The sequence below is a fragment of the Eschrichtius robustus genome, chromosome 17 (assembly GCF_028021215.1).
Source record: "Eschrichtius robustus isolate mEscRob2 chromosome 17, mEscRob2.pri, whole genome shotgun sequence".
In the NCBI taxonomy this organism is placed as follows: domain Eukaryota; kingdom Metazoa; phylum Chordata; class Mammalia; order Artiodactyla; family Eschrichtiidae; genus Eschrichtius; species Eschrichtius robustus.
In genome coordinates this window covers 62,738,640-62,810,728 of record NC_090840.1, presented here as the reverse complement: position 1 = coordinate 62,810,728, position 72,089 = coordinate 62,738,640, and positions in this window count along the sequence as shown.

Below are 72,089 nucleotides of genomic sequence, written 5' to 3'. Positions count from 1 at the left end.
TTCTGGAAGCTGAAGATGAGCAGGTAAGTTCACTTACCAGATCTGGGAATCTACCTGGTTGCCTTCTGTACATTTGTGACGCTATGCTCACTCTGGCGTTTTTGGTTTGCCTACGCTGATTTCTTTCTGTTGCTTATTGTTAAGACTTGAAGTTTGCCTTTTCTGTGCCAGTAAGTCTAGTGTCCTGGGTCTAGCGTTCCCGGGCCTAACATCAAATACCCCAGGCTACCTTCTTCTCTGCTTTTCAAACATAGATTATTTATTCAGTTGAACAATGTTGTTGCTATTTCTGTGACTGCTGCCTGTTCTTTCCCTCTCTTGATTTCAATATGTGTTTCCAGACCCGACAACCCCAGGCTCCAACTCCCTCATGCTCTGCGACTCTATGCTTGGTCTTTTTCCTCTATGAATGATTGCTTTTCTGGTAAGATCATGCAACTTGTCTGGAAGGGTCTAATGCCACCTATGTGTATAACTCAGGTCTAAGTAAGTCAACTATATTTTTCTCCATTTTAAACCTGTGTCAAGGAGGTCTGTGGCCTTGCTATGTGAAGTATAATCCGAGGATCGGTAGCTTCAGCATCTTAGGGGAACTCGTTAGAAATGCAGAGCCGCAGGCCCCACCTCAGATGTACTGAGTTAGAATCCATGTTGTAACGAGCCCCAGGTGATTTTAATGCACATTGTAAAGAACTCATGTATGGTATAGCACCTATGGGATGAACTGCTCCCACCTGAGACTGTGACTCAACCTTACCAATCACTACTTTTTCCGACTTTCTTATTGCCACTGATGTAATTTTACAAACCTGTGTTTGGTGAGTTTCCTGCTGACAATGTGAACTCTGGTCAACAACCCATGATTCTGTAGGAACCCAGAGTCTCTCTGTGTACATCTCACATTTGTTGTTTCTTGGGATATCTCTTGCACAAGGCCTTTTCAAGTCTGTCAGCATACCAAAGGAACATTTCTTCATGCTTCTGGCCATGATCTGATGTGGGGTTGGATGGAAGGCAGCCTGAGCGTTCAGGGTGGATGAGTACCACTCAAATTCAACAATAAATTTTAGGTGTTTCATGTAATGCTGGCCCACAGTAGGTGACCATCCAAACATCTCTCATCAGCATTTATTATGGAGAAAGTGCTGAAAGTAGATCAGGCTGGGTGAACTAACTCTACCCCAGAGCTTCTGTGGTGGGTGGGGCCGGCAGTACTGGTCTGGACGGTGACCAGTGGATGTCCTTGTTGCCAGAAACCCATCCCTGAAGGAGCAGGACTCCAGCCAGTAACTGAGTCCACAAGTCAGGTCTAGCTTTTGCAGGGAAGGGGCTAATAAGTCATATATAGAGTGTCAGAGCCTCAGTCAAGACTGCCTACATTCAGAATAGGGCTACAGCCCCAAAAGGAAGAAACTGCCACATTAACCTGGAGACCCAGGTGGACAGACCCTTATTCATAAGCTGTGCCATAGAAAGAACATGGGTTCTAGAAGCCAAGCTGGGTTGTGTGACTTTGAGTAACTTTATCCTCCCATGGTCTTCCTAGGCAAATGAAAATGCATGTCCAGGGTCTGACAGAGGACTCAGATAGTAGGTGCTTAATTCAATGGTAGTAACTATTATGTTTATTATAGAGGGAATCATATTCTTATGTGAGCCTATGGACCTCAGGACTGCTCCATGTTCTTTGAATTCTGACCCAATTGGTTGGAGGGTTGGGTAGCTAGTGTAGTACCTTATTCAGGACCTGCTTGGAATGTACTGAATGCTTAGTAAGTTAACTTAATCTATAACTATGAATAAATAATCAGAATACATGTGTCACTAGTTATAAGCCATAATAGAATATTAGTGTTATCTAGGGACTTTAAATAGATGGTGAGAAATGATAGAAATTACAAAAAAAAGGTTGGTTTTTATTTTCCTGTGTCTTAATCAATTAATATCCACTGTTTGGATTTTATCTCTTTGGAAACCAAAACTTAACTAGAAGAAATCCCACATCAAACTGTTAATTATCTCTACTAAAGGCTAAACAACAAACTGAGTTAACAAATAGGGTTCAGCCTCTCAAAGTTGAATGTGCAAATTTAAAAAGAAAAGTATGGATATCCCGTATTCGCAATATCATTTGTTGAAGAGACTATCATTTCCATTGTGGGTTCTTGTAGCCCTTGTCAAAGATCAGTTGCTCATATATGTGTGGGCTTATTTCTGGCTCTATTCTGTTCCGTTCGGCTATACGTCTGTCTTTATGCCAGTAGCACACTGTTTACATTACTATAGCTTTGTAACATATTTTGAAATGAGGAAATAATGCCTCAAGCTTTGTTCCACTTTCCTAAGATTGCTTTGACTATTTTTGTTTTTTTCTTGTTCCACATGAATTTTAGGATTGTTCTACCTCTGTTTAAAAAAAATGTCATTGAAATTTAATGGAAATAGCACTGAATCTGTAGATCACTTTGTGCAGTATGGACATTTTAACAGAATTAAATCTTCTAATCTGTGAGCATGGTATGTGTTTCCATTTATTTGTGTCTTTAATTTCTTTCATCAATGTATTGCAATTTTGAACGTACACATTTTTCTGCTCCTTGGTTAAGTTTATTCCTAAGACTTTTATTCTTTTTGATGCTATTATAAACGGGCTTTTTAAAAAATCCCTTTTTTATATAGTTCATTGTCACAGCATAGTAATGCAACTAACTTTTGTCTATTAACTTTGTATCCTGAAATTTTACTGAATTTGTTTATTGTTTCTCACAAGTTTTTCTGTGGAGTCTTCAGGATTTTCTATATATAGGATTATGTCATCAGCAAACAGTTTTACCTTGCCCTTTTTTATTTGGATGCCTTTTATTTCTCACCTAATTGCTCTGGCTAGAACTTCCAATGCTATTATGAAGAGAAGTGGCAAGATGGGCGTCCCTGTTTTGTTCTTGATCATAGAGGAAGAGCTTTAGTTTTTCACCATTGAGCATGATGTTAGCTGTGGGTTTATCATATATGACCTTATTATGTTGAGGTGTATTCCTTCTAAAAATTAATTTGTTGATTGTTTTTATCACAAACGATATCAAGTTTTGCCAATTTTTTCTGCATTTGTTGGGATGATTATGATTTTTATCCTTCATTCTGTTAATACAGTGTATAATGTTTATTGATTTGTATATGTTGAACCATTCTTGCATCTTAGGAATAAATCTCATTTGGTTAATTGGACCTCAATCTTCCACCATACACAAAAATCAACTTGAAGTAGATTAAAGACTTAAACAGAAGGCCTGAAACTGTAAAAAAATAATAATAAAATAATAAAAAAAATAATCCTAGTGGAAAGCATAGGCAAAAAGCTTCATGATATTGTTGTTGGCAATAAAGTCATAAACTTGATATCAAAAGCACAGGCAACAAAAGCTAAAATAGACAAAGAGGACTACATCAAACTACAAAGCTTCTCATAGCAAAGGAAACAATCAAAGAGTGGAAAGGCAACCTATGATATAGGAGAAAATATTTGCAAACCATGTATCTCATAAGGGGTTAATTTCCAGAAAACATAAGGAACTCTTTCAACTCAATAGCAAATAAAACAAAACAAAAACAAATAAGCTGACTTAAAAATTAACAAAGAATGTGAATATACATTTATTCAAAGAAAATATACAAAAGAACAACAGATATGTGAAAATGTGGTCATCATCCCCAATCATGAGGAAAATAAAATCAAAACGACATTAAGATATCACCTCACACCTGTTAGCATGGCATACACACACACACACACACACACACACACAAGACAACAACTGTTGGCATGCATGTGGAGAAACTGTAACCCTGTTGGTAGGAATGAAAAATGATGTAGCCACTATAGAAAACAACATGGATGTTCTTGGAAAAATTAAAAGTAGAACTGCCATGTAATTCAGCAATGCTTCTCTTGAAATCTATCCAAAATAATTGAAATTATAATCGCAGAAAGATCGGTACCGCCATGTTTACTACAGCATTACTCACAATAGCAAGGGTATAGAACAACCCAACTGTCCATTGATAGATTAATGGATTAAAAAATGTGGTATATACATACAATAGAATATTATTCAGCCTCAAAAAAGAAGGAAATCCTACATTTGCCACAATGTAGATGGATCTGGAAGACATTAAGCTAAGTGAAATAAGCTACTCACAGAACAGCTGCTTCATGATTTCACTCCTATAGACATCTAAATTGGTCAAACTCATAGAAGCAGAGTCTAAAATGGTGATTGCCAGAGAAGGAGGGAATGGGAAAATAGGGAGTTCCTGTTCAATGAGTATTAAGTTACAGTTATACTAGATGAATAAGTTCTAGATATTTGCTGTACAACTTAGTTTCTATAGTTAACAACATATTGTATGCACTTAGAAACTCGTTCAGAGGGGGAGAAGAGATCAAGATGACAGAGTAGGAGGACTGAGGGCTCAATTCACTTCACAAACACATCAGAACAACAGCTACATATAGAGCAACTCTCACTGCAGTTGACCTGGACAAAATGGCATTTCTACAACCAAGGCTGTAAAGAAAGATCCAAAAGAAGTTTGGTAAAAAGGGAGGAGAAGGTCTGGTCAGGATCTGCATCCCTAGTCGGGGACAGAGAACTGAAGGGGGATATCATAGGCTTGGGGGTCCACCCTGGGGAGTGAGGGGTTAGAACCACATATTAAGTACCCTAGCCCTGCAGTCTGACACTGGAAAGATGAGCCCCATTAACTGGTTTGAAAACCAGTGGGGTTTATCCAAGGACTGTAAGAAACTAGGACTCCTCCCTTGAAGATTACATATGCAGACTTGCTTACTCTCAGTCACAGTGCTGAGGCAGCAGATTGAAAACTGCCTGGGGCTCTGGCCAGCTTGTAAGGGCCACCCCAGCATGCCCCTAGCCTGCATCAGGCTCCAGCTTCAGCTCCTCTTGCTCTGGGCTGCTCCGCAATAAGGTAGAGGCTGCCATTGCCAATGAGAGTATGCACAATTGGAAGGAATGGAGCTGGCTTGGACCCAGGTCTTGACTCTGACCAGGGCAGAGACAGCCATTAGCAGAGTGCACATCAGTGCACACATTCAGGAGGAAGCGAAACTAGCTCCAGGGAGGAGACCTCCATTGCCAGGGCACATGTCCTTGTGCACGCTCAAGAAGGAGCGAGGCTGGCTCCAGGGCAGAGACAACCATTGCCAGAGCATGTGTCCCTGTGCACGCTTGGGGTGGAGCACAGCCAGCTCAGTAGTGTGGCACCAACCACTCCAGCCTGAACCTAGCTTCTAACCATGGCACAAACACTGGGAAAAGGTGAAACCAGCACAGAAGGGCAGCCCAAGCCCTCATGCACTGGACACACTTCAAACCAAGTCAAAGACTGCCATCACACCCCAGAGAAACACAAATCTCTCAGGACTTCTGCTACAGCCCCTTGGCTCCTGTCACTGCTGCTGATAGGGCCATTGTAATAATTGAGAATACGAGAAGCACGAGCTTGCAGCTAGCTCTACGCTGTCCCAACCCAGCCCTACCTCCAACCAAGGGGATGACTGCCAATAACCCTGGAGGAAGACACATCCCATGCTTACTTCAGATCTATCTCTCCCACCAAAGCTACTGGTCACGGGTGGCTGCATACAGATGCTCTCACAGTAGAAAACACATTCAAGAACAGAATAGGTAACTGTTTCACCTAATTTCATGGAGATGAAGAAAGTTAAAATGAGAAGACAGAGAAATATGGTTCAAATGAAAGAACAAGAGAAAAAAAAACAAACCCTGAGAAAAAATCCTAAATGAAACAGAGATAATTTATCTGATAAAGTGTTCAAAGCAATAAAAATAAGAATGCTAACTAAACTAGGGAAAAGAATAGATGAAGTCAATGAAGACTTTAACAAAGAACTAGAAAATATAAAAAGAAACAGAGCTGAAGAATACAATAATTGAAATGAAAATACACTAGTGGGAATTCACAGCACATAAGGTGACACAGAAGAGTGCATAAGCAATCTGAAAGATAGAATAGTGGAAATAACCCAATCAGAACAGCAAAAAGAAAAAATAAATTAAAAAGAGAATGGTTTAAGAACCTGCTGGGACAACATCAAGGGTACTAACATTCACATTATACGGGTCCCAAAAGGAGAAGAGAGAAAGGGGTAGAGAATATATTTGATGAAATTATGGTTGAAAACTTCCTGTACCTGAAGAAAGAAACATATTCAGGTATAGGAATCACAGAGAGTCACCAAAAAGGTTAACTCAAAACCCATACCAAGACATATCATATTTAAAATGGCAAAAGTTAAAGATACAGAGAAAATTTTAAAGGCAGCAAATGAAAAACAAATATTGACATACAAGGGAGCCCCCAGAAGGCTATCAGCTGATTTTTCAGCAGAAACTTTGCAGGCCAGCAGGGAGTGGCATGACATATTTGAAGAGATGAAGGAAAAACCTTACAGCCTAGCATACTCTATTGAGCAAGGCTATCATTCAGAATTGAAAGAGAGATAAGAAGCTTCTCAGATAAGCAAAACTAAGAGTTCATCAATACTAAATCGACCTGACAAGAGGTGTTAAAGGGTCTCCTTTAAGTGAAAAAAAAAAAGTCTGCAAGAAGAAGTAAGAAATTATAGGAAGGCAAAGATCCCACTGACAGAGGCAAATATATAGTAAAGGTTGTGGAGCAACCACTTAAATAAACTAGTACCAAGGTTAAAAGATGAAAATTGTAAAATCATCTATAACTACAATAAGCAGTAAATGGACAGGCACGAAGATGTAAAATATGACATCAAAAACATAAAACGTGAAGGGGGAGTGAAAAATGTAAAAGCAATCATGAGAAAAAAGAATAGAACTGGAGGTATCACAGTCCCTGACTTCAAACTATAATTCAGAGTTACAGTAATCAAACCAATATGGAACGGACACAAAAACAGATACATAAATCAATAGGACAGAATAGAAAGCCCAGAAATAAATGCAAACAATATGGTCAATTAAGCTACAACAAAGGAAGGAAAAATATACAATGGAGAAAAGACAGTGTTTTCAATTAGTCATGTTGGGAAAACTGGACAGCTACATGTAAAATAAGGAAATTAGAACATTTTCTCAAACCATATACAAAAATAAACTCAAAATGGATTAAACACCTAAATGTAAGATTGGAAACCATAAAATTCCTAGAAGAAAACACAGGCAGTACAGTATTTGACATGAGTTTCTGCAATATTTTTTTTGGCAGTGGGGGGTATTTGTTTACTTGGGCAAGGGAAACAAAAGCAAAAAAAAAAAATTGGATTTAATTAAACTTTAAAAACTTTTGCACAGCGAAGGAAACCACCAACAAAATGAAAAGACATCCAGCTGCAGGGGAGAAGATATTTGTAAATTATATGCCTGATAAGAGGTTAGTATCCAAAATATATAAAGAGCTTATACAACTTAATATTTTAAAAAAAAGAACAAAAATGGGCAGAAGACCTGAAAAGACATTTTTTCCAAAGAAAACCTACACAACATGCACATAAAAAGATGCTCAATGTAACTAATCATCAGGCAAAAGGAAATCATGAAATGAAATGAAATATCATCTCACAGTTTTCAGAATTGCTACCATCAAAAAGTCAACAATAATAAATGTTGGCAAGGTTGTGGAGTAAAGAGAACCCTAATGCACTGTTGGTGGGATTGTAAAGTGGCACAGTTACTATAGGAAACAGTATAAAGTTTCCTCAAAAAATCAAAAATAGAACTATCATATGATCCAGAAATTCCATTCCCAGGCATGTGGCCAAAGAAATCAAAACACTAATTTGAAAAGATATATCCATTCCTATGTTTATAGCAGCATTATTTACAATTGTCAAGATATGGAAGCAACTTAAGTGTTCATCAACAGATGAATGGATAAAGAAGATGTGGTACATATATATACACAATGAAATATTACTCAGCTATAAAAAGAATGAAATTTTGCCATTTGCAACAACATGGATGCTTAGCGAAGTAAGTCAGTCAGAGAAAGACAAATACTGTATGTTTTCACTTATATATGGAATCCAAAAAAACCATGAATGATTATAGCAAAACAGAAACAGTGTCATAGATGTAGAGAACAAATTAGTGGTTACCAGTGGGAGCAAGGTCAAGGGAGGGGCAAGATATATGAAGGGAATTAGGGGTTTAAACTACTAGGTATAAAATAAATAAGATACAAGGATGTAATATACAGACAGAGAATATAGCCAATATTTTATAATAACTTTAAATTGAGTATATAACCTATAAAAATATCAAATCACTATGTTGTACATCTGAAATTAATATGACATTTTAAATTAACTATATTTCAAGTTAGAAAATTGTTAAGAGGGTAGATATCATGCCAAGTATAGTATTCTTACTACAAATAAGAGCAAGAGGACAAAATAAATTTTCTGGAAGTGCTGGACTAGTTTATTACCTTGATTGTGGTGATGCTATCATGGGTACATCCATATATCAAAGTCATCAAAATGTATACATTAAGTATCTGCAATTTTTTGTATATTAATATATTCAGTAAATCTGAAAAGACTATGAATATACTTCTTAAATTCTTACATGCCTATATAAATCAGAGAAATTAATCTCAGTCATAACAACTCATGAAGCAACAGAAGCAACAAAGATGAATGAACTATGCACTCTCCATGTAGAACATCAGCCATGTATAGTATGGCTGATCCCAGATTTTGAGAATTCTATGAACTTCTCTATCCATTCCCAGTATAAAACTCCTATTCTAAAGAATATGTTCCATCAATTAAATCTTTCCATAACCAATGAGCATCATTCTAGTTGAAAGTCTTTTCCCACAAGAAGTTTAAATGTAGAATTTTTAGGTTTAAAACCAGTTTATTTTCTTTGAACTCCCCAAATATATTTTTATCCTTGAAAACCTTGTTATGGGGCTGCCTTTATGTTGATATTTAAAGACTAAAGAGTTTTCTCACAGCAGAAAGCTTGAAAGCTCTATAGTGAACTTTATTTTCCAATTGCTAGTCTGTTTACTATATACCAGGTAAAGTGGCCAATATAATGCTATATTTTGGAAATAGTAGTTGTAGGTGGTGTCAAAACAAAATATCATTAAAAATCGATGATTTTGTTTGATATACATTACCCTTGATCATTTTTTCCTTGATAATATGTACTTACATTTCTTTAAAGAGTAAAATAGTAAGATCACTTGGGTCTTCAACTTTATCTTAGTAGCACACTCAAGGGAGGTAATATTGAATGAGTTTGCATGATTAAGTGGATATAATGGCCCCAAATCAAAGTGAACAAAAAAGGTTCACTCTACCTTCACTCCCAAACAAACACCTGACTCACAGAGATTCAGTAAGAGGAGGGTCCACTTTCACTTTCTGGAAGCAGATGGGATCTTGTATAGGTTAGAACCATGTGGGAACATATTTGTGTGTGTGTGTCTGTGACAGAACAATGTTACTCATACCCTTATATGTTGCCTGTTTCATTTCATTGTAGTGTAATCAGATTAGAGAAAAAATTCATCTCTACTTAGCATTCAATCTCTTTGAAACTTGTATAGTTTTACCTTGACCCATAATTTTTCTTGAGTTTTAAAAATTCAGATCACCATAGATTAGTTTTAAAAATTCACATCACCATAGATTAGCACAACCTTTCTTTGAGGCTAGGGATGGTCAGAGTAGGAACTGAGCACAAGAGGAACCTAGCAGTTAGTTCTGACCAACTCATAACCAAAATCTCTTTCAAGAACCTAATAGTGCCCGCTCAAAAGCAAGGGAAAGAATTTATCCCAGCAAGTTGTAACTGATGCTAGTCATCCCATAACCAGATAAAAAAGATAAGGAAAAATTAGGATGGGGTATGTCTTATACCAAACAAATCTAAGTTGCATCTTGATAGATATATTGTTATATCTTTCCATGTGTGTAATTAGTTCTAATCATAGAACACGTTATTTCATTTGGTGTTATTTGTAGTTTTTGTAGGGGAATGGCTTTGCTGTGTCACCCTATTGATGTTTCATGTCTCCACATAGACCATCTAGGCAGTGTTTAATCAAAGCTGACATGAGTCTTAGCAGAACACCCAGTAATTCTTCCAGAACATGAGAACAGGAGATTAGTGAGAAGCTGCTGCAAGGCCATTTCTCACTCACTTCCCTCTGTTTCCAGACAGCTGTCATGACAGTTTCTTATCACCTCTGGAGTTCTGATGAGGTATGAGACTTTCTGCCTTGCCCACATTATGGCAAAGCCGCAGGCTATAAAACTGCTTAGGTGCAGCACAGAATTAATTCCTCAACAATACAGGCCCAACTGTGTGTGTTTCATTGCCATGTTATCTGGCCCCTTTTGGTTTATTTATTTATTTATTTCTGAAAGTGTATGAAACATTTATTTTCATTTTTAAGGTATACTTTTTATTTTTGTGTCATCCTGTGGTACAAGGGATATAGCAGGGAGTTATCCCCTGAGCCCATCTTGCTTTTCCTGTCAATGCAAGTAGCAAACTGAACCCAACAAGGAAGCAGTGTTTCTTTACTGGTTAAATCTGCCAGCCTTATAGAACAACTTTGTCGTTGCTTACTAGTTAGTTAACTTAGTGTTACTATTAATATTAAAATTGATAAAAGACCCATATATCCAAAATATTTTATAAAATATTACAAATTTATATCTTATTAGTCACATTATTTGTTCTTGCTTATAATTACAAAAAAAACCAGTGTCCCTAGTCTCATATATCTGTCAAAACATCTAAGCTAAGTTTCAAAGATTTTAAATATCATGATATTTAAAATCATATAAGACATTACTGTCGGAACTAAATGTTAACCACAGCTAAATGATAACACGGACTCTCTTATTATAGCTTGGTAAGCCTATCTCCTTACCTTCAGCATCTATAACTAATTCAAACTGACTCTCTAGAAGTTTACTTTTATTTTCAGTTCTCATGAAGTGAAAGCATATAACTGAAAAGATGCAAAAACATGGTCTTTCTGATATTCCATCAACATAAAAAAGTAGCTGTTTGCAATATAAAATTATGTGCTGGCACTATCACTAATGTAGTACTTAAAAACCTGCAATTAAACATATCATGCGATAAGATAGTATGAGATCTGTTCCATCATGCCCCGAATTACACAGATGATGATTACAGATACCAATAGTTTTTGAAATTCAAAATTCTCATGCCTTTATTTATAAAATCCGAGAAACCAAATGAAATGCTCCCAATATCAATTCTTCTTCAAAGCAAAGGGAAGAACTTTTATTGTTGGTCTCTTGATCTTCATTATGCTGATAGCTAGGAACAGCCACTATGCCAATCAGGTGCGAAGAGAGAAAACACACTATGCATTTTAGAAAGAGAGGCTGGGTACAAGGGTGTTTGAAGTCTGAGGGAGTGGAAGTAGAAAGATGGTAACTCAAATATTAGAAACTGCAGGAAGTCATTTTCAACTTTAAATGAAAAACAATGAGGTCATGTTTTCATAGCATATAACTGCACTTATTATATACTGGAGACGGCTGCTACTGTTTAATCCATGCTTGAAATGCTGATATTTGGGGGACTACATCCACCATCAGGCACCATTTGCTCTCTTGGAAGGAATCACCAAAAACCTCTGGAGACTTAGCAACGTGTTTTTATCAGAGAGTCTTTAAGAGGTGAAGAGATGAAAAGCAGTGTTTGGATCCCATCTCCTGACTACTAATCCCTTCTTGACGCCATCCATTAATCATCTTAACTGGAAGCCAGTTGGCAACTGAGCCTTAGAATTATAGTTTTTATGGTCTCAGCCCTTGCAATACAGAGCATAACATAGAAAGGCAGGCATGGACTTGAGAAACAATAGGTAAAAAATTGGCATACCCTATAGTTTTTGAGATTATATGGCCATTATGCACACTACAAGTACTCTACATGGGGTCCCATTACTCCCCCAGGATGGAAAGACATTGCTCCAATGTAAGCCTTTCTGTCCATTTTGCTATCCTGCTCACAATGATTGGCTCAGAGATGAGCATACAAATTAAGAAAGTTTGATTTTATGAATCTCAGAACTTTTTGAAGAAGTATTGAAAATCAAGCTTTATCTTTCTGTTTGAACCTAAAAGTATGTGGGATAAGAGTTTCCATAGCTAAGTTTTTCCATGGGCATCCTGATAAAGATGTCAAACTAGAAAGTCCAGCCAAGAGTTTGAGAAAAATCAGTTTGACTTCAGAAAATAATATTTCAATCTAGATTGTCCAGATATGTGAAAAATAATTTTAAAACTATTGATCTTTTTCTTAGGCTAGTTTTTTTTCCAGTTTTAACTAAAAGATATCTAGCTATAACAGCTGAGGTAGATATTTTGAGAGACCTTATCACTTGAGGATAATGAGCAAAAATGGTGAATTTTGAAAGTCTTCATGTGCAGGAAAAGAGAGGAGCACATATATACATACCCTGAGGACATTTTCCCTGGTTCACTCAGTGGGATTACAGTCAAATACCTTCTTACAGCAAATTCATTATTTACTGTGCTTTTTCTGGTGACCCCTATCATGTCTCCACTCCTTTCTTCTACAACCAGGGCTAACTGCATAGTTTGTAGAGCCCAATGCCAAATGAAAATATGAAGCCCTTTGTTCTAAAAGGCAAGATAAAAAGTGCCATTAATCTTACTAAAATATAAAACTTTTCCTCTCTTCCATGGTCTTTCTTGACTTTTTATGGTGCTTTTTATTTGCTATTTAATATAGTTCTAATTAAAAAAAATACAATTTTAAATTAATGAATTTTATCTTTCATCTTTATGTTGTATAATGCCAGTTTTAAATGCAAGTATAAGAGCATTTAACTCATATGGAGAATCACCCAAATTATACTATTTGTATTTCTTAGTGTGTACCTGATTATGTATTCTGTGCCTACCAATAGAGTAGAAATGCTAATGGAAACAAACAACTGTTGTTAACTTACTTCCTGATAATGCACACTTTATACCAACATTCTCTTCTTTTAGCTTGTTGACGAGTAAGGGATGACTGAAAGGAAAATGGACTGTGGGTTGATCTATCTTTCCTTTTCATTCTCTGTCTTCATTTTCAGCATAAGTGATTGGCTAACAGGAATAAGAAAGACTGCGATGGGGTTTCTTGGTCTTCTGTGTTTCTTAAAATTTCAATACCTTCTTTCTGCCTCCAAGAAAGTTCTGGTTCAGATGGAAAGCCTGGTGTCTCAGGGTGGTCTGAGATAGCACATTGCCTACTTCATGGATTGTTGTGGGATTGCCTTAGCTATTCTCAGATATTTTCATTACCCAGTGTGTTCAGTGCTGGTTGTAGAATCTATTCTTACTCAATCTGTCAGCCTCACTGTGCAGCTCTTATCCTGAAGCTTGGAAACTTCACCTGAGTTGACTTTTTTTTTTCCTGTTGACTCCATAAAATTTCCAGTAGCTTTTAGAGCTTCTTATCCCAAACAGTGATTGTCCTCTTGTCCCAGACAAGGAAAAGTAAAAGGTGGACTTTTTCTCATAAATTCTCCCCAATATTTATTCATTCATTCACAAATTATTACTGTGCAACTACTATGTTCCAGGGACTATTTTAGTAGTTACTTGAACCTCATCTCTACTCTTGTAGAAATTAAGTTCTAGTAAAGGGAGGTAAACAATGAACAAGAAACATAATAATTAACTAACAGTATATTAGGACACAAGAAGTTCTACTTTTAAAGGAAAAAAGAGAGAGAGAAAGGAAAAAAGAGAAAGAAAGAGACAGGAAGGAAGGAAGGATAGAAGGAAGAAAGAAAAAGAGAGAGAAAGAAAAAATATAGGAAAAGAAATAGGGATTTAAGATGCCAGAGTATGTGATGAACATTTTGCAACTTTAAATAGGGAAATTAGGAGAGGGCTCATTGAGAATGTTAAAGTTGAACCAAGACCTAAAAAAATGAGGGGGTTAAGAATGCTGAAGTGTGCTCTAAGAGGAGATGGTGCAAAGGACCTAAGGCAGAAGAATTTCTGGTGTTTGAGAACTGGTAATAATGGTAATAACGCTGGCCTACCTAGAGGGGAGTGAGTGAAGAAGGAGTATCGGAGAGTTAATGTGCAGTGGAACCGGTCATATAGGGTTTTGTAGCCGTTGCAAAGATTTCAGCTTTTACGCTAAATAAAACAGGGAGGAATGTCGAGTTTTGAGCAGAATGATAATGGGATGTGACTTACTTTTGGAAAGTTTACTCTTCCTTCTGTGTTGAAGACACTCTATGTTGTATAAATGCAGAAGCAGGGAGAAAATTTAAGAGAGAATTATCTGGCTCCAGGTATGAGATGATGATGGCTTGAACCAGAGTGGTAGTGGTGGGGGTGTGAACGTGGTCAAATTCTGCATCTATTTCTCTATAAACTGTTTATCTCAAGGTCTCTATCCATGTTGCAAATGTCAAAATTTCATTTTTTAAATGTATGAGTAGTATTCCATTATGTGTGTGTGTGTGTGTATGTGTGTGTGTGTGTGTGTGTGTATATATATATATATATATATATATATATATCACATGGTCTTTATCCATTCGTCCATTGATGAGCATTTAGGTTGTTTCCATATCTTGGCTACAACTATCACACTTCTGGGTATTTATCTGAAGAATATGAAAACCCTAATTCAAAAAATAGTTTTTATTGGAAGAAACTTGAAAAGGCATTTAACGTTTTTTTGAATGACAAGAAATGGTACACATTTAAATAGGGGAGATTAAATTCAAATATAATGCAGAGCCTTGTGAATTTCAGGTATATGAAGAATATAGAGGTATTGTCTCTAGAAATCATCAGCAAGGGAGCAACCATCTGTTTTGTTGTTTAGATATTCATCTTCCACCTACAAGGGTTTTTGTTGGTCCCCTGAGGTTTTTCAGCTCTGGTTCAGTGATCCATGCTTAGTCAATAATTCATTCCAGGGCTCCTGAACAAATGTGTTTGGGTTTGTACTCTACATGGTTTAAGTCAATGATTTTTAAAAATGCATTTGCATGGAAAAGATTCTGGGGGTCCATAATACTTGATTCAAATTTGATTTAAATATTTTACTTGTTAAAAACTATAATTAAAAACTACACTTAATTGTACTATAGATACCAAATTTTAGGACATGAATTATTAACAATATTTTTTTCACTCATGCAATTAGTTCAATGCATTTGTGTGCTTACATTGGAAATAAACATTCCTCTGCCAACACTGTGCATATATTTATGCCTTTCATTTTCCTAAATAAGTAATTGACTATGGAGCTGGTATTTCTGTACTGACTTTTTAAAAATTCAGACATGCAAAACTTTCCACGTAAAAGTGTACAACAGTACAATATGATACATATTGTCATAAGCTATATTTCTTCAAAATGACTCCAGACTCTTCAGATCATTTGACTGATTTTTTTTTTTTTATAAATTCATTTATTTATTTATTTTTGGCTGTGTTGGGTCTTCGTTGCTGTGTGTGGGCTTTCTCTAGTTGCAGCGAGCAGGGGCTACTCTTCGTTGCGGTGCACGGGCTTCTCATTGCGGTGGCTTCTCTTATTGTGGAGCACGGGCTGTAGGCACGCAGGCTTCAGTAGTTGTGGCACACGAGCTCAGTAGTTGTGGCTCGTGGGCTCTAGAGCACAGGCTCAGTAGTTGTGGCGCATGGGCTTAGTTGCTCCATGGCATGTGGGATCTTCCCAGACCAGGGCTTGAACCCGTGTCCCCTGCCTTGGCAGGTGGATTCTTAACCACTGCACCACCAGGGAAGTCCCTTGACTGATTTTTTAACATCTTGAGTGATGATGCCAGATTTAGATATAACATTTCAGTTTATAATGACATAAAAGTAAGCTTTGCAAAATAAGCTTAAGCATAATTGAACATGATATTACACTATATAGGTTTACTGCTTATTGTAAGTTTTGAGTGATACATATCAGTAAATATCTATAAAATGTGTATCTGCTTAAATGATATAAGTATGTTAGATTATTTTTAGTGATCTAAACTTGAAATATTCTGCTGCTGCTTTTTACCCCAAGCTTTCAATCAATTTAATTGAAGAGCATCATGAAGTCACAATGTGAACTGTTAAAAACAAAATAGTAAGCATTTGCAAGTTCTTATGTATGTGAATCAGGATTTTGTTTCAAAATGATACCACTGAAACAAAATAGAAAACGATATTTAAGTTGATAAAAGATTGGAAATTTCATTAAGAAGCCTGTGTATCAAATGTTTGCTCCTATACAGTTTCATTCTCATTGATTTATTGTGTTTGTTTCCTTTTGCTGTGTAACAAATTGCCACAAACTTTGTGGTTGTATACAATACCTATATATTTGCATACAGTTCTGTAGCTCAGAAGCACAGTGTAGAATGCCTGGTTTCTCAGCTGAAGGCTGAGTTCCCATGCAGAGTCTCTGGGGGAAAATCCACTTCCAAAGTCATTCTTGTTATTTGTAGAACTCATTTCCCTGTAGTTGTAGATCTAATAATCCTGTTTCATTGTGGGCTGCCAGCAGTTTTTGCCTCCTCCATCTTCCAAGCTAGCAATAGATAATCTCTCTTGAGTCAAATCCCATTTATGCTTTGAATCTCCACATGGTACAGTTGGTACAATCTCCTCCAGAGATATTCCAGTCTCTTAAAGGATCACCCATTAGGTAAAACCCAGTGAAGATAATCTCCCTAATTTAAAGGCAAATAATTTGGGACATTAATTATATCTACAAAATCCCCTCACACAGCACCCAGATTAGTGTTTCATTGAACAACTAGGAAAAGGTGTATATTTTCCAGAGCATAGAGAATCTTATGGCTGATTCTAGAATTCTGCCTATCACAATGTATTTTTTAACTAAGAGAAATTAAATTATAAGTACATTTGTACATTAATTTTTTTCTTTTTGTATAATGTTTAAAGAAGTTTCCCTGGCTTTAAAAAAAATATTTGAAGGTAACTGGTTTTAGAGAATACCTTTGCATGGAAAAAATAGCTACATCAAAATATTGATCATTTTCTAATAGGTAATAAATTCTACTGTTTAGTAATTAGTATGAAAGTGATGCATTGATTACCTTGAGCTTACAATTTCGACCTCAGTGATATTTTCCTACACTTTCCAGGCTTTCATCCCTCCTAAGGTTCTACCTCATTGAGCACAAGAATCTGCTACTGTGAATTAAGACTTCTGTTTATATTTATCAGAGTAATCACTGTTAAGAATTTTCAGGGCAGCCACATTATCAAAAGAACCATTAATTCATTTTATTAAAGAGCTTATATAGAATTTATTTAGAAATAATTTTAGATGTATAAAAGAATTGCAGTGGTAGTACAGATTTCCTGTGTACCCTTAACACAATCAACTATGGTTGACATCTTATATATACATGGCTAATAGATCAAAACTGATAAGTTAACATTGATACAAAAACACTGATACAATTTCATGACCTAAACTAGATATTTTATTTGGATTTCCCCAATTTCTCCATTACTGGGCTTCCTCTGTTCCATGACCATACCCAAAAGTCCATGTTGCATTTATTAGTCACATCTCCTAATACCCTTCAATATGTGACAGTTTCTAGATCATGCCTGGTCTTTTATGACCTTGACACTTCTGAAGAGCACTGGTCAGATATTTTATAGAATGTCAGTCAGTTTTGTGTTTTCTGGTGTTATCTCATAATTGAACTGGGGTTATGAATTTTGTGGGAAGAGAAATATAGAGGTAATGTGCCTTCCTAATTATATCTTGTTAGAGGAGTACATGATATCAACATGAGATAACAGTGGTGAGTTTAATGTTAATCACTGATTAACTCTGTGTCTACAAGGCTTCTTCACTGTAAAGTTGCAATGTGAAGTAAATCACTAAATCTAGCCCATACTCAAGAGGAGGGTGTTAAATTCCACCTTCTGGAGGGAGGAGTATCAAATAATTTGTGGACATAAGTTAAAATCACCACAGTGATTAATAAATATTTTGTGAAGCATACACTGCTTATATGTAAATATCATCCTTCTTTTTACGGTTTCTCTATTAATTTTAGCATTCTTCAATGTATTGAAGAATGCAGGAATTATTACACTGTTTTAGTGGTAATTTTTAAATTTCCTTCCTTCTAACTTTGTTAACTAAAATTATTCTGCAAGAAAAATTTGTTTTACACTTCCCTGGTGGTGCAGTGGTTAAGAATCCGCCTGCCAATGCAGGGGACATGGGTTCGAGCCCTGGTCTGGGAAGATCCCACATGCCACATGCCACCGCAACTAGAGAAAGCCCGCCCGCAGCAACGAAGACCCAACGCAGCCAAAAATAAATAAATTAATTAAAAAAAAGAAAAATTTGTTTCTTCTTTTTATATTAGTGTAGTTATTCATTCCCATTTATTTATTCTGTCTCCCGTTTATTTAATTATTCATTCATTTATTTTTTCTAATTTTTGCTTATAGTCCAATATTGGCGTTGTTTATTTTATTGCTCAAATCGTTTCAGCATTGGCTGCTCTTTGAAGTTGTCTCCTGTGTCCCTCATGTGCCATCTATTTTTCTTTTTAGCATTTCTCACTTTCTGGCCCTAAAGGATGATCCAGGCTTATCTTGTATTGTGCCTGCCCCTATAATCAGACATTTCCCCCAAAAGCCCTAGAGCCTGTGGTTCATTGAAGGTAACCGTAGCAACCACAATGTTTAAACCCAGCTGGGTTCCTAAATAGAAGTATACAAACCCTCACACTATAAAGATAGGCGAGTTGGCTAGAGGATTTTTCTAATTTCTGCAACCTGCTCCACTCTTCCACCAATAAGATCTGTCTCTTGCAACTGTTATAGCTGCATTTCAAACTTATTTTCACTTGATGCTGTAAGCACGGTGATGGGATCTGGGACTGGGAGGGAAGGGCATTTTCTAATGTTCAGATTAAACCTGTTTTGTGATGGCACTATGAGCCTAGTTCCCAGTCCTGTGATCATCACAAGAGATCCTGAGCCTCTTCCAAGTACAGTGGTTGGTCTAGCACACATTCCTGCTCCTCCCCACTGGTTTGTCCATTGACCTCAGTGCTCTGATGGATTTACAAAAGGTCATTAATCTGCCTTTTGTCCAGCTTTTTCTTGTTATAAGAGTGGGAAAGATGCTTTTCCAATTCTGCTTCTCTGAGTTAAAACTGTTCCAAAAATTTAAACAAGTTAATCTAAAAAGAGGAATTATAAGGTAACAGTATAAAAATCATGAAAAAATTTTGTAACATTTTATGGCCTCCCATGTTTTTGTTATAACTGATTACTGGGGTAATGATGTGTTCTGGACACATCCTTAAACACCTAAAATTGCTCCTGGTTAATTCTCCAGCATCCTAAAATTATAGGATTCAGAAGGCATAGAAAAGTATTATTTTCCATTTGAAATGACATATTATTGCAACTTTTGTAGCAGTATTTCATGAACTCCTTGATTACAGTATGAATTCTTGTATTTATAGATTACTGGGTAGATTTTTTTTTTTTAATAAAGCAATACATGCATATTTTTAGAAAAGTCAAACATTAAAGAAAATATTTTTTTAAAGTCTCTCCCTATCTTCAGGAATTCAGTTAGAATTTCAGTTACTATTTAAATGTCAATTAGAATTTAAATAACGTGTTATTACTTTAACATAAGATAAGTGAAATACATACTTTATATGTTTATTTTATTTTATATATATATATCCAAATAGATATAAATACAGACAGATATATAGGTATACTATTTTTTCTCTGTATTTATTCAAAACTTGGTGGTAAGACTTGGTAAGATTTTTATACCAACCAATTTTAAGTAGTTTGCAAGTTATGTTCTCTAGTTGAGTTGATCATGCCAATGGTAGGCAGTGTTGTATTGATGCTGTTATTTATTTATTTATTTATTTTTTAAAGTAGAGGGAAGGATTTTTAATTAATTAATTAATTTATTTTTGGCTGTGTTGGGTCTTTGTTTCTGTGCGAGGGCTTTCTCTAGTTGCGGCAAGCGGGGGCCACTCCTCATCGTGGTGCGCGGGCCTCTCACTGTCGCGGCCTCTCTTGTTGCGGAGCACAGGCTCCAGATGCGCAGGCTCAGTAGTTGTGGCTCACGGGCCTACTTGCTCCGCGGCATGTGGGATCTTCCCAGACCAGGGCTCGAACCCGTGTCCCCTGCATTGGCAGGCAGATTCTCAACCACTGCGCCACCAGGGAAGCCCCTGATGCTGTTATTTTTAAGGCATCTGTTTTCCTTTTTTGACAGATCACAAGGCTGAAAACACTCCCTTGTTTTTTTACTCTCTACTTCTTACACTCCTGTTGTTACAGTGCTCACCCTTTATTTTTAGCTAGTTTGAGGAAAGGGCTATCCTTTATGTTAAAACATTGTGGCCAATGTTTATTAGCCATTTAGAAGTTTTCATGGCAAATTTCCTGTGAATCTTCATGTCATCAGGTAATTTGATTCAGAACAAGTGTGATGTTGAATCTATTTATGGGGGTCTATTTCTGCGCTCCCTATTCTGTTCCATTAATCCATTTGTCTATCCTTTTGCCAATATCGCACTGTCTTGATTATTGTAGCTTTATATTAAATCTTGAAGTCAGTAGTGTCAGTTATCCAACTTTGTACTTCTCCTTCAATATTATGTTAGCTATTCTGGGTTTTTTGCCTCTCCAAATAAACTTTAGAATCAGTTTGTCAATATCTACAAAATTACTTTGTGGAATTTTGATTGGGATTTCATTGAATTTATAGTTCAAGTTAGGAAGGACTTACATCTTGACAATCTTGAGTCTTTCTATCTATGAACATGGAATATCTCTCCATTTATTTACTAATTCTTTGATTTCACTTAACAGAATTTTGTAGTTTTCCTCATATAGATCTTGATTTTAGATCTTGTTTCTTTTCTAATATATGCATTCAATGTTATAAATTTCCCTCTAAGTACTGCTTTCACCTCATTCTGCAAGTTTTGGTAAGTTGTATTTTCATTTCCCTTTAGTTCTCAATATTTTTTAGTGTCTCTTGAGATCTCTTTTTTGACTTATGTGTTATTTAGATGTGCATTGTTTCCTCCAATTATTTTGGGATTTTCCAGCTATCTTTCTGTTATTGATTTCTAGTTTAATTCCACTGTAGTCTAAGAACAGACATTGTATGATTTCTATCCTTGTAAATTTCAGAAGGTGTGTCTTATGGTCCAGAATGTGGTCTACTTTGCTGAATGTTCCATTGCAGTTTGAGAATAATGTGTATTCTTTTGTTGTTGGATGAAGTAGTACATATAAGTTATGAGTCAATTGATCTGTTAGTTTCTGTTAGACTTTCTGAAATCTCCAACTATAATAGTGTGTTTATCTGTTTCTCTTCACAGTTCGAGCAGCTTTTGCCTTATGTAGTTTGATACTCTGTTGTTAGGCACATATGCATTAAGGAATGATATATTTTCTTCTGAGAATTGACTCCTTTATGTAATGCTCCTCTTTATCTTTGCTAACTTTTCTTGCTTTAAGATCTTTTATCTGACACTAACATAGGTACTCCTGTTTTCTTTTAATCACTGTTAGCATAATATATCTTTCTCCATCCTTTTACTTTAAATCCGTATGTCTTTATATTTAAAGTGGGCTTCTTGTAGACAACATATAGTTGGGTCTTTCTTTACGATCCGCTCTAATAATCTTTTAATATTTGCATTTAGACCATTGACATGTAAAGTAATTATTGATACAGTTGGATTAATACCCACCATATTGTTACTGTTTTCAATTTGTTGCCTTTGTTCTGATGATATTTTTGACTCCACTCTTTTTACACTTTTTTGCGGTTTTAATTGAGCTTTATATTATTCCACTTTCTCTCATTTCTTAGCGTATTTGATGTACTTTTTAACTTTTTATTAGCGGTTGCCCTAGAGTTTGCAATATAAATTTACAACTAATCTAAGTCCACTTTCAAATAACACTATACAGCTTCATTGGTAGTGCAAGTAATTTATAATAAAAAATCATCTTAATGCCTCCCTTTCATCCTTTGTGTCATTGCTGTTACTCATTTCACTTATACATAAGAATTCATAAATAAATTTATAAGCATAAATGAATACATTGTTGCTATTATTTTGAGCAAAATGTTATCTGTTAAAGCAGTTATGAATAAGAAAAATTAAAGTTTTTATTTTACCTTCACTTATTGACAATGCTTTGACAATGCTTTTCCTTTATGTAGATCTGAGTTTCTGACCTATATCATTTCTCTTCTCACTAAAGAACTCTGTAATATTTTCTGCAAGGCAGGTCTACTGGCAACAAATTTCCTTAATTTTTATTGGTCTAAGAAAGTCTATTTCTCCTTCACTTTTGAAAAATAATTTCACATGGTACAGAATTTTAGGTGTGTATTATTTTTCTCTCAACAATTTAAATATTTTAGTCCACTGTTGTCTTGTTTGCATGTTTCTGAGAAACCAAATATAATTTTTATCTTTGAAAAGTAAAATGTTCTTTTCTACTGGCCTTTTCAGGATTTTTTTCTTCATATTTTAGTTTCTGTAGTTTGAAAATGAAATGATATGCCTGGGTGTGTTGGGTGTGTGTGTGTGTGTTTGGGGCGTTTATACTGTTAAATGTTTTCTAAGCTTCCTGATTCTGTGGATTGATGTCTGACATTAGTTTGAGAGAATTTCTCAGTCATTACTGTTTCAAATATTTCTTTTTTTCATTTTTCTCTTTCTTCTCTTTTGGTATTTCCATTACATGTATTTTGCACGTTTTGTACTTGTACCACAGTTCTTGATATCTGTGCCTTTTTCGGTCTTCTCTGCTTTTTTCTTTTCACTTTTGGAGGATTCTATTGTTGTATGCTCAACCTCAAAGATTCATTCCTCACCTATGCTCAACCTCAAAGATTCATTCCTCACCTATGTCCAATCTACTAATAAGCCCATCAAAGACATTCTCATTTCTATTACAATGTTTTTAAATTACTATCATTACTTTTTGTCTCTTAAAATTTTCACATGTGCACTTACCTTGCCCATATGTTTTTTTTTTAATCAGTCATCAATTTTATACACATCAGTGTATACATGTCAATCCCAATCGCCCAATTTAGCACACCACCATCCACACCCCACTGCGTTTTTTCCCCCTTGGTGTCCATACGTTTGTTCCCTACATCTGTGTCTCAACTTCTGCCTGCAAACCGGTTCATCTGTACCATTTTTCTAGGTTCCACATACATACGTTAATATACGATATTTGTTTCTCTCTTTCTGACTTACTTCACCCTGTATGACAGACTCTAGATCCATCCATGTCTCAACAAATGACTCAATTTCGTTTCTTTTTATGGCTGAGTAATATTCCATTGTATATATGTACCACTACTTCTTTATCCATTCGTCTGTCGATGGGCATTTACGTTGCTTCCATGACCTGGCTATTGTAAATAGTGCTGCAGTGGACATTGGGGTGCATGTGTCTTTTTGAAGTAGGGTTTTCACTGGGTATATGCCCAGTAGTGGGATTGGTGGGTCATATGGTAATTCTATTTTTAGTTTTTTAAGGAACCTCCATATTGTTCTCCATAGTGGCTGTATCAATTTACATTCCCATCAACAGTGCAAGAGGGTTCCCTTTTCTTCACACCCTCTCCAGCATTTGTTGTTTGTAGATTTTCTGATGATGCCCATTCTAACTGGTGTGAGGTGATACCTCATTGTAGTTTTGATTTGCATTTCTCTAATAATTAGTGATGTTGAGCATCTTTTCATGTGCTTCTTGGCCATCTGTGTGTATGTCTTCTTTGGAGAAATGTTTATTTACGTCTTCTGCCCATTTTTGGATTGGGTTCTTTGTTTCTTTAATATTGAGCTGAATGAGCTGTTTATATATTTGGAGATTAATCCTTTGTCCGTTGATTCGTTTGCAAACATTTTCTCCCATTCTGAGGGTTGTCTTTTTGTCTTGTTTATGGTTTCCTTTGCTGTGCAAAAGCTTTGAAGTTTCATTAGGTTCCATTTGTTTATTTTTGTTTTTATTTCCATTACTCTAGGAGGTAGATCAAAAAAGATCTTGCTGTGATTTATGTCCAAGAGTGTTCTTCCTATGTTTTCCTCTAAGAGTTTTATAGTGTCTGGTCTTACATTTAGGTCTCAAATCCATTTTGAGTTTATTTTTGTGTATGGTGTTAGGGAGTGGTCTAATTTCATTCTTTTACATGTAGCTGTCCAGTTTTCCCAGCACCACTTATTGAAGAGACTGTCTTTTCTCCATTGTATATCTTTGCCTCCTTTGTCATAGATTAGTTAACCATAGGTGCGTGGGTTTATCTCTGGGCTTTCTATCTTGTTCCATTAATCTATGTTTCTGTTTTTGTGCCAGTACCATATTGTCTTGATTACTGTAGCTTTGTAGTATAGTCTGAACTCAGGGAGTCTGATACCTCCAGCTCCGTTTTTCCCCCTCAAGACCGCTTTGACTATTCGGGGTCTTTTGTGTCTCCATACAAATTTTAAGATGATTTGTTCTAGTTCCATAAAAAATGCCATTGGTAATTTGATAGGGATTGCATTGAATCTGTAGATTGCTTTGGGTAGAATAGTAATTTTCACAATATTGATTCTTCCAATCCAAGAACATGGTATATCTCTCCATCTGTTGGTATCTTCTTTAATTTCTTTCCTCAGTGGCTTATAGTTTTCTGTATACAGGTCTTTTGTCTCCCTTGGTAGGTTTATTCCTAGGTATTTTATTCTTTTTGTTGCAATGGTAAATGGGAGTGTTTCCATAATTTCTCTTTCAGATTTTTCATCATTAGTGTATAGGGATGCAAGAGATTTCTGTGCATTAATTTTGTATCCTGCAACTTTACCAAATTCATTGATTAGCTCTAATAGTTTTCTGGTGGCATTTTTAGGATTCTCTATGTATAGTATCATGTCATCTGCAAACAGTGACAGTTTTACTTCTTCTTTTCCAATTTGTATTCCTTTTATTTCTTTTTCTTCTCTGATTGCCATGGCTAGGACTTCCAAAACTATGTTGAATAATAGTGGTGAGAGTGGACATCCTTGTCTCGTTTCTGATCTTAGAGGAAATGCTTTCAGTTTTTCACCATTGAGAACGATGCTTGCTGTGGGTTTGTCTTGTGTGGCCTTTATTATGTTGAGGTAGGTTCCCTCTATGCCCACTTTCTGGAGAGTTTTATCATAAATGGGTGTTGAATTTTGTCAAAAGCTTTTTCTGCATCTATTGAGATGATCATATGGTTTTTATTCTTCAATTTGTTAATATGGTGTATCACATTAATTGATTTGCATATATTGAAGAATCCTTGCATCCCTGGGATAAATCCCACTTGATCGTGGTGTTTTATCCTTTTAATGTGTTGTTGGATTCTGTTTGCTAGTATTTCGTTGAGGATTTTTGCATCTATATTCATCAGTGATATTGGTCTGTAATTTTCTTTTTTTGTAGTATCTTTGTCTGGTTTTGGTATCAGGGTGATGGTGGCCTCATAGAATGAGTTTGGGAGTGTTCCTTCCTCTGCAATTTTTTGGAAGAGTTTGAGAAGGATGGGTGTTAGCTCTTCTCTAAATGTTTGATAGAATTCACCTGTGAAGCCATCTGGTCCTGGACTTCTGTTTGTTGGAAGATTTTTAATCACAGTTTCAATTTTATTACTTGGGATTGGTCTGTTCTTATTTTCTGTTTCTTCCTGGTTCAGTCTTGGAAGGTTATATCTTTCTAAGAAGTTGTCCATTTCTTCCAGGTTGTCCATTTTATTGGCATAGAATTGCTTGTAGTAGTCTCTTAGGATGCTCTATATTTCTGTGGTGTCTGTTGTAACTTCTCCTTTTTCATTTCTAATTTTATTGATTTGAGTCCTCTCCCTCTTTTTCTTGATGAGTCTGGCTAATGGCTTATCAATTTTGTTTATCTTCTCAAAGAACCAGCTTTTAGTTTTATTGATCTTTGCTCTTGTTTTCTTTGTTTGTATTTCATTTATTTCTGCTCAGATCTTTATGATTTCTTTCCTTCTGCTAACTTTGGGTTTTGTTTGTTCTTCTTTCTCTAGTTCCTTTAGGTGTAAGGTTAGATGGTTTACTTGAGATTTTTCTTGTTTCTTTAGGTAGGCTTGTGTAGCTATAAACTTCACTCTTAGAACTGCTTTTGCTGCATCCATAGGTTATGGATTGTCGTGTTTTCATTGTCATTTGTCTCTAGGTATTTTTTGATTTCCTCTTTGATTTCTTCAGTGATTTCTTGGTTATTTAGTAACATATTGTTTAGCCTCCATGTGTTTGTGTTTTTTACGTTTTTTCCCCTGTAATTCATTTCTAATCTTATAGCATTGTGGTCAGAAGAGATGCTTGGTATGATTTCAATTTTCTTAAATTTACCGAGGCTTGATTTGTGACCCAAGATGTGATCTATCCTGGAGAATGTTCCTTGCGCCCTTGAGAAGAAAGTGTAATCTGCTGTTTTTGGATGGAATGTCCTATGAATATCAATTAAATCTATCTGGTCTATTGTGTCATTTAAAGCTTCTGTTTCCTTATTCATTTTCATTTTGGATGATCTGTCCATTGGTGTAAGTGAGGTGTTAAAGTCCCCCACTATTATTGTGTTATGGTCGATTTCCTCTTTTATAGCTGTTAACAGTTGCCTTATGTACTGAGGTGCTCCTATGTTGGGTGCGTATATATTTATAATTGTTATATCTTCTTCTTGGATTGATCCCTTGATCATTATGTAGTGTCCTTCCTTGTCTCTTGTAACATTCTTTATTTTAAAGTCTATTTTATCTGATATGAGTATAGCTACTCCAGCTTTCTTTTGATTTCCATTTACATGGAATATCTTTTTCCATCCCCTCGCTTTCAGTCTGTATGTGTCCCTAGGTCTGAAGTGGGTCTCTTGTAGACAGCATATATATGGGTCTTGTTTTTGTATCCATTCAGCAAGCCTGTGTCTTTTGGTTGGAGCATTTAATCCATTCAGGTTTAAGGTAATTATCAATATGTATGTTCCTATGATCATTTTCTTAATTGTTTTGGGTTTGTTTTTGTAGGTCCTTTTCTTCTCTTGTGTTTCCCAGTTAGAAAATTTCCTTTAGCATTTGTTGTAGAGCTGGTTTGGTGGTGCTGAATTCTCTTAGCTTTTGCTTGTCTGTAAAGCTTTTGATTTCTCCATCGAATCTGAATGAGACCCTTGCTGGTAGAGTAATCTTGGTTGTAGGTTGTTCCCTTTCATCACTTTAAGTATATCATGCCACTCCCTTCTGGCTTGTAGAGTTTCTGCTGAGAAATCAGCTGTTAACCTTATGGGAGTTCCCTTGTATGCTATTTGTTGTTTTTCCCTTGCTGCTTTCAATAATTTTTCTTTGTCTTTAATTTTTGCCAGTTTGATTACTATGTGTGTCGGCGTGTTTCTCCTTGGGTTTATCCTGTATGGGACTCTCTGCGCTTCCCGGACTTGGGTGGCTATTTCCTTTCCCATGTTAGGGAAGTTTTCGACTATAATCTCTTCAAATATTTTCTCTGGTCCTTTCTCTCTCTCTTCTCCTTCTGGGACCCCTATAATGCGAATGTTGCTGCGTTTAATGTTGTCCCAAGGTGTCTTAGGCTGTATTCATTTCTTTTCCTTCTTTTTTCTTTAGTCTGTTCCGCAGCAGTGAATTCCACCATTCTGTCTTCCAGGTCACTTATCTGTTCTTCTGCCTCAGTTATTCTGCTATTGATTCCTTCTAGTGTAGTTTTCATTTCAGTTATTGTATTGTTCATCTCTGTTTGTTTGTTCTTTAATTCTTCTAGGTCTTTGTTAAACATTTCTTGCATCTTCTCGATCTTTGCCTCCATTCTTATTCCGAGGTCCTGGATCATCTTCACTATCATTATTCTGAATTCTTTTTCTGGAAGGTTGCCTATCTCCACTTCATTTAGTTGTTTTTCTGCGGTTTTATCTTGTTCCTTCATCTGGTACATAGCCCTCTGCCTTTTCATCTTGTCTATCTTTCTGTGAATGTGGTTTTTGTTCCACAGGCTGCAGGATTGTAGTTTGTCTTGCTTCTGCTGTCTGCCCTCTGGTGGTTGAGGCTATCTAAGAGGCTTGATGGGAGGCTCTGGTGGTGGGTAGAGCTGACTGTTCTGCCCATATGTTTTTGAATGCTTTCTACTTCATAGGTAAGCAACCTTGACATATTAGTCATAGTTGTTTTAAGTTCCTGGTTTGATAATTCCAGCAGCCCTGACATATCTGAGTCTGGTTTTGATGCTACTCTCTCTCTTCAAACTGTGCTTTTTGCCTTTTAGTGTGCCTTGTAATTTTTTTCTTTATAGCTTAGCTTGATATACTTGATAAGAGAACTGCTGTAAATAGATATTTAGTAAGTTGGTAGTGTGTGTGTGGTGGGGGGCCAGGAAGCATTCTGTAGTCCTATTATTAGGTCTCAGGTTTTTAGTAAGCCTGAACCTCTGCATTATAAACTTCACAGGTACTTCTCAGTTTGTTTGTTTGTTTGTTTGTTTTTTACCTCCTCTTAGGTGTGACAGGATGGCTAGCGTGGGACAGAATTAGGCATTTCCTTTCCTGTAGGTCACTTAGGCTATGATAAAACCCCAGACTCTGTTTAAATAGTTTCTCCTGAGGACAGATCTTATTAAGAACAGTGTGCTCAGGTGTATTTCATAATGGTTCCTTTTTCCTGTCCCCCAGCTGGAAGCGTGAGGGGATTTTTCTGTGATATTCACTGTGAGAATCTTGTAAAGTTCCAGGAGGTATAATTCATAAAAGTTGGTGGGGGGGGGGCCGTCAGTGAGTAGATCCCCTTGGAGTTTTTAATCTCTCATACTTGTCCACATTAAGTCTCCAACATTTCATCAATACCAGGTCAGGTTTCTCTATCCTGGCACTGGTTCCTATGGCTGTTTCTGCTCTGGTAAGCTGTGATGCTCTGTATTTCTTGCAGGTTTCTCTAATTTAGGGGCAGCAGTTTGCCCTGTGACCTCAATTCACTTACTGATCTATGAAAAGTTGTTGATTTTTCTGTTTGTTCAGCTTTTTATTTATTGTTAAATGGAGTGGCAACTTCCAAGTTTCTTACATGCCAGACTGGAAACTGCAATTTAATTTTTCATTTCATTCCTTTTTATGGTTGAATAATATTCCACTGTATGGATATATCACACTAAGTATTAATCTGTTAATGAACATTTGGATTGTTTCCGCTTTTTGACTATTATATGTAGTGGTGCTAGGAAAATTTGTGTATATTTTGTATGTGTGGCATATGTTTTCATTTCTCTAAGAATAGACATGCTTAGTAATATGGCAACTCTATGTTTATGTTTTTGAGGAATTTCCTATTTCCAAAGTGGCTGCGCCATTTTACATTGCCACTAGCAGGGCATAAATGCTCCAATTTACTCACGTTATTGCCAACACTTGTTATTTTCCCTTAAAAGAATTTTTTTGATGATAGGCATCACAGAATGTGTGTAGAGGTATATCATTGTGATTTTGATTTGCATTTATTTTCTGATGGCTAATAATGTTGAACCCCTTTACATGTGCTTAATATCCATTTATATATCTTTTTTGGAGAAATGTCTATTCATATCTTTTACTTGTTTTTTTAAAACATGGTTATTTCTCTTTTTAATATTGAGTTGTAAGAATTTTTAATATATCTATATACACATTCCTTATGTCAAGCAGAGCACTGTGCACTGGTTACCAATCCCCGTGGAGGACTTTAACCACCTCTGCCCATTGCATCTTGGTGTCAGAGTCCCAAGGAAAACACAACACAGTTGATCACTGGAGGGAACAATGCTTTACTTACATAGAGAAGAGACCAAGTAAGATCAGCTGCAGTAGATCACTTTGGTCCCCCATGGCCAGCAGGTCTCTCCTTGCAACTAATGCAGTGCAATTTGCCTACATACACCCCTCTCACACTGCAGTGAAACGACCCTGTTAACGCTCCTCAAAGGACAGATATAACAGCAGCATTGGGCTTTCCCATAATGTGCACGTGTTTTGAGCAGATACAAAAGAACATTTATTGATCATTAAATAGGGAAATATATTCCCACACAAGATGATAAGTCCGGCAGAAGCTGTGTGGCTAATTATCTCTTGGTAAGGAAGTGTTCTAAGCCCAAGGCCCATTCTTATGTGTCTTAGTTGGGATCTGAAGACTGCACACATGCGACTGCCTTTCCCAACACTTATTTAGCTAAATACATAATTTGCAAATATTTTCTTCCATTCGGTGGGCTGTCTTTTCCCTTGACGGTGTCCTTTGAAGAACAAGATTTCTTGTTGGTATCCTTTGGAGAACAAGAGTTGTCAATTTTGATGTTGTCCAATTTATCTATTTTTTTTCTTTTGTTGCTTGTGCCATTGATGTTCTACCTAAACAATTAGCACCTAATGGAAAACTAGAGATTCATTTACTGTCTACGTAGTTTTGCCTTTTCCTGAATGTCCTATAAATGTGATCAAATGCTATAAAGCACTTTTAGAGTGACTTTTTTCATTTCATAATATACATTCAATATTTATCCATGTTTTTGTCTGATTGGATTAATCATTTCATTTTATCACTGAATAACATTCCATCATATGGATGCACCACAGTTTTGTACACATTTATTTATTGAAGAATATTTTGCTGGTTTCCACTTTTCAATGATTATGAACAAAGCTGAAATAAACGTAGTAGGCAGGTTTTTATGTGGACATACATATTCGAGTCAATTGGGTAAATATCTAGGAGCACAACTGCTTGATCGTATGGTGTGACTGTGTTTAGCTTTGTAAGGTACTGCCAAACTATCTTCCAAAGCAGTTTTACCATTTTACATTCCTACCGGAGATGAAAGAGATGTCCTTTTGCTCCTTGCCAGAAATTGATATGGTCAGGGTTTTTGTTGTTGTGGTGGTTGTTTTGTTCTGTTTTTTGCCATTTTCATAGGGCTATCTGTCTTGCCTATTTAAACTTCTCTTAACCATTGTTAATAAGAGCAGAGCAAGAGCTATGCTCACCTTCTAATCAGAGGTTTTCGAATTGTGCTTAGCTGCCAGTGGTCAAGTTGATGTGGGAAACTATCTTACAGTGGTGGGCTTCTATATGAAAGAAAGTATTGACTGTAATAATTTTTTAAACCATTCTGTATAGAAAAGCATCCCATAAATTGTGATTTAAGAGAGATTCTGCTCTTTCTTCTCTTTGTTTTCTGCTCTTTATCTTCACCAAAACCTTTACCTCATTTATGATCCTTGCTTTCCTTCATACATTTAATTTTTGTGCAGGTTATTTTCATCCTTTTTAAGATCTCTATATAATGCACAGTTAACTAGTCTTAATAAAAGTTTTATTTTATCCCTTTCACTTTTTTATCTGAGGTGGAGTATTACTTTCAATAAACACTCAAGTGTTTTGTGTTTTTTTTTTACTTCATGTTGAACAACTTGATCCCAAGCTCTACACTTTTTATTTATTCTTTCTTGAAATTGCTTCTGTCCTCTTTTTTCTTTCTCCTATAGTCACTACATGTTCCTCACAAAGAGTGACAAATATTAGCCAAACTCAGTAGGCCTAGTTCTCATGATAACCTCCTCTCCTGCATATCAAGTTGCACTGAGTAAGATTTGCAATTTCTTATAGGTTAAGTATTGACTCCAAACCTGCTACAGCAAGCTGTTCATTTGTTACAGGTTTCCCAGCTACCTGAGGGCAGGGGTGGTCTTTTAAGTTAAGTTGGCCTGGATTCTTCTCTCTCCATAAGCCTTGGTGATTCTTCTAAAAATAAGCAATGATTTAATGATTTGTGCTAGTTGTGAAAGTGGACCAGTCCCCTTCATTAAGCAGAACAATTGAAAAAGAGCAAAAGCAGAGAAATCCTTAACTGAGATATTCCAATTTGTTTCCTCCCCCTTTTCCTGCATCTACTATAGGCTTTTAGCCCCCAATCATACAGAAACAGCCATGACATTAATCAGTATACAAAGGGATAAACCATAATTAGTAAGCTTAATATATCATTTTGGGTGTTAAAGCTAATTGTATTTATATTCAAATTTTAAGTCAGTTATTACCCTGGAGTAGCAATTTATAGACTTCTCTGTGGCCTAGAAAATATAGCAAAAAAAAAAAAAAAAAAAAAAAAGGCCTATGTTTTTGTTTTATGCCCAAGGAATAACCTTTAGGGTTAAGGTTGTAATTTCTGGGTGGAATATTTAACGTAATTACATTCATATTCAATAGGGAATCTTTTAGAAAATCACTGCTTGGAATGCAGTTCTATAAATGTTGTATCTTGAGCCAAATTAAACATGTAAAATGCCAAGTTCTCAATCTAAGGAAAAACATTACCATCTGCTGTAATTATATAGAATGAGAAAGATAATGAACGTATTCCCACTTATTGAACACAAAAGAGACACTGATTTTAAAACAAATTGTTGGGCCTTGTTGGTTCAGTTTCTGATGTTTTCACTCAAGCAGAATAATGTCTACATTTATTCAGTGTTATTTATTAGGTAGTTAACTATACTCACATTTTACTAAAACCTTGCAAATGTTCCTTGGCCAGAAGGAGAGTGCAATGAAACACGATTCTCTCTGTAATCAGTTAAAGATATCCAAACTGACAGTTTGCTTGGGTGACAGTTTACTTGGGATTTAAACATTTCTCTAATGAGGTATGTAAGTAGTTTCACTCAACTCAAAATTTACAGTTAAGGGAATTTATACTTAAGGAATTTATACTTAAGTTAGAAATACTGACACATTTTCTCCAACATTTCTTAAGTTCTGAAGTAGTATACACAGTGCACATTTTTGTAAATTCTTCCTAAATTTCTTTGATTGACACTTTGTTCCCATAAAAATGGAAGACACACAATATGATCCAATTCAAATACTACTTATCCATGAACAAAAGAGTTATATTTGGTAGGTGAGTGCAAATCATCCAGATTTTATTAAAAAATGAATAAAAGAAAGGTGATGCCCATCATCCCTGAAATAGGGCTTGTATTTACACACTTTCTGTATCAAAATGAAGTATAGATTCCAACAAATCCACTATACTTTATGCTCAATGCCACTGGGCATTTCTCACAGCAGTGTTCGCTGCCCTCAGTAAATTGTTTTTTCCTACAACATACATTTCTCTCTTTCATACTACAAAATACATTATTTATGTGTATGTTTAATTCTGTTATTGGAAAAAGTAAGTTAATTTTTAGAGTTATTGATTTTACTTTGTCAAACATATGTTGCTCTTTTTGTGACTAAAACAAAAAGATATATGAAAGAAACAAAAAAAAATCAGTATTTCTCTAATAACTATGTTACTTAAAAATCACATTTGGTTCAGAGAAATGCAGGATATGAGGTAGAATTACATGGAAACCAAATGTTCTAGGTTCCTTTCTCCAAGCAGCTTTCCCTAACCATGCTCACGCTGCTTCTCTCTATTAAGTACCATACCTGTGTGTTTCAATTATATATTGCATTACACCTACTTCATTTATATAATTATTAGTGTACATGCTGTTTCCACAATATTGCTAGCTTATTAAGGACATTAGATTGTATTATCTTAAAATATGCTGTCCTGAGCATAAAAGAAAAGATATATTGCTCATCGTATTCTACTTTGAGGAGCAAAGGGGTAAATTGTTCTAGATCTCCTTTAGATTGGCTTATGCTACTTTTCTGCGTGAAGTTGGTTTAGTAGAAATTCTTTCCTTTACCTCAGTGTGGAAGGCTTTGGAAGGACCAAAGTGGATTACAGGAAAAAAAATGTGTGGAAAATACAACATACATACCAAGGAATAAGTCACAAAAGGCTAACAGTAATATTAAAAACATAGGCTCCTATTTATTGGGTGACTACCATGAGCCAAACACTTTTGACACCTGTTATAAGTGATATTAATGACAGCCTTCTTAAGTAGGTGATCTTGGGTTGAAAACACATCCTCACCACTTGTGTTTTTTTTTGTTTTGTTTTTTCATTCTCCTGCAGCAGAAGGAGGGACTTACTTGCTTCTTTGTCTTTGGGACCTATTACATTTCTCTCTGCAGAAAACCTGAGTTCCCAATTGCTCTGTGCAAGGTCTATAGTTCTGTGGTAGAAGGGAATAAGTTTAATTCAGGGGAAATTTTAGCATCTGGTGCATTGAATTTAAGACTTTGAAAAACCTCTAAGGAAAGGGATTTGATAGTAGAATAAGAATGGAAACTTCTGGTGGAGTCTTAATCCAGTGAGTTTAAGTTTTAGTGTTGGTTTAGTAAAAAAGACAATGTCGATTTCTCATTTTGGTGGTATGCAAAGCTGCACTGCCCCTTTTTTAGAGTTGAGCTGTTGTCTTAACTGTTACAGACTTAACAGGTAACTCTAACAAATGAGACCTTGTCTACAAGTGAGAGGTTATTTTTTTACTTGTCAATGGCGATTTTATAAGGCATCAGGTTTAATGGAAACACATGAGCTTCATCAAAAGCGTTTGTGACTTGCTGCAACTTGACTTTGAACTGTTTAAGTACAGTTATTAATATATATGTGTGTGTGTGTGTGTGTGTGTGTGTGTGTGTGCGTGCTGAGATGTTTTTTAGCAAGCAGGCAATTCTGAGGAAATATTTAGAATACTATGAAAAAAGACTTTCCATATTTACAATCTTTAGACATCAAGAAATGCAACAACTATTTGCTATTTTTATTGTGCTTTTAAGCCCAAATGAAGGCAGGTAGAGTAAATGATTTGTGTGTCCCAGAGCACTAGTTTGTGAGGTTCTGAATTTTAGTTGTAGACAGTGCTAGAGCAGCTGAGTGAAATGCCATTCATTATTTGTGATCATAGAGGGGCAATTTAAGGGGCTATCCTTGTATTCAAGTAGCTTATCCATAGGCACAAGAGACATCCATCCTCTCACCATATGGTCAAGTTGGCCTTGGATTGTTTAGTTGCATACGTTTGGATACCTGACCATAGCTACTGAATTTGAGACCTAAATTAGACAGTCTTTGAAAGCATGTGGGAAAATTGGTCTTCACTGTACACTAAGGGACCCATTGCAAAAGTATTAATGGCAACTTCATCTCAGAAATCTACTGAACAATATTCTCCATTTGATGCATTCTCCAGTGTATAAGGAACAAATCTAATCTAAAAGGCAGGTTTCACAGGCCTAAGCAATTCCATACCAGAAGAAAGAATGTATGAAAAGATCTATTCAAAAGAGAGTGGATGCTTTGTTAATAGACTGACTTATAATCAATTCAGCTCTGGAATTTCAGAAATATGGAGAGTAGAGGAGAAATTAATATTCAAATTAACTGATTTCAATAAGCCATATGAAAAAGAAGGACACGTCAAATAAGATCTGGTATTTGAGGGATACTAACACTTCCAATTTGTAAAATTTGCCAGAAGTCAGCCATGTCTCAATTGACGCTGTCTGAATCCTCTATTTGTGGTAATTAAATAATGACAAAACTAACATTTTGCTAGGAGATTCCCTCAATTGTATTAAAGCATGTTGGTCATGGGCCCTCCTCGATGACTAGCATTGACTGACCAAAGGGCATCTATTTTCTTTTCTTTCCTACCTGTAAGAGAGAAGAGGCTTGCTTCACCTTTTTTACTGAGTGAAAATTGAGCCCAAAGAGAAATACTAATACATTTTGGGAATATCTCTGAAAAAAATAAAGCCTCTTGTTTTTATTTTTTCTTCCAAACTTGGTCATCTGCTTGTTCATTGGCCTGTGGAGCTGTCCCTGTATTACTGGAGAAAGGAAGGGGGGCATTTTGGAGAGATGATATAGTAAAGTATTCCCAAGGAAGTGAGAGAGAAACACCTCTAGTTTCCAATGCATGAAGCCATTTTCCTATTTTTTTCCTATCCACATTTTAACAAATCTTGAAGAAACATATACAGACCAAGAGAGCGGGAGAGAAAACTTATGTGAAAGCCAGCCCCAAACCATCTGCTCTGTTTAAGCTATCCATGATGCAGAAGTAAAGCATTGGGGGACATTTAAAAAACAACAACTCCATATTACCCAAAGCTTATAGAATTTAGCCATCTAAATTCCTATCAAAATTACAATGGCATTCTCACAGAAATAGAAAGAAAAAAAAATACTAAAGTTTGTATGGAACTACAAAAGACTTCAAAGAGCCAAAGCAATCCTGACAAAGGAAAACAAAGCTAAAAACATCATGCTTCCTGATTTTACGCTGAACTACAAATCTATAGTAATTAAAACAGTGTGGTACTGGCATAAAAATAGACATATAGACCAATGGAACAGAAATGGGAGCCCAGAATTAATCCCCCACAAATATGGTCAACTAATATTTGACAAAGGAGACAGGAACACCCAATGGGGAAGGGAAAGTATTTTCAACAAATTGTGCTGGGAAAACTGGATAAACACTCGTAGAAAAATTAAATAGGACCCCTACTTTATACCGCTTGCAAATACTAACTTGAAATGAATTAGAGAGTTAAACATAAAACTTGATACCATAAAACTCCTAGAAGAAAACGTAGGGAAGAACCTCCTCGACATTGGTCTTGGCAAAGATTTTTTGGATATGACACCAAAAACACAAACAAAAGCAAAAATCAAGTGGGACTACATCAAGCATAAAAGCTTTTTCACACCAAAAGAAACAATGAACAATGCAAAAACAACCTAGAAATGGGGAAATTTTTTATAAAACATATATCTGATAAGGGGTTAATATTCTTCCAAATTTATAAAGCACTCATACAACTCAGTAACAAAATAAATAATCCAATTAAAAAGTGGGCAGAGGAACTAAATAGACATTTTTCCAAGGAAGATATTCAAATGACCAAAAGGTACATAAAAGGATGCTCAACATGACTAATCATCAGGGAAATGCAAATCAAAACCACAATGAGATATTACTGCACACCTCTTAGAATGCCTATTATCCAAAGTTCAAAAGATAAGAAATGTTGGAGAGGATGAGGAGAAAAAGGAACACTTGTACATTGTTGTTGAGAATGTAAATTGGTGCAGCCACCATAGAAACAGTATTTTTATCAAAAAATTAAAAAAAAATCGAACAATTATATGATCCAGCAATTCCACTTCTGGGTGTATACCCAAAGGAAATGAAAACAGGATATCAAATAGATATCTGCACTCTCATGTTTACTGTAGCATTATTCACAATAGCCAAGATATGGAAACAACCTAAGTGTCCATCAAAAGATGAATGGATAAATAATTATATATATAATTCAGCCATGAGAAAGAAGGACACCCTGCCATTTGAGACAACAGGGATGTACCTTGAGGACATTATGTCAAGTGAAATAAGCCAAACATAGACAATTACTGTATGATATTCCTTATAAGTGGAATCTAAAAAAGTCAAACTTGCAAAAACAGAGTAAAATGGTGGTTAGCAGGGGATGACAGGGAGGGGATAGGACAGAAATTATTTAAGGTTACAGATTTGAAATGAGTAGTAAATAAGTCCTAGAGATCTAAAGCACAGTAGAATGAATATAGACAATGTTATTTTATTATAATATTCAAACTTGCTAAGACACTCAATTATTCCAAAACCTAAAAAGAAATAATTATGTGCTATGATAGAGGTGCTAATTACCACTACAATGGCAATAATATTACAATATTGAAATATATTGTAATATATGAATATCAAATCAGTATGTGTACCCCTTAAATTTAGACAATGTTATATATCAAAAGTATTTAAAAAATAATTTAAATAATACATTTAAACCATAAGTTATAGATGCAAATTAAGATTTTGACAAAATTCAACATCCATTTTTGATAAAAAACTCTCCAGAAAGTGGGCATAGAGTGAACATACCTCAACACAATAAAGCCTATATATGACAAACCCACAGAAAACATCATACTCAACAGTGAAAAGCTGAAAGCATTTCCTCTAAGATCAGGAACAAGACAAGGATGTTCACTCTCACCACTTTTATTCAACATGGTATTGGAAGTCCTAGCCACAGCAATCAGATAAGAAAAAGAAATAAAAGGAATCCAAGTTGGAAAGGAAGAAATAAAACTGTCACCGTTTGCAGATGAAATGATACTGTACATAGAAAATCCCAAAGATGTCACCAGAAAACTGAGTTCATCAGTGAATTCAGTAAAGTTGCAAGATACAAAATCAATATACAGAAATCTGTTATATTTTTATACACTAACAATGAACTAATTAGCCATAACCCTGTATCAGTCATATCATTTGCAAATATTTCCTCCCATTCAGTAGATTGTCTTTTCGTTTTGTCAATGGTTTCCTTTGCTGTGCAAAAGCTTTCAAATCTAATGAGGTCCCATTTGTTTATTTTTGCTTTTATTTCCTTTGCTTTAGGAGACGGCTCCAAACAAATATTTCTGTGATTTATGTTAAAGAGTATTTTGACTATGTTTTTTTCTAGTTAGGCACATGAAAAGGTGCTCAACATCACTAACCATCAGGGAAATGCAAATCAAAACCACAATGTGATGAATGACAAATGTTAGTGAGGATATGGAGAAAAGGGAAGCCTCATACGTGGTTGGTGGGCATGTAAATTGGTGCAGCCACTGTGGAAAACAGTATGGAGGTTTCTCAAAACACTAAAAATAGAACTACCATATGACCCAGCAATTCCACTTTTTTGTATATATCTGAAAAGAAACAAACAAACAAACAAACCCTAATTTGAAAAGATACAGGCACCCCAATGTTCATAGCAGCATTATGTACAATTTCCAAGATACGGAAGCAACCTAAGTACCCATGAATGGGTAAACAGATAAATGGATAAAGATGATGTGGATACACACACACACACATATATATAAAATGGAATACTACTCAACCATAAAAAAGAATGAAATTTTGCCATTTGCAGCAACATGGATAAGATAGAGAAACACAAATACTGTATGATATCACTTATATGTGGAATCTAAAAAGCACAACAAGCTAGTGAATATAACACAAAAAAAGCAGACTCACAGATACAGAGAAGAAACTAGTGGTTACCAATGGGGAGAGGGAAGTGGGGAGGGGCAGTATAGACATAGGGGACTAAGAGGTACAAACTATTAGATATAAAATAAGTTACAAGGATATATTTTACAACACAGGGAATATAGCCAGTATTTTATAATAATTATAAATGGAGTGTAACCTTTAAAAATTATGAATCACTATGTTTTACACCTGTAACATATAATATTGTACATCAACTATACTTCAATTAAATTTTTTTTTAAAAACCCATAAATTAGAGTTTTAACATAAACCTGCTGAGATTGAAAAAAATAATGAGATTTCTTCTTTAACCACAGTAACTGCCAATTATGGTAAAAGGCTAAAATATTTTTAAGAGAGGCATTATTTAGGAGTAAATTTTGATATGGCTTAACTGGGGGTGCAGTTGTTTGGAAAAATAAACCATTTGTGTGCAAATCTAAATGAATTGCAAGATCTTAATAACCAAATACTCTGGTGGAAATTTATAATGGGTACAGTGATGCATAAAAGTCAAGTAGTAGTCCATTCTCTGTAGAATACAGAGAAGACCAAAAAGAGGAGTTACTTAATTTGAACTCTGTAAAGGAGGGAAAAGTTTTCTCTTGGCAAAAGAAATAGGAAAACATAAAGAATGGGAGAAAAGAAAATTTCTGAGAAAATTTGGAGGGCGAAAAGAAAATTTCTGAGAAAATTTGGAGGGCTGCAGTGAGATAAGGGGGACCTATTTTATGAATGTTCTTATAGACCATATTAAGTAAATTTCACTTTATTTTGAAGTCAATGGGGAATCACCATGGGGATTAAAGCACTGGGATTATATAGTATCACCGTGGAATATCTCTGACAGCAGCATATATGATTGATGAGGATAAAGTCTAGAAACAGAACCCTAGGGAAGTGGTGGGTGAGGTATTATGTGGTCCTAGACCACAAATGGCAGTAGAAAAATAGAAGAGGGAAAATGGATGAGGTTTTTAGTGGGCAATATTAATAGGAATAATATCTCACACATTGTGTGCGAGAAATAGCTGGTGTTCAGGAGACTCAAAACATGAAATTGATAGTAGCGATGTCAAACAGAAAGAAAATTAGGTAGGGATTCAGGAATATAAAGGAACTAAAAAGCACCACACTAGGGACCTTCTGTAGGTTATAATTCTCAGATCATCACATTAGCACTATATATAGGTATGCATGATCAGAACTGTTAGTCAACTGTACAGGTGATAAAATAGTAACTTAACTGTTTCAAATGACTTACTAAGTCTCATAGATCATAAGTGCTTAGTAAGGCTTCAAATCGTCTGTATGCTGGCCAGTGTAAAGTATTGTGGTCCTAACTTAGAAAAGCATTTCTAAAAATGAAAAATGACTCCATTCAGAGTAACTGATTACATACAGACAAATTCTGATTAGATAGCCAAAGTGAATGTGCAATATTTTTCTGAGTACTTGAAAATCTGATAATGTGGTTTCACTTTTTCCTGCTGGATCCTTTAAAATAGATTCCAAATAACGAAAAAGAGTGAGAGAGAGTAGGCAAATTCTAAATATTGTGTTCAAATCAGAGCTCCGTCTTTCCATGACTCACGTAACCGTGAGCAATACTTAAATCTTTGCTATAGCAATTTCTTCATGTGTAAAATAAGAACACTAATCATACGCAACTTACAGTCTATTTGTAATATGTAACCTATAAAGTTTAAAGTTTTGACACTGAGTTTGTCCTCTACAAATATTAAGTAACATTATTCCAGATTAACAGACAAATGTCCTATTTCTTATAAAATATTCAACTACAAGGCTTTTGGAAACACAATCATATTTCCTTTCCCTAAATTTTGGCTTACATAAATTTTATAAATTCTGAAATAACATTCTGCAGTAATAGTAGAAGAAAGAGACTGATTCCCAAGCAAAGATGTAGAAGTAAACAAACATGTACTTTTTAGGTGAAAACCTAAAAACAAACAAACAAAAAAACAAACTGCAAGAACATCTCATATATAGAAAGATATTAGGTTGGATTTTTTTTCTCATATAACTTCACATATTCTTTCCTTAAGCACATGGCTGTTTTCTTTTTTTTTTCTTCCTTTATACAAACTTTTAAAAATAATACATATAAAGGAAGAATTTTTAATACATAAAGGAAGAATTAATTGGCATTAAAAAATCTTGCTACTGCATAGCTTTTACCTATTTTTGATAACAGCTTTCTTTCTATGAATTTCATTCTTATACCAATGGCAATAAAACATGCTTTTTAAAAAAACTGATCCAATCACTTTAATTTTTAGAATAATTCCTATTTTTACTTCAAGCAGATGTCAATGTTTTAGTATCCAAAAACTTGGGGCTATTTTTCTAAAATAGCTCACTGCATCTGGTCTATCTACCCAAAAATCCTCATCCCATTAACATGACAGCTATCATTAGGAGAGGTTCCAAGCATCCTTGTAACACAATATTTTAGTGAATTTATATGTTACTAGCTTTGAAGAAAATTGCAGAAAATATTGCTTCCAGGGTTATGCATTTATAGGATCCATAAGACATTTCAGGTGAAAATTCTTAAAATCTTTCCTGGAAGAGAAACAAAACATTTCCTTAGTGGAAGCTGTCAAGAGTAGTTAAACTGACTGAATAAAACGTTAAAGTGATTAAATATTAATTAAACCTATTATGAAGTGGAAACATATATGTGGTTGAAAAACAAATTATTTGGGATATTATTAGAATCATTGAACCCTCTTTTTTTCATAATGAAAGCATCACATAAGCCTCAGCACTGTAATGCACTATAGAGGACTCTGTTGGAAATTTCCCATCAATTGGGAAGAAAAGTTCAATGAAGTAGATCTAATTCAAATACATGCAGATATTTAAAAATTGGGAATTTCTGAAGAATCTTCTCTTTAGTAGGTTACTTAACTGTGATTCAGTGACTGGCTATGTCTCTATTTTTAAAATTAAATTATTCAACAAAGAGTTATTGAGCATCTTCTATATCACAAGCACTGTTTTCTGGGGACATCTAGATAGATTATGGAACAATTATTTCAAGAAAATCACACCCAGTGGTGAAGAAGACTAAATAATTAAACACATTGATTATCTAGTCCTCATTGCTCTTAACATAGTGCCTCTTTGCTTTTGAAATAGTGGCTGTAGAAACCATACACAGTTTCTTAAAACTTTGGTTCTGCTTTGTACTGTTGATCCAGTTTCAGATTTTTTATCCTACCCTACCCTTGGTAAGGAAGAGCTTTTCCATCCACTCTATCCTGTTGGGTCTTTGACATATTTTATTGACTGATGTTCAGGCATTCTCTAGTCTCACTTCGATAAAGAAAGACGAACAAACAACAAAGATGTGGAGAAAATTCCTAAAAGAAAATAAACTCTTTAGGACCCCAATGTCCAAACATACGGATTTGGCAGAGCTGGTGCTGGGAAGGTTGGAGAAATCCTGTGAAAATATACGCTGAAGTGGAATCTTAGAGCATGAGAAAAGGTTCTCCAACTAAAAAAGGAGCTTGTAGAAGAGCAATGAGAACTGAGCAAAGACTGCATTTGGAGAGCTCAGACCATGACTGAAGGTTGGACTGCCAGAGTCAGAGGTCATAGGAAAATGAACAGCATAATAATGTCTTAATTTGTTTTAGGACTGGCTAAATAAACCAGGGCAACTACTTAAGTCAATACGTCTGAAAAAAAAAATACAGAAACAAATTGTAGAGCGAATCCAGTGAAACATAGGGAGATTGTCAATAATCAAATGCAATATACAAGACAAACAAAAACATAAAGCAGTTACTTTTGTTTTCAGTCAATTTTTGATTCATATTATAGAAAGTCTAAAAATAGTAAATTCCTGTAAATATATATTTCCTAAGCATCAGAGGGAAACATTTTCTTATGGGCTAAAATTGTGATATGTCACTTTATTTAGAATATATTAAAATATTTAGACCTGTGTCAGGAAGACTACATTCCTGACAGTTTTATGGAAAATAGAATATTTTAAAATTTCCCTTTTTACCTTTTGCTACTACTTTTTGCAGAGCATATCATCTGTTCATCTAAGCAGAGAAAGAGATTTCTGCTGTAAGAGTTATATTACTCTGTACATTTTGAATAGAAAATAAAAGTTGAAGAAGATAAATATAAGAGAAAAAACAGTGAACATCAACAAGGAAAAAACACATAAGGGCAAACAAACAAAAAAGAATGAAAATAACTGTTTGATGATTAAAGAAAATCAGAGTCAGACATAAAAGGAAATTAACAAAAAAGAACATCCTCTCCATTTAATTTGCAATTATTAAATTGTTAACTAAAATAGCCTCTTAAAACTACACAGAGGTAAATAACAGGATGAAATGTAGGAAACTACTTGTGGCTTTAAAAAATGTCCCTTGCAAAGCAAATGTGTTTTAAAAAAAAAGCACAAAACCAAAACCAAAAAACCTTGTTTCATGGATCTCTTGTGTTTCATGGATTTTCCCATGATAGCCTGAAAATGTATTCAGTTCCTATCCATTTAAAAAGAATGTTTTACCACACCACTAATTACAAAGTATATTGTTCAAGCAAAAGGGGTGAGGGCAGCTAAAATATCCCCATCTGTTTTGAAGATCTCATTAAGATGCCTCTATACTATTTCACTGAGAAACTATTTCATAACAAATGTATTCCAAAGCATATTCTACATTAGCTGGAGCACAGTAGGGGCTGGAAAGAGTGACAGAGGCTCTGGAGAAATCTGATTTGTTTGTTTGTTGTTTGTCTTAACTAGTAGAGGTGCCCAAGGCATTGCATTTAATAGAGCTATATCAGAAATGTCGACACATCAACAAATGCTGGAATACAGCACATTTTTTATGTCTGGGTTTTTTGCTCCCTGATTCTTCTGTTTCCCGCTGGAGGACTTTTTATTTATATTGATATTAACCAGGTTAGTCTTTCTTAGACTTTCTCTGTACCTAGGTAAACTTGTATCAACTAAGCATTTTTAAGAAATAATAATAGTGTCTGCTTTTACTATTTTGAAGAGTATGTGCATTTAGTAGTGTGATGGTTTAAGTTTGTTTTTTGTATTTGTTTTAAATACAGCATTGTATGTATGATAAGTTTCAAGGAAGTCAGTGTGTCTGATTTTGATCTAACCTACTGATTATACATCCCATAAGTGGGCTTGAACTAATAGTTTCCAACCAAGATGGGGCAAATTTTCCTTGTTGAATTTAGGAATGACAGAAATACAGGTATTGAAAGGAGTGAAATCTGTTATGCAGCTTGTCAAATTGATATAAATAGTCTGAATTAAGCATATCAAGTGTAAGATTCAAAATAATTCAAATACAATGATCAGTGGTAAACTACCAGTTTGTGTGTGTGTATATGTGTGTGTGTGTGTGTATGTGTGTGTGTGTGATGTCTTACAATGAGCACTTTCTCAATCAAAATTATGTTTTTTTTTCTTTTATAAGCACATACAGTAGGGTCTTCTATTTACAATATTCTGTCAAACATTCAGATATATTAAATGATTTTTTAAGGACACAGTGTGGATAAGTGGAGATGGAAAGATGGAACCCTGTTCCTTCACCTCTGAATTGCTTTCATCTTCCATTGTTACATGATTATCTCATTATGAGAGTGAGAAAGACAACTCCTGAAACAACTATGGTTAAAAGGAAGATTAGGAAATCAACATACAGTGAATAACCATAGTGTTCAGACATAATTGATGATGATAATCTACCTTAATTTTTCCTAGTGATTCTTAGTATGAATTATGACATTAAATCAATGAACATAAATTCTCAGAAGACTTCCTGGCATTAATTCTGTAATAAGGCCAGCCTTGGTCAAATTTGTGAGGTAGAAAACATTATTATTATTATCATTATTCCCTCTGATCTAGCAATTATTCCACCCCTCTCATTTATGTCCCCATTATCTCGGGCATATATTTCCACATTTCTAGTTCCTTATTTGGGATTTCCCACACAGGAGTGCATCTCATGCTCTACTTTTGCTATCCCTAGATTCCTCCACACTTTCTGGATTGTTAACAGAAGTAAAACTCTTGGGAGTCTGCTTTCTGTTTTCCAAAATGATAACTAGTGTTGAGGATTCTTTCTATCCCCTGTCTCAACCTCCATTTGGGTTTTTGTGTGTGTGTGTGTGTGTGTGTGTGTGTGTGTGTTTAACAATAGATTATATAGAGGTGAAGTGTTCAACTTAGCAAACTTTATTAGTAAATATGAGACTTGCAGTTTCATAAGAAAGAAAGGCTATTGGAATACCATCTATGAACATGTAGCAGCTTACATGCTTATTCTTTTTACTATGGGGAATATAATGACCTCCATGGAAAGCTATAAATTAATAAGAATGATCTGTCAGTAAATGCATTAGATAATGATTAAGGGAATTACACTATACAGTATTCAGAAAACTATACAGTGTTCATTGATAAAGTGTGAATGGATTTATGGCTTCCTGGGCTAGGTACAGGGCTAGGCACATTGAGTATAATAGTGAACAGACTAGATGTATAGACATGACACTAATTAAGTTTACTCAGTGGTGCATTCAGTTCTGGCTCTACTACTTATGTGTCCCTTTGAGAAAATTTCTAACCCTCAATGAGATTGTTTCCTCATATAAAAAATAAAGATTATGGTATCTTCCTTGTAGGATTGCTTTAAGGACTTTATTATGTAATGCATATTGATGATGTAACTCAGTGCCACATAGAAAATATTCAATAACAGTTAGCTATCATTATTTTATTTTCTAATACTTGGAAGCATATTAAGATTATATTCATCCCTTTTGTCTAACATGTTTCATCTTGTTCCTTTAGTTATATCATACTGGTGATAGCAGTATGGGGGGAAATGTGAGAATGTACACATATACTAAAAACAGTTATTGGCTTTTACAAAGACTACCATGTCTGATTCAATGTAGTCATTAATTTGTGTGTATAAGAAATAAATTATCAATATACTTTAATAACAATTATTTATTTTAAATTGATTACTGAAACCCCATGTGAATAGCATAGGACAAATATTCATAGGCATTTTAAAAAAAGAAATGAAAGGATCATACACCATGATCAAATGGGATTTATTTCAGGGATGCAAGGATGGTTCAATATCTATACATCAATCAAAGTGATAAACCACATTAACAAAATGAAAGATAATAATCATAGATGCAGTAAAAGCTTCTGACAAAATTTAACATCCCCTTACGATGAAAACTCTCAACACAGTAGCTATAGAGGGAATGTGCCTCAACATAGTAAAGGCCATATATGACAAGCACACAGCTAACATCATACTCAATAGTGTAAAGTTGAAAGCTTTTCTCTAAAATGAGGGACAAGACAGGGATGGCAACTCTTGCCACTTTTATTCAAAATATTATTGGAAGACAGAGCCAAAGCACTCAGGCAAGAAAAATAAAGCCATCCAAATCAGAAAGGAAGAAGTAAAACTGTCACCATTTGCAGATGACATGGTATTATATATAAAAAAACCCTAAAGACACCTCCAAAAAACTGTTAGAACTAGTAACAAATTCAGTTAAGTTGCCAGATACAAAATCAACATACAAAAATCTGTTGCATTTCTACACACTAACAATGAACTATCTGAAAGGAAATTAAAACAATCCCATGTACAACTGCATCAAAAAGAATAAAATACCTGGGAATAAATTTAACCAAAGAGGTAAGACACCTTTATGCTGAAAACTATAAGACACCAATGGAAGAAACTGAAGAAGACACAAGTAAATGGAATGATATTCCATGTTTATGGATTGGAAGAATCAATATTGTTAAAATGTCCATAATATACCAATGTGTAGAGCCAATGGAATCAATCCCTAACAACATTACAATGGAATTTTTTCACAGAAATAGAAAAAACAATCCTGAAATTTGCGTGGAACCATAAAGCACCTCAAGTAGCCAAAGCAATCCTGAGAAAGATGGAAAAAGCTGGAGGCATCACACATCCTGATTTCAAACTATATTACAAAGCTACAGTAATCAAAAAAGTGTGATATTGGTATAAAAATAGATAAACGGACCTGAATAGAGAGCCCATCAATAAAACCACACATATATAGTCAATTTATGACAAAAGGTCAAGGATATACAATGGGGAAAGGACACTCTTTTTAATAAGTGGTGTTTAAAAAACTGGACATCCACGTGCAAAAAAATGAAACTGGAGCACTGTCTTATACTATACACAAAAATTAACTCAAAATGAATTAAAGACTGAAATATAAAACCTTAAACTATAAAATTCCTAGAAGAAAATTCATATAACTCAATAGCAAAAAAACAAACAATCCAATTAAGAAATGGCAGAGGATTCTGAATATATATTTTTCCAAAGAAAACATACAGATGGTCAACAGGCACATGGAAAGATGCTCAACATCACTAATCATAAGAGAAATATGGATCAAAACCACATTGAAATATCACCTCACACTTATTACAATGGCTATTATTTAAAAAAAGTAATAATAAGTATTGGTGAGGATATAGAGAAAAGGCAACCCTCGTGCACTGTTGGGGGGAATATAAATTGGTGTAGTTACTATGGAAAACAGTTTGGAGGTTCCTCAAAAAATTAAAATCGAACTACCAAAGGATCCAACAATTCCACTCTGGGTATTCAGCTGAAGAAAGTGAAAACACTAGAAAAGATATAAGTACTCCCATTTTCATTGCAGCATTATTCACAATAGCCAAGATAATGGAAATAACAAAAGTGCCCATCGACAGATGAATAGATAAAGAATGTATGGTATCTACATACAATGGAATATATCTCAACCATAAAAGAGAATGAAAGCTTCCCATTTTCAACAACACAGATGGACCTTGAGGACGTTATGCTAAGTGAAATAAGTCAGAGAAATACAAATACAGTATGCAAAATGTGTAAAGGGAGTCCAAAGGTACAAACTTGCAGTTATAAAATAAGTCATTGTGATGTAATGCACAGCATGGTGACTATAGTTATTAACACTATATTGCATATTTGAAACTTGCTAAAGAGAGTATATCTTAAAAGTTCTCATCACAAGAAAAAAAAATTAATTACGTATGGTGACAAATGATAATGAGAATTATTTTGGTGATTATTGTTCAGTAGATACAAATATGGAATCATTATTTTGTACACCTTAAATTAATATAATGTTTTATGTCAATTACACCTCAGTAAAGAAAAAGACAGTGGATTTTTGGTAAGAGGGGGAATAGGAAAAATCACAGATTGGGGGAGGGTAAGAAGACAAAATGAGTAAATGGCTGTGTAGTATTCTGGATTGGATCCTGAAACATAAAAGGGATATTAGTGGAAAAGGTGAAATTTGAATAAAGTGTGTACTTTTGTTAATACTATTATATCAGTGTTATTTTGCTTTGAAAAACGCACCGTGGTTATGCAAAACAGCAACATTAGGTGAAGCTAGGGGAAGGGTATACAGGAACTTTGTGTCAACTTCACATCTCTTAAAATTATTTCAAAAGGAAAAGTTTTTCTTTAAATGATAATTTTCAGTATTTGGGTTATCTATAGTTTTGTGAAAGATTAAAGTTTTTAGTAAATAAACCACATGTGGAGGGAACTGGCCTGTGAAACACTCAGTAATTCTTAATTAACTTTTCCCCACCCCACACACAGAATACACAAGAGGAGTTTTGAATATGTTTTGAATATTATTGTTAAATTGAAGCATTAAAAATCGAGTCAACCAGCAGACTTGACATTTCTGATGTATCTTGTATTTTTCTTATTGCGAATTGCAAAGGAAAAAAGAAAAGAAAATCTGAAGTGGTCATATAAGTGAAATGAACTACTTTTCAGTAAAAAGCATCATTATGCTTTCCTGGGCAAAATTAATTATAAAAATAGTACTTTAGTAAAAAATAATTGACCACCTATCATCAGGCATAGCTACACACTCATTTCTCATTAAGCATACAGAGATTGTTGCTCATATAGATGATCTCATTTATAAGGATGCATGTAGATTATATTTCATAATATGAACAGTTATAACAATGAAGATATTTTATATTAATAAAATATAGAAATTATTATAAATACTATACATGTTTGGAAATATATTAAAAAATAAATTTCTGACCAATCATTTGACAGCTATAGCATGTCTAACACTTCAGGCTCCAACTGGTACTTGTTTGTTTGTGGAAAATATTGATCATCCTCATGAAAGTGGAAGAGAAGAATGGAAAATATTGATATATTTATTTTCCTTACACAACCATCATGAAAATTAATTGAAACTCTGGTTTAGTTTTAAAAGGTGTTCAAGTAAAGGTGACTAATTGATATTTGTTTTTGAATAATCATTATTTTTATTACATAATTAATACATGTTCATTGGAGACTGTTTAAATAATAACAAATGTGATCATGGAAAAAATGGAAAGCTATTGGAAATTTTTTACTGTTTATTTTTTCTCAGTAATTTTTTCTTTACAATGAAGAATGTTGGTATTCACATATGTATGTATTAAAGATTGTATTTATTTCCTTGTTTTTTTAATAAGACCCTGTATCTGATTTTCCTTCTTTTTTGGAACATTTTGTAGTAGTTCTTTTGACACAATTCTGTTGGAGTATATGTATCTCCCCTGAGAAGCTTTTTATCACTTTAAATATTTTTATCTGATTGGCAGTCTTTTTAAGTTATTTTCTTTGTGTTTGTTGTTTAGAAGTATCGCCAAAATATGTCCCATGTGAATTTATTCGTATTTTTCTGCTACCTATTCATAACGTTCCTGGATAAATTCTGGAATCTTTGTTCTCATTTGATCTTTGAATAGTGTATGACATTCATTCTCTTTCTCGTCTGTGAGCTTCCTACTAGATAAATTTTATATTTTTTTATTCTATCCTCATTGTCTTTCCCATTTTCCAATTCCCAAGGGATGCCAGTTCTGCTGTTCCACAGATCATACTTTGAGGAGTAAAGCTCAATATTATCTCCTGTCTTACTTTTACAATTCATTGTGGAATTTTTTAAGGCAAGGGACTATGTTTTCACCAAACCTGCACCATCTCCTGTAAACCTTATTAATGGTATTGTAATGTAAGTTAGTCTTTCACTCAAGTAGCCCATATAATCAAATTATGTTGATAATATCTTTCAAATAATTTTAATTATTTTCCTATTTTCGTAATTCCCATTCATGCTACATTGTTCGGTCCTTTATCTTTTCATGCTTCCTTAATTCAAATAGCCTCTTAAATTATCCCTATATTTTTACCCTACTCCTTCTAATTCAGATTTGTCACCACTGTGATCTTTCAAAATTACAAATATGATTTTACCAAGACTTAAAACCATCCCATATCTTCTCATTATTTAGAGGACAAACAACAACAAAATAATATATCTTTCTTTTTACATTTTTTGGCTTCAGCTGCCCAAATCATCTCTGTAATAACTGCTGTCAAAAAGTTAATATAATGAACAAAATGTGATTTCACCTGAATCTCCTCCCCCATTCCAAATACAAGTGACTATCTTCAGGTTATGGTAATAGGGTACAGTGATTGAGAATCACTGCAAAGTGTGGGGAAAAGCACAAGACATTAAAGATTAAGAATTTACATTTTGGTTTGCATATATGAATATGCTTATAGAATAAATTAAAGAATATCCTCATTTCTGCTGTTTACAGGGTTTATTACAGGCTTGCCACATTAAAAATCCAGTTAATTATAAAACCATTTTAATGAATCATGGCTAAAGAATCTATGCAGCTGTGGATGATTTTAACATCTTATCTATTATAATGCAATTAATAAAGTGATAATTTACTGTCAGAGACAATCTATCTGACTGTAAGTTCAGAGCTTAGATCTACCCTGTCCATCTTCATTAAACTAATTCAGCTCAGAAAATTTCCCTTTCTGAACTAATTTCTTATTACTGTGAAAGGAATTTCATATGTTGATCCAATCTGAAAGAATGCATAGAGTTAAACTCATTATATTATTCTTCCCTAAAAACAACTTTACATTTCAGTTATTTTTTGTGTGTATAATTACTCTATTGGCTAACTGTACTAAAATGTTAAATCTGTCATTCCTTTGTTTTTCTTTGATACTTGAATTTTACTGAAAAATAACACCAAGTGATATTTATATCAGTCCCACTGTAATTAGTATACTGAAATGGAATTTGAATAGAGCCAGGAGACACAGAGACATTGTACATGTGTCGAACATAGTGCATGAAAATTAAGGAAACAATAAACATGTGGAAAATAATGTGTTGCTTATCACGGAAGATAAACCAGAAGAAGAAACTATTGCTGAATGTCTCAAGCAATAGAGAGGTACAGGTGGATAAGAATTTTTTTCTTTTTTAAGTGTGGTTGTCTTGCCATTTTAGAGAAGATTCTGTATTGGGTAGATAGTTGAGCAAAATTTATTCCACATTCCTTCCTAAAATAATCTAAGAAACCATGAAAGATATCAATTGCTATTAATTAGATTGTTTTTAAGCATTATTAGAGAATTGTTTTTCAGGAGGCCCCTCTCACTCAATCCCTAGCAGGTAACTTTTTCCATTTGCTACTGCCACCCTTTAGATTAATCCCTCCTAGTTTCTCACTTGGAATGTTGCTATAAGCATTTTGACTGTTCTTGCCCAAGCTGAATCCATCCTTCTCACTGTTGTCATCATTGTATTTCTCAAACAGAAATCTAAATTTGATGTTCGTGTATAATCTCTGTTACATAGAGAATAATGCCTAAGCTTCTTGATCTGGTATTTAAGCCTTCCTAATATTTGGCCTAACTATACGTTAACCTTTATATTTTGTCACTTCTCCACCCTGTCCTAATAGTGATGAATTTTTCACCATTCTTTTATGATGTTACAAAAGTCCATGCCTCTATTTCAATGCACTTATTTTCTCTAAGATATATTATCCCTTCTTGTCTCCTTCATCATTTAAAAGTCAGTTCAAATGGCATTTCCTCTTCAATGCATTCTGTTACTATCCAAGACAGCAAAGGAAAACATGCTTAGCTTCTATGGTTCCACAGAATTTTTGTATATCTGTCTCTTTTATTTTCTTGTTTTTACACATTGAGCTAAAAATCTAGACTTTAATGCATAGTAAAATATTATTAAATTTTGTAAAAATTTAAATTCACCTTAAAAATATTACGCAAGCTTCCCCATGTGTTAAGTAGCATAGCAAATGAGAAAATGTGTTTCAAGCTCTTTAGTTTCAAACAATTGTAAGTTGATTGAAATTAATCTTGTTTAATCTCATGATTTGTATAATGTTCAATTTCTTCTTGGATTCAATCATGCAATATCACATAGTATGTATATATATGGTATATAGAAAGTTTATAGCATTTATGTATTTCTGACATTAATGTAATTCATGGGATCTTCAGCTTTTCCCTTAATATTCATGAGTTTCTTGAGATTATATCTATTTCTTAATCATAACTACATCTGGATGTTAAAGTATAGCAGCTATTAAAGTGCCTAGCACATAATAGGGAATCAATAGAGATACACTGAATATAGTTGAATAAATCTCTTTTAAAAGACCAGTGAAAATGTGAAAATTAATGTAAATATAGAAGAAAGTTACCATCTCCTTCAAAATTCATGATTTTGGAAGATTGCTGCCTTCTAAAATGTATTTATGTTACATATAAAGAGTTTTGTCTTATCAGAGCATATTCTGATTTCATAATCAAAGTCAGTAGAAAATTGAATTTACTTAATAGAAAATTGTACCTTTTAGAAAACATTAAAGAAACCACCTATATGTTAAAAGGTAGCTAATTCTGACATCTTAGAATTTTTTTCTGATTCACACATTAATACCACGAACCATCCTTGTAGTAAAGTAATAACAATACATTTGTAGCACTAGATTTAGTCAAACATTCTATTCAACCATGTCTTTCACAAGTCCTCTAAGCTCTAATAAAGTGTATTGTATTTTTTTTCCTTTATTCTCATATCTTTCTTTGATGGGGGAAGGGAAATGAGACTCTTGGGTAATTATTGATACTATATGAGAGGTACTATGCTTGGAGCTGAATTCTACAAAAGTTTTTTTTTTTTTTTTTTTCTTTTTCTGCAAGGATTATAATCTATTTCATAGATGAAAAAATTGAGAATTGGAAAAGTTAATTCCAGTTCAGCTGTCAGGATATATAGTATTTACTAACTTTGTTTTTCCCCTCCCTTCTCTTCCCTTCCCTTCCCTTCAGTCATTCAGAACTTCTGAATCAAACAGAAATGTTTTATACCTATTTAAGAATTTTCATGTAGATGAGCTTGGTGGTATACTCATATTCTCTCTTCTCCATCTGGTAAAAACCTATTTATTCCTCAAAATTTATTTCAAATGTTACATCTTTATAAAAGCTTCCTTCATTTGATATGGCAAAAGTAATTTTTTCCCTCCTTCATTGACTTTCCCACAAAAATTACACTCATTTCTAGTGAGCACTTTAAAATACAAAGTTTAATACAAAGTTTATTTGCAACTTTTCTTCTCTACTGGAAAGGACATTTCTTGAGGACAATGCCTTTATACTGGTTTTATTTTATTTACTCCAATCTGCTAAAAATACTCCAGAAGTAAAGAGTCAACGTAGGAGTTTAAAATGAAGGCACAGTATTTTAGCTCTTGTATGACTTTTGATAAATTAGCAATATTTCAGTGATTCTTAATTTGAATGTTCATTGAAATCATCTGGGAATTTTTTTTTTAAGTGGAGATATCCCTCCTTTACAACTATCACCATTTAAAGCAGTCATGTTGTATAGAACTATTTCAACAGACTGTATCATATGCTGTTGATTAGGTTAAAGATGGCTGCATTGGGACAAAAGCTAATAGCAGGTCCAGTCTTCTGTGGTCATAATGCTTTTACAGTTCTATCCACCTATGTGTAAGAACACCTCAGAAGCGACTTTTGTACAGGACTTTTTGCTAAAGCATCACAGAAGCTATGTACCAGGCTATTACCATGCATATTTTGTTTATATTATTGAATTATCAACATAATATGTATAAAATTTCTTCATTCTTTTATATAATAGCAATCATTTTCTTGTGAAATCTTTCCAAATGGATTCTGAATTTTCTTACTTAGTAAACAAAATTATATTTGGTGATGCATTTAGTATTTTTAACCTCATTTTAAGGTTAATATAAATGATCGTGTGCTGCTTTTTTTAAGCAGGTTTTCTGCCCTTATTTTCAGTCCATCCTAGAAAGTCTTTTCAAGCCTTGAGGGCTCAAGTGCTGACTTTACCTAATCTTCGAAACTTGTTTACTGTTATTGATAATGGCATAAGAATTTATATGTTTTTTTGGACAGCAGATGGGGTTCACAAATCACCTTTAGGTTCCTTCAGTAATAGGCAAAACATTATTGTATTTTCTCTCTTGACATCAACAATTGGCTGATGCCACTATTCTATTGCCTTCTTTTAAATTAAACTCTGTATTTTGTGCTGCCACGTGGAACCACTTTAGCAAAAAAGAGAGGCTGTGTGAGATGCTGGTCAAGACCTCCATTTGATGAAAAAGTTGGAGGATGGTTTGAATATGGATGAAAGAAATTGTTTGCTTTGGTGAGGTTTCTTACCAAATAAATATAGAACAACTTAAAAACAGGAAGAACAATCTTCATAACGCTGCTTTTATTTTATTTTTTCCCCAAGCACTAAAAAGCAAGAAAAGTATTGGCAGCCTGAGCAGTATTTTAATGTGGTTTTACATGCTGCATTATGACATATTACCTTTCTGGAATCAAATATTTCAAAGGGCTGTAATGATTCGAAATTGTAATCAGGTGTTCAGAGTCAGTTTCCTTAGGATTTTAGCCCGATAAAAACAAATTCACTGGAACATGCTAGAAAAATAATATATTTTTTAAAGGACTTCACTTTTTTTTTTTCTCTCTCTCTCTGTTTTTCAAAGTGATGTTGCTACGACCACATGCACACAGTAGGGCGGTGGTGGTGGTGGTTAATCTTTCAAGTTAGAAGAAAATAGAAATATACAATTGAATAGTTATTATGGAATTTAAAACTTTTTATGCCCAGAAGAGTGAGACTAGATTATTCTCATCTCATTTAGTTGAATACTGTGTTTAAAAGTATGATTTTAAACTAATAAAAGTACGATTTTAAAATAACTTACATGTGTGTATATATCTACACACACACACACACACACACACATATATATATATATATATATATATATACACACACAGCCAGAATTAAAATATTCATTTTACATGGGAGCATATCACAGTTAATGCCTGAGTCGGGGCCTTGTTCACCTAAATGACTGGTTGGATCCAGAACCGCAACTTCACTACTTGTACAACGGAGCGCTAGAGAAGCTCAATGTGAGGAGAAGGTGATAGGTGAGGGTGCAGGGCTCATTTGGTGCCTGTAACTCTACACAATGAAGGGAAAGGAGACAAAATGCCAAAGGAAGAAAGGCAAAGCATCAGAAACCAGTTAGGCGGGAAGTATCAGGAAAGCCCAACGTAGAGAACAGGGCCCTGACCTGCAGGCTCTTCAAGACATAAATTAGGGAGTTTTAGGGAAACAGGCTACAGCAAGTCCAGAACCCACCCTATTAATTATCAGAAATAGCAACAAGAAATGTGATGATAGTAATTATGACTACTATTAAGAGAGGATCAAGGGACTCTACATGACATTTACATTTAATCCTCAAACAGCTTTTGTGAGATAGGCATGACTAACAGATAAAGGAACTGAGGCTCCCAGAGGTTAAATATCTTGTCCGACTACACAGCTTTGTAATCAGCTAAACTGGTGTTTCACTGTATTTCATTATGTCCCTGAGAAGTGAGAGACAGAAAAATTCCAAGAATATTGTTAACTGTATTAGATCACAAACTGGGGATTGAATTTCAGAAACTAAAGCTTAGATTTCCAGCAAAGGAAAAGATATAGGTCCTCTGCTTAGAGTCAGATGATATTCCAAGTGTTGTTCTTCAGGCATTGCTTAAGATGCAGATAGTAACTAGTGGTTTTGGTATTAAGGCTGGTCCATAAAGGTATATACAGTCTGTAATGTAAAAGAAAATTTGTACTGTTAATTTAACTCAACAATGCCAGTGTTTTTCAAAATGATTTTTAGCAGCACAACTTATATTTTTAATCTGTGAAATAATAAATATACATTTAGTTTCCCTATTCTCTGAGCAGTTCCATTCCTGGCACCCTCCCCACAGCCCAGGGATACTGTAGGCCTTCTGTTGTTGAAATCAGTGAAAAATACCGAAATACCATTTATAACTTAATATCTATGAGGATAAAACTCAGGTTTACTCTTGGCCTTGTCACCGTATTCTCTTGCCTTCTGTCATGTATTTCCTGAGTTCTCCTTTCTCTCTTTTCAACACAAACAGGACCTGGGATTGTAGCTATGCTCTGATAGGGGCATGGTAATAATTTTGAGCACATTTTACAGGATTTCAAAGGCATTCCCAGCACTACTTTTTGAGAAAAAGAAATTAAATTAAAATATTTAGTAATGAATTTCTTACTCAAAACATTTTCTTTTTTTTAAATAGATCTTTATTAGAGTATAATTGCTTCACAGTACTGTGTTAGTTTCTGTTGTACAACAAAGTGAATCAGCCATATGCATACATATGTCCCCATATACCCTCCCTCTTGAGACTCCCTCGTATCCTCCTTATCTCACCCCTCTAGGTCGTCGCAAAACACCTGGCTGATCTCCCTGGAGTATGCTACTGCTTCACACTAGCTATCTATTTTACATTCGGTAGTGTATATATGTTGATGCTACTCTCACTTGGCCCCAGCTTCCCCCTCCCACCCCTTGTCCTCAAGTCCATTCTCTATGTCTATAGCTTTCTTCCTGCCCTGCAACTAGGTTCATCAGTATTATTATTATTATTATTTTAGATTCCATATATATGCGTTAGCATACAGTATTTGTTTTTCTCTTTCTGACTTACTTCACTCTGTATGACAGACTCTAGGTCCATCCACCTCACTACAAATAACTCAGTTTCATTTCTTTTTATGGATGAGTAATACTCCATTGTATATATGTGCCACATCTTCTTTATCCATTCATCTGTTGATGGACACTTAGGTTGCTTCCATGTCCTGGCTATTGTAAATAGTGCTGCAATGAACATTGTGGTACATGACTCTTTTTGAATTATGGTTTTCTCAGGGTATATGCCCCATAGTGGGATTGCTGGGTCATATGGTAGTTCTATTTTTAGTTTTTTAAGGAACGTCCATACTGTTTTCCATAGTGGTTTTATCAATTTACATTCCCACCCGCAGTGCAGGAGGGTTCCCTTTTCACCACACCCTTTCCAGCATTTATTGTTTCTAGATTTTTTTGATAATAGCCATTCTGACCGGCGTGAGGTGATACCTCACCTCATTGTAGTTTTGATTTGCAGTTCTGTAATAATTAATGATGTTGAACATCTTTTCATGTGCCTCTTGGCCATCTGTGTGTCTTCCTTGGTGAAATGTCTATTTAGGTCTACTGCCCATTTTTTAATTGGATTGTTTGATATTTTGATATTGAGCTCCATGGGCTGTTTGCATATTTTGGAGATTAATCCTTTGTTGTTTCATTTGCAAATATGTTCTCCCATTCTGAGGGTTGTCTTTTGGTCTTGTTTATGGTTTCCTTTGCTGTGCAAAAGCTTTTAAGTTTAATTAAGTCCCATTTGTTTATTTTTGTTTTTATTTCTGTTACTCTAGGAGGTGGGTCAAAAAAGATCTTGCTGTGCTTTATGTCAAAGAGTGTTTTTCCTATATTTTCCTCTAAGAGTTTTATAGTATCTGGTCTTACATTTAGGTCTTTAATCCATTTTGAGTTTATTTTTGTGTATGATGTTAGATAGTGTTCTAATTTCATTCTTTTACATGTAGCTGTCCAGTTTTCCCAGCACCACTTATTGAAGAGACTGTCTTTTCTCCATTGTATGTTCTTGCCTCCTTTATCATAAATTAGGTGACCATATGTGCATGGGTTTACCTCTGGGCATTCTATCCTGTACCATTGAACTATATTTCTGTTTTTGTGCCAGTACAATACTGTCTTGATTACTGTAGCTTTGTGGTATAGTTTGAAGTCAGGGAGCCTGATTCCTCCAACTCCGTTTTTCTTTCTCAAGATTGCCTTGGCTATTCGGGGTCTTTTGTGTTTCCATACGAATTGTAAAATTTTTTGCTCTAATTCTGTGAAGAGTGCCATTGGTAGTCTGGTAGGGATTGCATTGAATCTGTAGATTGCTTTGGGTAGTATAGTCATTTTCACAATATTGATTTTTCCAATCCAAGAACATGGTATATTTCTCCATCTGTTTATGTCATCTTTGATTTCTTTCATCAGTGTTTTATAGTTTTCTGGGTACAAGTATTTCACTGCCTTAGGTATGTTTATTCCTAGATATTTTGTTCTTTTTGTTGTGATGCTAAATGGGATTGTTTCCTTAATTTCTCTTTCTGATTTTTTGTTGTTGGTATATAGGAATGTCAGAGATTTCTGTGCATTACTTATGTATCCTGCAACCTTACCAAATTCATTGATTAGTTCTAGTAATTTTCTGGTGGCATCTTTAGGATTTTCTGTGTATAGTATCATGTCAGCTGCAAACAGTGACAGTTTTACTTCTTCTTTTCTGATTTGGATTCCTTTTATTTCTTTTTCTTCTCTGATTGCCATGGCTAGGACTTCCAAAACTATGTTGAATAAGAGTAGTGAGAGTGGACACCCTGTCTTGTTCCTTATCTTAGTGGAAATGCTTTCAGTTTTTCACCATTGAGTATGATGCTTGCTGTGGGTTTGTCATATATGGCCTTTATTATGTTGAGGTAGGTTCCCTCTATGTACATTTTCTGGAGAGTTTTTATCATAAGTGGGTGTTGAATTCTGTCAAAAGCTTTTTCTGCATCTATTGAGATGATCATTTGGTTTTTATTCCTTAATTTGTTAATGTGGTGTATCACATTGATTGATTTGCATATACCGAAGAATCCTTGCATCCCTGGGATAAATCCCACTTGATCATGGTGTATGATCCTTTTAATGTGTCATTGGATTCTGTTTGCTAGTATTTTGTTCAGGATTTTTGCATCTATGTTCATCAGTGATATTGGTCTATAATTTTCTTTTTTGGTGATATCTTTTTCTGGTTTCAGTATCAGGGTGATGGTGTCTTCGTAGAATGAATTTGGGAGTGTTTCTCCGTGTGCAATTTTTTGGAAGAGTTTGAGAAGGATCAGTGCTAGCTCTTCTCTAAATGTTCAATAGAATTCGCCCGTGAAGCCATCTGGTCCTGGACTTTTGTTTGTTGGAAGATTTTTAATTACAGTTTCAATTTCATTATTTGTGATAGGTGTGTTTGTATTTTCTAATTCTTCCTGGTTCAGTCTTGGAAAATTGTACCTTTCCAAGAATTTGTCCATTTCTTCATGGCTGTCCATTTTATTGGCATATAGTTGTTTGTAGTAGTCTCTTATAATCCTTTGTATTTCTGCTGTGTCAGTTGTGATTCCTTCTTTTTCATTTCTAATTTTATTGATTTGCGTCCTCTCCCTTTTTTTTTTTTGATGAATCTGGCTAAGGGCTTATCAATTTTGTTTATCTTCTCAAACAACCAGCTTTTAGTTTTATTGATCTTCGTTATTGTTTTCTTCGTTTCTATATCATTTATTTCTGCCCTGATCTTTATGATTTCTTCTACTGACTTTAGGTTTTCTTTGTTCTTCTTTCTCTAGTTGTTTTAAGTATAGGGTTAGATTGTTTATTTGAGATTTTTCTTGTTTCTTAAGGTGAGACTGAATTGCTATAAACTTCCCTCTTAGAACTGCTTTTGCTGCATCCCATATGTTTTGGGTTGTTGTGTTTCATTGTCATTTGCTTCTATGTATTTTTTTTTTTTATTTCTTCTTGATTTCTTGAGTGATCTCTTGGTTATTTAGTAGCACACTGTTTAGCCTCCATGTATTTGTGTTTTTTACAGTTTTTTCTTGTAATTGATTTCCAGTCTCATAGTGTTTTGGTCAGAAAAGATGCTTGATATGATTTCAATTTTCTTAAATTTTCCAAGGCTTGATTTGCGACCCATGATGTGACCTATCCTGGAAAATGTTCCATGTGCACTTGAGAAGAAAGTGTATTCTGCAACTTTTGGGTGGAATGTTCTATAAATATCAATTAGATCTATTTGGTCTATTATGTTATTTAAAGCTTTGTTTCCTTATTTATTTTCTGTTTGGATGGTCTGTCCATTGGTGTAAGTGGCATGTTAAAGTCCCCTAAAGTCAATTTCTCCTTTCATGTTTGTTAGTATTTGCCTTATGTATTGAGGTGCTCCTATGTTGGGTGCATAAACATTTATAACTGTTATATCTTCTTCTTGGATTGATCCTTTGATCATTATGTAGTGCCCCTCCTTATCTCTTGTAACATTCTTTATTTTAAAGTCTATTCTATCGGGTACAAGTATTGCTACTCCAGCTTTCTTTTGATTTCCATATTCATGGAATATCTTTTTCCATCCCTTCACCTTCAGTCTATATGTGTACCTAGGTCTGAAGTGGGTCTCTTGTAGACAGCATATATATGACTCTTGTTTTTGTATCCATTCAGCCAGTCTGTGTCTTTTGGTTGGGACATTTAATCCATTTATATTCAAGGTTATTATCAATATGTATGTTCCTATTACCATTTTCTTAATTGTTTTGGGTTTGTTTTTGTAGGTCTTTTTCTTCTCTTGGGTTTACCATCTAGATAAATTTCTTTAGCTTAGCTCCTGCTTGTCTGAAAAGCTTTTGATTTCTCCACTGAATCTGAATGAGATCTTTGCTGGGTAATCTTGGTTGTAGGTTTTTCTCTTTCATCACTTTAAGTATATCCTGCTATACCTTTCTGGCCTGCAGAGTTTCTGCTGAAAAATCAGCTGATAACCTTATGGTGATTCCTTTGTATGTTATTTTTTGTTTTTCCCCTGTTGCTTTTAATATTTTTTCTTTGAATTTAATTTTTGTTAGTTTGATTAATATGTGTCTTTGTGTGTTTTTCCTAGGGATTATCCTCTGTGGGACTCTCTGTGCTTCCTGGACTTGGGTGACTATTTCCTTTCCCATGTTAGGGAAGTTTTCAACTATAATCTCTTCAAATATTTTCTCAGACCCTTTCTTTCTCTCTTCTTCTTCTGGGACCCCTATAATTCGAATGTTGTTGCATTTGGTGTTGTCCCAGAGGTCTCTAAGATTGTCTTCAATTCTTTTCATTCTTTTTTCTTTATTCTGCTCCTCAGTAGTTATTTCCATGTATTTGTCTTCCAGCTCACTTATTTGTTCTTCTGCCTTAGTTATTCTGTTATTGATTCCTTCTAGTGTATTTTTCTTTTCAGTTATTGTGTTGTTCATCTCCGTTTGTTCTTTAGTTCTTCTAGATCTTTGTTAAACATTTCTTGTATTTTCTCAATCCATGCCTCCATTCTATTTCCGAGATTCTGGATCATCTTTACTATCATTACTCTGAATTCTTTTTCAAGTAGATTGCCTGTTTCCTCTTCATTTATTTGGTCTTGTAGGTTTTTACCTTGCTCCTTCATCTGTGACATATTTTTTGCTGTCTCAAATTTTTTTTTTTTTTCTTTTTATGAGTGGGATTGTGTTCCTGTCTTACTGGTTGGCCTGAGGCTTCCAACACTGGAGTTTGTAGGCTGTTGGGTAGAGCTGGGTCTTGGTGCTGATATGAGTACCTCCATGAGATCTTACTCCAATGAATATTCCCTTGGGTCTGAGGTTCTCTGTTAGTCCAGTGGTTTGGGCTCAGAGCTCCCACAGCAGGTGTTTCAGCCCAATCCCTAGCTCATGAACTAAGATCCCACAAGCCGCGTGGGATGGTAAATAAAACAAACAAAAAAAGAACAATAACAAAGTAAAAAATAAAATTAGACTAGGAAACTAACAGATATGTTAGAAAGACTTTAAAAATAAAAATATAGATGAATCAACAAGCAGAAGACACAACAGTACCACAATAGTAAAAATGAGGAGGAGGGAAAAGAAAAAAAGAGGGGGCGGAAGGCCTTGGCTGTGGAGGGCGGAGCCTAAGCAAGGGTGAGTTTAGGGTGGTGGGCGGGGCCTATGCTTAGGACCCACAGGGCTGGAAAAGGCCCTGGGGGCTGTGGAGGGTGAGGCTTAGGCTCAATGGAACAGAAGGGGTCCAGGCATGCCCCCCACCCCTTGTCTCAGAAGGCAAGGGACCTCACTTGGTAGCCCAGCAGGCTTCCTGGGCTCGAGTGGGTGGGGCAATCGCCCTCTGCTTCTCTCCGCTCCTCCCAGAGGGCCCATCCACCCTGCCTCTACTGATCTACCTGGCCTCCCTCCTATGCCCCAAGGATCCATGTGGCCTGGTGGGGCTTTGGATGGGGGGCACTGGGCTGGGACCTCAGCAGACTCCCCGGGCCCAAGTGGGCAGGGTGATCGCCCTCTGGTCCTCTCTCGCTCCTCCCAGAAGGCCCCTCCCACCTGCCTTTCCTGATCTCCCCAGCCTCAGGGGCACCGATCCTGTCTGGCCTCCACTTCTCCTCCCCCCGCAGTCCCCCCATGTCCTGCAGGTTCACTTGGGGGCTCCTCCCATCTCTTTAGGTGTCAGGGTCCTCCACCAGCAGCCAGCAAGCACCCTAGTTGTGGGAAGATGCTAACTCGGCATCTTCCCACACTGCTATCTTGACTCCGCCCCCTCCTTTTTCTTTTTGTTTAAAACATCTTTATTGGAGTATAATTGCTTTACAATGGTGTGTTAGTTTCTGCTGTATAACAAAGTGAATCAGCTATACATATACATATATCCCCATATCTCCTCCCTCTTGCATCTCCCTCCCACACTCCCTATCCCACCCCTCTAGGTGGTCACAAAACACTGAGCTGATCTCCCTGTGCAATGCAGCTGCTTCCCACCAGCTATCTATTTTACATTTGGTAGTGTATATATGTCCATGCCACTCTCTCACTTTATCCCAGCTTACCCTTCCCCCTCCTCACGTCCTCAAGTCCATTCTCCGGTAGGGTTGCGTCTTTATTCCTGTCCTGCCCCTAGGTTCTTCATGACCATTTTCTTTTCTTTTTTTTTAGATTCCATATATATGTGTTAGCATACAGTATTTGTTTTTCTCTTTCTGACTTACTTCACACTGTATGACAGACTCTAGGTCCATCCACCTCATTAAAAATAACTCAATTTTGTTTCTTTTTATGGCTAATATTCCATTGTATATGTGTGCCACATCTTCTTTATCTATTCATCTGTGGATGGACACTTAGGTTGCTTTCATGTCCTGGCTATTGTAAATAGAGCTGCAGTGAACATTGTGGTACATGTCTCTTTTTGAATTATGGTTTTCTCAGGGTATATGCCCAGTAGTGGGATTGCTGGGTGTATGGTAGTTCTATTTTTAGTTTTTAAGGACCCTTCATACTGTTCTCCATAGTGGCTGTATCAATTTACATTCCCACCCACAGTGCAGGAGGGTTCCCTTTTCACCACACCCTTTCCAGCATTTATTGTTTCTAGATTTTTTGAGAAATAGCTATTCTGAGCAGTGTGAGGTGATACATCATTGTAGTTTTGAGTTGCATTTCTCTAATAATTAGTGATGTTGAGCATCTTTTCATGTGCCTCTTGGCCATCTGTATGTCTTCCTTGGTGAAATGTCTATTTAGGTCTTCCCTAGTTGTGGGGAGACGCTAACTCGGCATCTTCCCACACTGCCATCTTGACTCCACACACCCCCCCCCTTTTCAATCATTTACCAAACATGAGTGCCCTTGTATCTGCATGTGGTTTGGTTCTGTTTGAAAGGATGGACTTAGACTTAGATGGAGGAAGATACAAATTCTGTATTTTTTGACAAGGCAGAAATAGTTTGTACATCATAGGTTTGTTTTCTTGCTGTTTATTAAGAAGACTGGTTTATCCAGAGACATTTGAAAATATGTTAGGTCTCTTTCATGGTGATATAACTGATCTTAGCAGCAGGACTGATAATATCCAGTAAGTCATATAAACAGTTGCTTGATTCATTCTGCTTTCATGAGACCAAGTCCTTTTTTATATGATAGTTCCTGGCATATTTTCTGTACTAATGTATCTATCCCCTAACTTCTGTCTATTTTGACATACCTGTTATACTTTAACTACTTTGACTAAAATACTCCCACATTCTTCAAATCTCCAAATTAAAATATGGTTAAAGGTGATTTCTCTATGCCTCCCTTCTCCATGTTAACAATTTCGTACATTTTTAAAGGTTTTTTCTTTTTGTTATTTATCTCTCCCTATATTTTCCTACTTCTTATCCCCCACAGCACACAATCATTTATGTCATTTATTTTTATAATATGAACCATATTGTATATTTAGCATAATTTTAATATCAAATATTATATACTTTTTATTTAAAATTATTAGATTTTACTAGGAATATACGTTCTTTTATTTTGTGGATGCTGTATTAACATTGTCATTTAACATTAAATCATTTCTATTCACTCTAATTATTCAGTTGTGTTTTCAATTTGACTTCCCACCTGTTCTTGACTAGAATATTTAGCTATTGTTACTTTAAAAATTGTGATCTGTGTACAAATGAAATGTGCTCATAGTAGCCAAATGATAACAAAACAGTTCAAGTAGGAAGAAAGAGATTCTTTAATGATTTTCTCTATATTTTATACAATTTCCATTTGTGTGAATGCATAGAGTAGGTCATTGGTCTACTCATCATTTCTACTACTGGATAGAATTAAACCACTTGAATATCATTATCAATGATTAAGGGAAACATAAAAAAATGGAATAAACTGAGAAATAACATCAGCCCTCATCCTCATTCTAATTATGAAAGTTATTTTCTTTGATTCTAATGTGGTTTTTTTTTTTTTTTTTCATTTGAAAACTATAAGCTCTGTCTTTCATGTAATGGATGCTTACTCTGTGTTTATAGAATACCTCCCACACTCACAATATATGTGACTTGAGTTAGAAAAAGCAACTACATGTTCCCTGAGTCTAAAAACACTATCATTTACAAGATAGTGATGTTTTATTACCAAGTGGCTGCTTACTACCTACAGAAAGTGGCAAAGAAACAAGTTATTTCGAAAAACACAATCAGGTCACTTCTGGCCATCAGATCTATCACGTTCCTAAACTATTATAGACTCATCTACCAATTTTAAAAAGAAAAGTAAGTAGCTTTTTATTAAATATTTGTTATTTAATATATTTTCTATATAATTTCAATACCAGAAAACATACCTAAAGGATAGATGATAGTCTCTTCCTCATACAGATAAGAAAAATGAGGTTTAGTTAGTCTGACTGCGAAACAGAGACTATATACAAATCCAGGTCTGTATAACACAAAAATGCAAATATTTTCCTCATGACAAGCTCAGATTAGATTAATGTTTACACTTTTCTAAAATAAAGCAGTGACTACAATGTTTAAAACCTAATGAATCACTTTTTATTTTTTAATTTTTTTTTTTTTAATTTATTTATGGCTGCATTGGGTCTTTGTTTCTGTGCGAGGGCTTTCTCTCGTTGCGGCAAGCGGGGGCCACTCCTCATCGCGGTGCGCGGGCCTCTCACCATCGTGGCCTCTCTTGTTGCAGAGCACAGGCTCCAGACGCGCAGGCTCAGTAATTGTGGCTCATGGGCCTAGTTGCTCTGCGGCATGTGGGATCCTCCCAGACCAGGGCTCGAACCTGTGTCCCCTGCATTGGCAGGCAGATTCTCAACCACTGCGCCACCAGGGAAGCCCCATGAATCACTTTAATATGGATGAATGCATACAGGAAAAAATTCTATAATCCAAACATCTAAATATCCCGAAGTTGTAGTTGCCATAGTTTCAAATTGCATACTGTGAAATCAGGTATGCAAAATGAGTATTTTGTTATTTTTTTTCCATAAAAAATCCTAATTTCTCTTAAAAACCCCATCCTGCCCATGTATCAGAAACTTTCCCTTGATTGCATCAAAATTACGGGAGGATTAATGTTGAGTCAAGTGAGAGAAGGTTTCATATGCTGCTGACATCATTCAAATGCACTGGTATTGATTGAGATGTACGTTGTCATGTCTAAATTTCATCTTTTGGGTTTAACTATTCCTTTTGGTCTCCACCTCAACCAGCCTTAGCTACTCTAGAACCAACAGAAATTCTATGATACAACCCCATATTGCTGTGTAAGGCCTTTCTCTACTTGGGTAAGTGGAAATTACTTCTCTTTTATCTCCTGTGGTTCAATAGAATTTTGTAAGATCATTCCCAAAACTTCTTTCCAGACATACTATGCAGTAATTTCTGCCCTGTTTTTCTTTTAACCAATATTCTGAGTCTTCATGGAATGGGGACACATGTTTCTTATGTTCTTTGATCCTCCAAATTTATCTGATTTGATCTGAAATTTCTTTTTGTTAGTTTATTAGTTTTTACTTTCCCTTTTCATGCTCAAGTCTCAGCTTTCCCACCCCTCCGTCTCTTTACAACTGGCAAATTTTCTAGTCTCAGTAAGAAACTTGTCATTATTCACAGGGATTGTTTTGTATACTGAGTCTTCATAATGCCAAACCATTTTAGACTCATAAATGTTCTTTGCTTCTACTTTATCACCGCTTTCCTAAGGCAACAAGCATAGGAAGCTTTGTTCACTGAATACTGGAAGTATCAATTGTACAAAGAAACATGAGTTTGAAAGAGACATATGTTTACTATTTTAAAATACTATCTTCCCTGACAGGGAATAGGGAAAAACAAAAACAGAAAACACTGGGTGTGAACACAGAAAGTGTAGATCTTCCATACCATTAAAATATGCAAACTTGCAAAATGATAATCCTTAAATTTCTTCATCTCTGAAATAAACATAATCGTTTCTTTGCTCTGTCCATCTGACATATTTATTATTCTCTTTTTTCTAAGGCACTTCTTCCCTACAGAGTATTTATTAAAACTATAATCATTTTACATATTTGTCTACCACTTTTTGTATTCTTCCCACTCCAGTCTAAGTTTCATGAGGGTAGGAAGTTAATTTGTCTTCTTCATTACTGTGACCCCCGTGTCTAAGAAAATGCCTAAGAAAGTGATCAAAAGTAGTTTTGCAATGCAAGAATAGTACTTTTTTCCTCATAGATGTGATCTTAAAAGTCAGAGGAATGTATATCTTCTATGGATATTTCATCCAAGTGTTTGTTCTCATTGTTTTCCTTTTGCCATTCTATGTCTACTGGCTACCCTTCTCCAGAATGCTCTATCCACCAGGACTTTACCAATATGGATGCATCAACAGATTCTTTGGTTATCTGGCTTCTGAGCAGGTTCAGCCAGTGGGAGGCTTCACAAGCAATTTGAAGTTGTATAAAGAGTGGAGTCAGTGTTTTAATTCTGTGATCTCTCTTTTGGTCGTATTGTTGGGGTTTGGCTTCATCCCTCAGTCAATGACCACTATTTCTTTCAGGTGGCTTATTGCACAGAGCCACTTTTTCCAGATTCTGGTGATCTCTGGTTCTCCTTTGATTTCTTGGGTCTAGGATAGAAACTCCTTCTGTAGTGAACCCTAAGCATCTATGCTATCCCTTGTAATTTTTACCTTTACCTTTGAAAATAAACCCTTTACTGAACTCCCTTCAAGTTATCCAATTTGTGTGCATCATTTATTCCCTGAAAGATCTTAAGTATGTTACTGAATCTCAGTTTTCTCACCTAGTAAATACAAAACTTAGTTTAGGTAGTCTGAAGACACTTCCTGCTCAGAATTCTCTTTGATTCTTGTGATGAGTACTTTCTAACTCAAGAGGTACAGAAGGTGTCAACCAACTCAGGAACACATAGATATAAACCAGAGAAAAATTGTGTTCCAATACTAGTTTATAAAAAAATAAAAATAATGAAAGCTCTATTCTCATCATTAATTAATTCCCAAAATAGTAAGGCAGAAGCAAGACTAGGAGCAAAACTTGTCAAATGATTAGCCATACTGAATCTACAAATTATTCAAGATAAACAAGAACTACCTAGGGGGTTAATCAGTGTCACTCACTGGAGTATTATTTGAATGGCCAATTTATTTTATTATTATATTTATCCACTAGCTATTTATTTCATATCAGTATTAGTATCAGGAAGAAATTTAGTTTTTCATAACTCTCAAATAACCTTTCATAATTTGGTGCTTTGAGGTTTCCATGCTGCTCAAATAATTTTCTAGTTTAATTTCCATGTATCATCTAAATAAATTATCTGTGGACTCAAATGTGTATGTATTTCAAAGACACAGAAAAAACCATATTCTATATATTAAAAATATAAATTTCTAGGTCCATGAACTTAACAGTTTTAAGAGATGTTTTATTAGCAATATTAAATCATTATGTCTGCAAACTATTTTTTAGTATCAAAAATAAAAGGGGAAAACTTTAAAGAACATTCTGTAAATAATTAGCTCTTTAAATATTTAGTAAAAACATAGAAGTTTAGACTGGATGGAGGTGTTTGACCTTAGGCAGGGTTCTTAACATCTTCCTGCCTTATTTATCATGTGTGAGAAATATAATAGCTCATGTATCATAAATTTCTTCCAAGGATTGATTGTAGTGATACATATACAATACCTGGCATATAGTAAATACTCTTTAAATATTAGCTGTTACTAATGCCTGTGTTATTTATATTGTTTTTCAACATATTCTAATGTCTCTAGAAGAAGAATATATTGTTTTTGTAAGAAGAAACAACAACAAATTTAGGAACTAGTCTATTTTATGACATTTGATATCCTTTAATTCAAAGTGACACTGAAAATTGAGATATTTTGGGATCTGCTTTAGACCAATTAGATCTATCCCTTTTTCCTGAAAAGACAAAAGCATTGAATCACCCTCATTCATGTAGTTTTATGCATGTGAAATTTTTGAGAAATGTACTCTATAGTTTGGAACTAAAGAACTGAGAAATATATCATGTATGCTACAGTCCATCCTCAAGTCTTAAAATACAACAAATTCATAAACATTAGAAAAGTGGTAATTACAAAACCAAGATCACTCAATCATCACATGGTTAAAGCCTTCTTGAGCCTGTTTAATGCTTGAATGCACTATTCATATTTCAATAACTTTTTTCTCTATAGGTATCTTCATTCTTTTTCAGAACTGGTAATATCAATTATATATCTTAATCTTCATTGATTTATTCAACAAATATGAGGGCACAGCTGAAGGCCTACCATAGAGGCAATATTTTGCAAGGATGAAATAACTATAAAACCCTTGGTTAGTGACATTCCATGTTGTTGGGCTCATGCATGGCCTCCACTTCTGTCACAAGGCCACTTGATTCCTATGCCCACTATGCCAGCACTAGCGTTTCAGATTAGTAAGGCTGGCTGACCTTAGGGTGATCTAGTTACTGGTGACATTTAATGTCCATCTTGCCAGCAACAGAGACTAACTCTGTGTCCCCATTATGGCACCATTTCTAGGATACCAACTTGCCAATTGGTGATGACTTTTATAGACTCTTTTCATACTGGAAGGCCATTACCTTTAACTTCTGTCAACGAGATGGCAGAATTAATTGCAGAGCACATAATTTGGGTCTCTTGTAAGCTATAGCTACTCAGCGTAAGTTTATATACCATCAATGTCATCCAGCTGTTAAAAATAATAGTTATACAAATTCATATGGATTGAGTAATAAAGTTTTCACAAATCTAGTGAGTTGTCCTCATAGGAATATGAGTTTGATCCACCAGTGTGAACTCCTACATAACCTTGCATCAGACCAAGAGATGCACTTAACTCAAATGAGGTGTGGGAGTGGACCCATGACCATGAGATGGGCTGATCATATCCCTTACCATTCAGTAGCTGCTCTATTAACAGAGAGTTGGAACTGCCTGCCAAAAGCACAGCTGAACTATTACCATAGAGGCAGTATTCTTGAAGGGCAGAAAACTGTCCTCCAGGAAGCAGAGTATAATTGAATCAAATACATTTATATTATGTTCTGTCCTAAGTATGAATAAAACATAGATCCAAGTATTAAGGGGTAGAAGTACGAGTGGCACTATTTACCATCACTGTTAATGAATCATCATTTTGCTACCCTTCCCACAACCCTGGACTCTGCAGAATTAGAGCTTCCGGTCCCTAAAGGAGTCATACTTTTGCCAGGGTACGTAGCAAGAATTCCATTAATTTATAAGGTATGGCTGCTACCTGGGCACTTTGGGCTCTTTATATTCAGGGACCGACCAGCCATCAGGAGGCTGCTGTTACACAATAGAAACAGACAGGAATGTGTGTGGATTCCTGATGTTTTACTTGGATGCATCTGAGTACTCCCTTGACTAATTGTGACTCTAAATGAAGACATTTAGCAAACACAATCATAGAAGTGCAAAATAACATAGAACTCAACTCCTCAGGTATGAGGGTCAGAGGTAGGCCATTAGAAAAGCCACTTGGGCCAGTGGTAGCTGGGGGTAATAGAATTTAGAATGAATACTGGAGGAGTTGAATGACGAAGACTAATTGTGACCCTGGAACTATTACAGGGTGAAGAGTACAGTTTTTCTCACTAACATTCCTCTTTTCATTTTCTTCTCAGAATAAAAGAGATACCAGAATCTTGGAGGAGGTAGCCCCAAATTTGGAGAGGTAGATATGCAAGCAAAAGTGACATTTGGTAGACACAGAGGTTTGCTAAATTCCCACTTCAAAGAGTCATTTGCTGTCTAGCTATAGGAAGCCTCCTTCAGGACTGCTTCAAGGCAGAGGTGGAGTAGTTCGCATTCTTTGAGCAAGGAGGTTACAAATGTCTGGCATTTTAGACCAGGTTAGACCACTGTGAAAAGGCATATTTTTTTTAATCCAGGGCAGCTCACTAGGTTGTGTGAGGCTTTGTTAGACTTTCATTGCACTTTGACTTCTCCCTCTGTTCTGTCTTGATCCCCCTTCCTTTTGGAGGTATTAATCTCTAGATAAATTTCTACCTCTACAACCTCTGTCTCATAAGTGTTTTGGGAGGATCTAATTTCTATCTAAATATCTCTGTTAAAATTTTAATTCAGAATTGTGATGTTTGTCACAGGAATCAACATTAACATGTTTATTTGAATTAAAAAATAGAGTCAGGATTCTTCTAAAAGAAAGTAAGTTTGATTTTGGTGATTGATTTGATGATGAGAAAAATGTTCCCATAAATTGTAGGAGCTATATCTGTACTATAAAAATTTTTTAAATATATATATTTTAAGCATGTTGCATAACAAAATTTCACTGATATCTATTATTTTTTTAAATTGAAGTATAGTTGATTTACAATGTTGTGTTAATTTCAGGTGTACAACAAAGTGAATCAGTTATACATACATATATCTATTTTTTTCAGATTCTTTCCCTTTACAGGTTATTACAAAATATTGAGTATAGTTCCCTGTGCTATACAGTAGGTCCTTGTTGGTTATCTATTTTATATATAGTAGTGTGTATCTCTTAATCCCAAATTCCTAATTTATCTCCCTTCCCCCCGCTTTTCCCTTTGGCAACCATAAGTTTGTTTTCTATGTGGGTGGGTCATAGCTTTGTATATAAGTTAATTTGCATCATCTTTTTTTTAACATTCCACACGTAAGTGATGTCATATATTTATCTTTGTCTGGCTTA